The sequence below is a fragment of the Nicotiana tabacum genome, chromosome 20 (genome assembly GCF_000715075.1).
Source record: "Nicotiana tabacum cultivar K326 chromosome 20, ASM71507v2, whole genome shotgun sequence".
Taxonomy (NCBI): domain Eukaryota; kingdom Viridiplantae; phylum Streptophyta; class Magnoliopsida; order Solanales; family Solanaceae; genus Nicotiana; species Nicotiana tabacum.
In genome coordinates this window covers 77,437,174-77,509,262 of record NC_134099.1, presented here as the reverse complement: position 1 = coordinate 77,509,262, position 72,089 = coordinate 77,437,174, and the positions used below count along the sequence as shown (strand labels likewise).

The following is a 72,089-nucleotide window of genomic DNA, read 5'->3' as shown; positions in this document are numbered from 1 at the left end:
TAGATGGAAACAACATTTTTTTTCTTTTTTTAATTATCTAATACCAAACCCGACCTAAATCTACTGACCCGATCCGACCCACCCCTAATTCTAAAAGACCCAAACTTAATCCCCTAAAACAGACGCTCCCCAGCCCTAAAACGGATTCTCCTCTTCCTTCTGTCATCTTCTTCCTAAATCCCAACTAGGGTTCTTCTTCTTTTTCCTCTTTTTTTCTTTTATGCTTTAATTTTTCAATCCAACAGTTATCCACCCCTCTTGTCTTAATCTAGATGAACTGTCAAACTTACTTTCACTCAAGAATTTTGGCACGGAAGTTGTCCACACTTTGTAAAGCAACTTTGGTAGAACAATTGGGGGGGGGGGGGGGATACAGTAAAAAGAAGGATATAATCTGGGTTCAATAGAAACAATTCTTGTTTTGTGCATTACAAAAATTATTTTTAAGCCATTCATCCCATGGCACTGTATGTATAGAAACACAGTGAAATTGAAGACAGTTCATATAGATTAAGACAAGAGGGTGGATACTAGATGTGGATTTAAATGTGAGGCGTTCAATATTTATATTTTTATCACTAAATTCTTGCATTTTTTGGTTCTGCACTGGATACTTGGCAGGTGTGATCATAAATTTTTTAAAAGATAGTGATTTTATTATGCTATAACATTTATGCAGTTATAAATAAAATAAGAAATTCAAAGTTAAATTGTTTCCAAATTTAAGAAATGTGTCCGTTTTTCTTAAAGTATATTTTAATTTCCTAAGAAATATAAATGTTCATTGCAAGTAACTATACATTAATTATATATCTGTTCCTGCAGGCAATGTGGAGAGAATTGAGACAGTGAAGGAGCAGCAAGAGGACACATCAGTGCCAGTTACTAGAATTGTTGAGTTGTTTGAGTCTTTAAAGGAGCATCCCCATGACTCTACTACTGCTGTGGAGGAGCATCACCACGATCAAGAAAAAGGCGCTTTTTTATTTTATGTATACTTATCATTAACTACTCAATGCCCAAATTATTTGTCAATACTTTTTGAAATACTATCATTATTATGGGTAAAATTGTAAAATACATTCTTCATTTTTTTTTAAAGAGAGTACAATGTCAAAAATGAACAACTAAAAATGAATGGAGGGAGTATAACTATCTTGAAAACTGAAAAGGCACTTCCAACCGTCACTTTTAATTTAAACTTACGTTCTCCGTTATTTATAAACACTAACTACACCAAAAAAGCATGCATAAAACATGCTAATTTCCATAAAACCATGTTTTAAAGATCAAACGCCCTTAATATGCTAGTCGGACATCTCATGTCATAAAAGATAACAAGCGCATCTGGATATATACATGGATTTCCTAAGATTTGGCAACAATAACGAAAGGGCACACTCTTCTATAATATGTTAATATTAATAGGTTATGTCCACCAAGGCTCGGACAAATGGGAAGAAATTACCAAGTATTTTTGCCTCCGCTCAGATTTGAACCTAAGCTCATCGTTTTCCACCCACTTGATTGACCACTAGGCCACACCTTTGAGTACTTTAGATTTTAACTTTTTTTTCAGTGCGTAAGATGTCAAAAATTATCTGCTCATGCACCAATTCTAAAGTCTAAAGGAGTAATAAAACTCAAACCAAAGTTTTATGGATATGGTGCTCCTAAGGAATAGAGAACTGATTTGTTACTGCACAGAGAAAGTAATCGAATTGACAGCGAAGGAAAAGAGAGAGAACAACATTGAACAGGCTGTTATAGATGCTCCGACATTTCAAAGCAAATGAAAGAAGTAAGAGACGAAAGTGAGTGGATCAAACAAGAAGGAAACGGCCCGTTGGATTCAAAAATTAAAGCATAAAAGAAAGAAAGAGGAGAAAGAAGAAGAACCCTAGTTGGGATTTAGGAAGAAGATGACAAAAGGAAGAGGAGCGTCCGTTTTAGGGGTGGGAAGCGTTTGTTTTAGGACTGGAGAACGTCTGTTTTAGGGGATTAAGTTTGGGTCTTTTAGAATTAGGGGGGGGGGGGGGGTCGGGTCGTGTAGGGTTTGGTATTAGATAATTAAAAAAGAAAAAAAAATGCTGGTTCCGTCTAATAAGGGCATAATGCACAACTATTGGATGGTTTGGACATATTTGGGCCGGACTAATAACGACGAGCATATTTATCCTATTTCGCATAGTTTATGGGCATATTTGGACTTTTTCCCTTTTTTAATTTCTCTTATTACATATAGAACTCTAATCCAAAATTGTCAAGTCTTCCCGTTGGCCGTTTGTATTCAATGCCAAAGTAAATATGGTAGGCTTGCTTCTATTCTTTTCAAGGTTCCTGTCTTTGGCTGCTCCTTTATTTCCTAACTCCTCCAACAAAGCTAGATCGCATCACCTCCCTCTGCCCGTTGATCATATCTACCTCAGCTATTGCTTCCCCACCTTATAGCTCGAAATCAATTACTGATCATTTTAGGTGAAATAATAGTTTTGGACACGTGTTTTTGGGCAAAGAAGAAGTGCGAGATAGAGAGAGGAGGCTGGTCTTTGAAAAGAGAAGAAGAGGGAGATTTATGAATTCCTTGAGTGGGTCTGTGGTGACACTCGTGGATAACATTGATCCTTGAAATTGTCGAGAAAGTACACAATTGTAGGTTTTCTGGTGAAATTGGGAAAAGAGTCAAAGACCCAGTTCAGCTGTTAGCGTACAGATTGTTTTAGTTGCAATGAGTTCAGGAAATGTGGGGCGGCTGCCATTAATGAATGTTGTTAAATTTAAAGGAGTGCCAATTCTGCGACAATTGCATTTGTAGGAATGGTTGCTCAGGACTTCACCTCAAAACTGGTGCATTGTAAATGATGGAACCAATGAACCCACAATTGTCATGGGTATTTCAGGGCGAGCCATCAATTTTCACCCTTTATTTATGGTATGACTCTTTTTTTCCATAGTAGTACTTTTGCTAGAATTGTTTCTTAATTGTTTTTATTGGCAGGTTCATTATACAACTTGTTTTGATGATTGGATTTGCACTTTTCTTCTGCTTCACTAATTAATCCTTCACCATCTTTAAACTATATAGTGCTTGTGGGAAATGATGGAGCCAGGAAGGGGATTCGAAAAATACGAACCTAAAGCAATTTAACATATGTGTGTCATAAAGACACTGATAACGAGGCCAGTTTTTCCGCTTTCTAATATTATTTAGGTTGTATATTCTTTGGAGCTAAGCTATCAGTATTAATTGCACTGTTGTTGTGCAAGTTCTGATCTATCAACTTACAATTGATGTAAGAAGTTACGAGTACTTGATGTATGCCATAGCCGTAATGATAGGACATTTTTGTTGTATGTCTCTAATTGAGTTAATTGTATAAGAACATTAACCATTATCACAGAAAACCAACTGAACTTCTTGAAATCGGTTCTGTTTTGCAAGACAAGATTCCAGTAGTAAAGAGGTTTACTGGAGGAGGCACTGTAATAGTCGATCACAGGATAATTTTCATCTCCTTCATATGCAATAAGGATGTTGTCCCTACTGTACAACCATATCCTAGGCCATCATGTCATGGAGCAGCCAACTCTATAGCAAGGTGTTTCAAGGAGTTGGGGAAACAAACAATATTTGAATTTGCTCGTTTTCTCTTCTTCTCCGATATTTTCTTATGTTCAAAGCTAACCCAAGAAAAACCATTTATAGGGGATGTAATAATGAAGAAAATTTCAAAGGAAAATGACCCATGTAATACTTTTGAAGTTTTTTGTTTGATGCTTGAGAATTGCATCCGCTGTAGATGAGTATTCGTCATTTATAGTTTTGAAAGCATATTCAAGAGTTGGTCTTGTTAAGCTAGGAATTCAGGTTCATGGACTATTGAGGAAATTGTGCACTGCTGGTGATTTTCTTTCTCTGTTAATTGAGTTTCACGAAGGTAACATGGCTGTCAATGGTGAATACTTACCCATTTTCGTGACTTTCAAGTATTGTTTGTTTTCCTATTTTCTTCTTCATCCCAAACTTGCACCCAATTACTGTTCGTCAAAAAATTACCAGTCGCCAATTTCCAGTAAGGAGGAAGGGGTTCGAATTTTGGATTTACTTCATATGGGTCGGGTTAATTATGGATGGGTCTAATATCCACGTGGACCAACAAATCAATGCCACCTATTTAATTAAAAGCCCCACATATGTCATCTCATACTTCCATTAAAATGAGGGGCATTTTTAATCCGAAAATAAACGTTGGGGGTATTTTTAGACCAATAGGTGGAAGGAGGGAAAATTTAAACCATTTCTAATACGTTAAGGGCATTTTTGACCCTTTTCGAAGGGCATATATGCACAACTATTAGACGGTTTGGACATATATGGGCCGAACTAATAACGACGAACATATTTATCCTATTTCGCATAGTTCACGGGCATATTTGGACCTTTTCCGATTAAAAAATAGCCAAATTTATAAGCGGTCATTCAAAAATAGCTACAGTTTCAAAAGTAATTGAAATTTAACCATTTTTCATGTAAAGATAAATCTAAATGAAAACACTGTTTAAAATCCGAAAAAATACTCCAGCATAATATACTGGAGTTCTATTATAAGTATACTGGAACTCCAGCATATTATAATGGAGTTCCATCATAAGTATATTGGAACTCCAGCATAATACACTGGAGTTCCAGTATGATTTATCGGTTCAGTATAATATGCTGGAAGTTCATACACAGGTGCTTCAATCTCAAGTATTTTATGCTGGAACTTTCCGCGTGTTGGAGTTCCAGCATAATATGCTGGAAGTTTTACACATGTGTACCGATCTTCAGTATATTATGCTGGACGGGTTCCTGTTGCAGCAAAATAGTGGCTAATTTTTAATGACTTTGCAAACGCTGGCTATTTTTGAATGACCAGTTCGAAAACTAACTAGACCGTGTTATTTTTACAAGAAATTGAGCAAACTTCATTTATAGCAATCCGAAAAAACTAATGACAATAGGTAGCTATAAAATAAACCATATAATTAATAGCCCAAATCAATTACAAGGGCTAGCCCAAAAATACTGTCACTTTCCCTCCCCCTCCCCCTTCAAATTTCAAACTTTTCAACTCCGTAACCTGCTTTAATCAGTGACGAAGCTAGAAAATTTTTCAAGGGTGTTCAAACTTGAACAAGAAAAGAAAATTCTCAACAAGTAGGTGCACCGAAAAATTTAAATCAAACAACGTGATATCGAGCTAAATTATAAAAATGCAGGTAATAATACAAACAATTGGATAAATGCAAACTAATATAAAAGAAGCGTCGAAAAGCGATTCTACTTATTTTGGTAGATTGATTTTGAGAAACCGAAGTTATTTTTGGTACTTTGTTGTAAAATTTCCACAAGTTCATTGCAACTTCAATTTCCTGAATGTATAAAGTACCAATCAAGTACACCTCAATTCCATTCTAGCAGTGCATCTATATGAATATTTTGTAGCCATTAAACTCTATTTAAAATTAGGCTCATCTCATTCCAATACTAAATTTTTTGCTTTTTATGGCAAATTAGAATTCTCTGAAGTCTCACACTTATATCTATATGAACACACAAGCCTTTTCTCAATGAACCAGTTCATGCACTTATACTAAATGGAAGCTTCTTAAAACAACTTCGAACCCGTGTTAAACTTGGATTCAACAAATTTACTAATTTATTTTTCCAGATGATAGGATTAGCATAGTATTCTAAAACTGTTGCACAACAATCCGGTGGACAGAAAGTGCCCCCACCCCTATACCAAACAAAATAGAGATTTCAATCTATGTATCAATCAAGTACACCTAAACTAGCCGGGCGCTACATGAATATTCTATATCCATTAGTTTCTATTTAGGCTCAAATCTCTTGAGTAAACCCTTTTTAACCACAGTACTAAACCAAAAATCAGAAAGAGAAAAACTAAAACTGTTGTGAATACTGAAAACTAAAACTTTGAAGCAAAACTAAAACTTTGAAACAAAAACAGAAAAGAAAAGACAATTAGACAAGAGTTTCTAAGTTCTAACCACAAAAATGGAGCAATGGAGCTGTTGTGAATACAGAATAGCGCCGAGAGAGAGATAGAGCAACCAGAACTTCCCCAAAATTTCTAGGTTTTTTCTTTGTCTGCGTGAGGAATGAGCAATTGAGAGCAGAGGGATCAATTTTGACCATTTAGTGATTTAGGGATTTTGATTTGTTTAATCTAACGACGTCGTTTAGTCTTTAAAAAAAAATAAAACGCAACACAAATTGTGTGATTTGCCACTGGGCTACCCCTCTTCTTTGTTGCAAGGGTGTTCAATATGTATTACATATATGTAAATTCAAAATTTTTACCGGTATATACAGTGTAATTTTTCGACGAAGGGTGGTCAACTACACTGTAGCTTCGCCCTTGGCTTTAATCCTTACCTTCCCCTTACTCTGCCACCTACTTAGAGAAATTCGAAGTAAGTTATTTGGGCATTTTAAGACGGGGCACATAATTAGTTTGTGAAACGGTCCAATTTTCTTCTCGCTAATAGTTTAGGTCAGATTACTTTTGTTGTTACTTGAATTGGCCAAACTTACCCTATCGACTACCTGCAAAAGCTTTTCAACATGGATTTTTTTACAATAAAATGGTCAAATTTATCCTAGAACTATGCAAAGTGATTTCATATTTTGCTCTGAAAATTGAATAACAAAAACAGTAACGCACTTAAATTAAGTTTGGAATAATAAGTCTATTGTATATAAATTATATAGTGACAGTCTATTTTGTATAATTTTTGTATAGTGACAGTTTATGTTGTATATATTGTCACTATACAAAATATATACTAAATAGACTGTCACTATACAAAATATATATAAAATAGACTGTCACTATACAAAAATATAAAATAGACTGCCACCATACAATTTATATATAATAGACTGTCAGTATACAAATATATATGAAATAGACTGTCACTATATAAAATACAATCAGACCTCTCTATAACTGCATCTCTATATAACAACCTTTCACTATAAAAGCCAATTTTTTTTGAACGGATTTTATATTATGTTATAATATATGTCCTTTATAACAGCACCTCTTGGTATCCTCAATATGCGTGCTAGGGATCTCTTGGTATCCCGCACCTCAACTCAAATCATAAATACGTACATGGGATCTCCCGGGATGCCGTCCCGTAGTGCCAAAGTAAAAACACACAGCAACAACACAAGGAATACTCAATTAAGCCAAATTTCGTACCAACTAAAACAAGTAATTCTAACATAACATGCTTCACATAATACAATTACGACAGTTTAAGCAATAAAGCAATTAAGTAAATTAAACATGTTTTTCTAACCTAACAACAGATTTAAATTTCAAGTAGAGTAAGCAGGAAAGGAAAACACAATTAAAGCTACTTAAGCGAAAACAAAATTTTCAATAATTAGCACAAGTACGCACTCATCACCTCACGTACAAGGCATTTCAATTACCACAATACCAAATCCTAAGGGGAATATCACCCACACAAGGTTAGACAAGCCACTTACCTCGAACCAGCTCAAAAGTCAACCCGAAATCGCGTTCTTGCCACGAGTACTCGACTCCAAATGGCCCAAATCTATTCAAGTCAATTGCATAATGTAAATAACACTTCAAGTAACTGATTCTACAAATAAATTCTAAGCTAATACGCGAAATTAGGTAAAATAACCAAAACGCCCCTCGAGCCCACGTCTTGGAATTGGGTGAAATTTACATTTTCAGAATTCTCATACTCTCACACGTCTATACATAACAAGAACACTGAAATCGGAGTTCAATTGTCCCCTCAAATACCCATGTTAAGGTCTCTTAGTCTCAAGCCCTAATTACCCATTTTTCCCAATTTTTTTCACTACTAATTAGGCCTTTAATCACATATAAACGAGTTATGAAGTTAAAAATATTACCTCCAAGTGATTCCCCTTTGATTTCCTCAAAAATCACCCTCAAAAGCTTCAATCCCGTTCAAAAATGGTGGAAAAATGAAGAAGGGTCGCGGATGGGCTATTTAAATACTATCCAGATATTCCTTCTTCGTGAACGCGGAAGGCCCCTTGCGTTCGCAAAGCACAATTTGCTTGGGTCCAGATTCCTTCATCGTGAACGCGATACCCATGACGCGAACGCGATGCAAAGCCTCCTCCTCCTATGCGAACGCACGAACTCCATCGCGAACGCGTAGGTATAAAACATCCCAGCTTTGCGAATGCAGGAGACTCGCGAACGCGAAGCACAAAAACTCCCCCAGCCCCAGCTCCTCTTCACGAATGTGAGACCCTATTCGCGAACGTGAAGAAGGAAACCAGAACTGGGCTGCTGCAGTTTTTCTACAATTCCAACAAGTTCAAAAATGCCCCGTTGAGCATCCGAAATACACCCGAGGCCCCCAGGACCCCAACCAAACACACCAACCAATCCTAAAATATCATTCAAACTTGTTCCAATCTTCGGAACGCTCAAAACAACATCAAAACACCAATTTAGCTTCGGATTCAAGACTAAGAACTTCAAAACTCTCAAAATACACTTTCGATCAAAAGTCTATCAAACCTCGTTCGAATGACCTGAAATTTTGCACACTTCACATTCAACACTACGGAGCTACTCCAACTTCCGAATTCCATTCCGACCCTCGGATCAAAATCTCACTATCGAACTGGAAACTTAAAAAATTTAACTTTCTTCATTTCAAGCCTAATTTAGCTACAGACCTCCAAAACCCATCATCCGAACACGCTCCTAAACCCGAAATCACCCAACGGAGCTAACATAACTATCAGCATTCCTTTCCGAGGTCGTCTTTACACTGTTCCGACTACGGTCAAATTTCCAAAACTTAAGCTCTCATTTAGGGATTAAGTGTCCCAAAACTCTCAGAAATTCCCAATAAATCCCCCCGACAACTCACAACAGCAGATACAAACACGGGGAAAGCAGTTAATAGGGGATCAGGGCATAAATTCATAAAACGACAGACCGGGTCGTTACAGGAAGGGGGCTGGACCAGTTCAAAAGGGGTTGGGCTTGGGTATTTTTAGGTTATGTTTTGTGATTGGACTTGGTTTAAACATTGGCCCAGCCCGATTTTGAAGAAACAAAGACCCTTTTTTCTTTAATTAATTTTAAAACCTAACTGATTTTAATAAAATCCTAGATTAACACTAAATTGTCTCACATTATAAAATTACACTAACTATTTATTTGTATTATTTACATAATTAGTCAATCTTAAGTTTTTAAAAAAGAAAAATTACTAGTTTTTAACATTGAAACTAAAAATGTCAAAAATAAATAATTTTTGTGATTTTCTTTTAATAAAGTAATTAAATTATGTAATTAGGCATTAAATTAAATTAAAAACCTAATAATGCAAAATGATGAAGGTTTAAATATTTTTTGTTAGTTTTCATAACTTTAAAAATGAAAATGCAACTAAAAATGCAAATAATTTCAAATAAATACCAAAAATCCTAAAAAAATCTAAAAATAAATAGGGCTAATTTATTTATTAATTTTGTAGGAATATTTTAATGGGGTAAAAATTACATGCTCACAACTAGAAGAAGACAATACTCAATTGAATATAAGGTCCTGATAAGGGAGAATACTGTAACTTATGAGACTAGGATAATGTATATAAATTCGGGAGTATGAACTTCTCTTTATGACGTGTTATCAAATACATGTAGTTACGAGATCATGCCAAAATGAAGGAAGGGGCTTAGCCTTAACATACCTGAACCTATTCTCTTGAAAATTCTTCTAACACACGTCAATCGCGACGAAACACGTAATGGCCAGATCGAAATAGGGAACAATCCGTATGATATTCTTGAGAAAGATAGCATCGTACTCCCTTATAATTGCAAATTCTCATGTTGTTTAAGATGCTATAAAATCAAGTGCTCTATCAGGTGTTATTTTGGGATTGTAGTAGGAAAATGTTATGTATTCTTTTAATACATTCTAACGTGTCTTTGTAATAGAAAGAACATTATAATTGAATCGCTTGAACATCTAAAAAGTCAAATGAAGCAAAATGGTCACAAATCTTCTAAGTATGTGTTTGAATGGGTGTGGGTTCACTTTTGGTGGTGGCTTAGTCACATAACTTTAGTTTGCCACCTTTCAATTTGATTTATGAATCACTTAGTTTGAAGGGTGGGCTGCCACGTTGAGAAATTTAATCTTTATCCAATAATTCCCCAATTAATTAGGTAATATCCTATTAACCAATTACCCATATAATTATGAATTATCTCAACTTACTTAAAACACTACTCACTTTTAACACACTTTGTACACCTTACTATTATGGTCATGTAGTACCTTGTATGACACTAGTCCATAAATACCGGGTATTATGGCTCGTACCGTATTTTATCCCAAATCAACAACCTTCAACGAAACTCATTTTCTTTGATTCGTTTACCCTTTAACCTTAATGGCACTCTACTTATCACCTATTATAAATTGCATAAATGCGCATAACCTCAAAAATAATCTCATCCCCGAACTTACGTCGATTAGCTTAAAACGAAACTTTAACGTACAAAAATGTGAAATGTAACATCTCATTTTTGAGCTTATATATATTTACTTATGGCGTACTTACCCATACGAAACATGGGGTGTAATATCTCCCAAAACTTGGAACACGGTAAGTCACAAGCTTCTAAAATCTTTGTCAACTGTTCTCTACAATTGTGCTAGTATCAATAAAAGGGAACCAACATCAGATAGGATTGGAGGGGACTCCGAGGTCTACGGATGCGACAGATGTACCTTTTAGTCTCCGGAATGGGAGAAACTGTGCAACTAGAAACAAGGCTGATAGGAGGTACCTGGATCTACACACGAAAAAATATGTGCAGGAAAAGACATGAGTACACCACAACGGTACCCAGTAAGTGCCAAGCCTAACCTCGGTCGAGTAGTAATGAGGTTAGGTTAGGGCCCTACTGGTGTGTGTGTGTGTGTGTGTGTGTGTGTGTGTATAATAAAACAAAACAGAATGAAATATTGCAGTAAAATAAAGACCGAAATTTAACAAGATTGAAATCATAGAAAGGTAACAACTCAGTACACAAAGATAACAACAAGGGATCTCCCGAGATACTATCTCGTAGTCCCAAACGTAAATGTATAAAGGGATCTCCCGGAATATCGTTCTGTAGTCCCAAAGTAAATATGCAAGATAGGGGGATCTCCCAGAATACCGTTCCGTAGTCCCAAAGTAAATATGCAGGGGGATCTCTCGGAACACCATTCCGTAGTCCCAAAAGTAAATACACAGCTCAAACAATAGAAATAACAGCTACAACACGATATCCTACAATTTAAACTAAGTACAAGTCGAGGACAAAGCAGGGAATTCACTAAGCCTACTGCACAGAGTTCAGATAGGCAATTAAGACAAGTAGACATGCTATTCTAGATGAAACATGATAATTACATATGCTAGTGTAGCTCAAATAAAGTGAAAGAGGTTATTACTTAGTGAAAAACGGAGTTTTACAACAAATATCCCATGTACGCACTTGTCACTTCACGTGCACGACGCTCACATATCAAAAAAGTACCAAATCCTAAGGGGAGTTCCCCCCCTTCCTGCCCCCTCCTCCCACAAGGTTAGGCAAGCCACTTACCTCGAACCAAGCTCAAATCAATCTGTAACAACGCCTTTCCCACAAATATCCAACTCTGAATGGCCAAAATCTTGCCAAAATCAGTTACATAACATAAATATAACTACAAGCACCTAATCTAGCTAATGAAATCAAAGTTAAAGCAAGAAATTGGAAAAATCGCCCAAAAAGTCTCCCCGGGCCCACGTCTTGGAATCGGGTAAAAGTCATAAAATATGAACACCCATTCGCTCACGAGTTCACTCGTATCAAAATTACTCAAATCTGATATCAAAATCTCGATCAAAACCCCAAAATTCGACCTAAGAATTTTCTCAAATTTTTCCAATTTTTCACCCCAAATACGAAATTAAATGATAAAATTAATGATAGATTAGTGAGATACAATAGAAAATCAAGTTAAGAATCATTACCCAATTGATATCTCTGAAAATCCCTCAAAATCTCATCCAAATCCGAGATCCGAAACTCAAGTTTTGATAAAAATGGCCAAACACCTCGTTTTTAAACTTTATATCTGCCTAGTTAATTCCTTCTTCCCGAACGCGGTCAAATCCTCGCGTTCGCGTTGAAAAAAATGACCAGAAATTCCTCTTTCGCGAACATGAGTGACCTCTTACGAACGCGTGCCTTTCACTGGCTGACCCTACGTGAACGCGGAACCCTATTCTCGAACGCGTAGGCATAATGCCTGAAGCTCATTCCGTCCGTTCCTTTACGCGAATGCGAGGTCCCTATCGCAAACACGTAGCCTCAAAGTTCCACATTTTTGCGAATGTGGGAACCATATCGCAAATGTGAAAAGCAACTCAGCTGCCTCCCCAGATGCCTTTTGCAAACGCGAGACCTCTCTCGCAAACGCGATAAAGAAATGTCTACAACAAACACCATAAATATCTACTCTCTTTTCTGAAGTCCAAAAGGTCTGTTAACCATCCTAAATCAACCTGAGGCCCCTGGAACCTCAACCAAATATACCAACAAGTCCTCAAACATCATACGAACTTAGTCGATCCCTCAAACCACATCAAACAACATTAAAATCACAAATCATCCTCCAATTTATACTTAAAGAACTTGAAACTTCAAATTTTCACAACTGATACCGAAACCTATCAAACCACATCCGATTGATCCCAAATTTTGCACACAAGTCATATTCAACATTACTGACCTACTTCAATTTTCGGAATCAAAATCCGACCCCAACATCAAAAAGTCCTCTACTGGTCAAAGTTTCTAAAAATTTAATTTTCGTCATTTCAAGCCTAAATCAACTACAGAACTCCAAAAAACAATCTGGACATGCCCCTAAGCCCAAAATCACCCAACAGAGCTAACGGAATTGATGAAATTCTATTTTGAAGTCGCCTTCACATAGATCCGACTACGATCCAGATCCTAAGACTTAAGCCTCCGTTTAGGGACTAAGTCGCAAAATACTCCAAAAACCAAAACGAAACCTTCCGGCAAGTCACAATACCATAAATAGATACGGGGGAAGTAGAAAATAGGGGATTAACAACCGGTCAGGTCGTTACATTAATGCGTTTTAGCATTGGTCCCTAGGGGACATCGACTCCTCCAATGATCATGTTGATAACGTGCTGAGGTTCTTCTTGTTATGTCTATTTGTTAGAGTCCCTATTCTTAAAGTGACTTTTGGCTCGATCACTTAGAAATTCACGAAAATTCCAGTGTCACGCCCCAAACCTAAAAAGGCATCACTATGGGCACCCGGTACCTTACTCAACTGAGTACCAATGTAACATATCTTTTTTATCGTACTATCATTGGTAATTGGGCCAACATGGCCACAACTCGTAATGTATAACTATATGTGGAAAGCACTGTATAAATGAGCCATATTTCTTAAAACATGAATACATATGGGCCGTCAAGACCTCTGATATACTGTACAAAATAAACCTCTATCTACAAAGCCTCGAAGAGTATTTGACATGAAACAGGACAGGGTACCGGCCTACCCATAAGTCTGTAGCAAAATTTTGACACGATGACTCATAGACTCGGCTGCACTCCGAATGAGGATAAGTCTTACCGATCCTTCGCTGAATGCTAACATCATCTACTATGAGGGCCCGTCAAACTGATTGTCTATACCTGTAGGCATGAATGCAGCGTGCCCAACAAAAGGACATCAGTACAAATAATGTACTGAGTATGTAAGGCACATTAATAAGTATATAAAAGACATGGAAGAAACATGGAGTAAATGACTCAACCTACAAGTATGGATAACTCTGTAAATTATGAAATACTTATAGTGTCATGCATATGCGTATGTATGTCATGTCGTGCATAGGTACATGTGTTCATAACATCATCAAGCCTCTGAGGGCATCCCATTATATCATCTCAGCCATTGTGGGCAAAATCATCAACGTATACCAGCTGATCAGGTGGTGGCGTGTATATAATGCCATAACCTTTTCCCATCTCTCATGTACATATATATGCGTATATAACGTCATCTGGTCATGGGTCAATGTACATGTATAAATGAATGTAATGCATGAGAAGTACGTCAATAAAATCTCTCGGAGTGTTATAAGACAATTATGCCTTTGATTAATATCATGAAGTAAACTTTATCAACATACATATTTTCTGAGACCTATGAACATATGATAGAATAATAGGACATGTGGGGAATCAAGAACATAAGCATCTCTAGCATTTCTATGAATAGAGTCATTTATGGAAGTTGTGCATTTTCTCGTTTCGTTTGTATCGTATGGATCATGCCAAAAAGAAAGCCGGGGTAGCCTTAACTTACATGAATCGATGCTCTTGATAATCCTTCTAACATATGCCAATCGTGACGAAACACGTAATGACGGATCAAAGTAGGAAAAAATGATATTCTTGAGAAAGATTGTACCATGCTTTCTTAGAATTGCATCTCCCGCATAATAGGATCTTGTATGAATTTTATTGAAGAAATTTATGTGCAATAGTAGATCCGTATGAGGTCTTTCCCAAACTGAATGAATGTATTCGAAAGATGCCTTATTATAGTAGTGTGGGCCCTACTTGATCATGCTTATATTAGCCACCCAAAAATCCCTTAAAATGCTACCTATCTTCCAAAACCAAGAGTCATTACTTGGATTTTGATTCAACCTTATGGGCTGCCACATGGGTTCATCAAATCTTATTCAATTATTTGAATTAATTATCCACTAATCATTTAATTAATTTTTAATCTCCCATTAATCAATAATTAATCAATTAACCACATAATTAAGAATTATCTCAAATTACTTAAAATACTAAACTCACTTTTAACATACCTTATACACCTTACTATCATGGTCATGTGGTACCTTGTATGACACTAGTCCATAAATATGGGGTATTATAGCTTGGATTGTATTTTATCCTGAAATATCAAACTTTGACGAAACTCAATGTTTTCGATTCGCTTACCCTATTACCTTCACGAATTTACTTATCACTTGTTTAAAATACTATAATACTTATAATTTCAAGATAATCTCATCCCCGAGCTTAGGTCTATTAACTTACGATGAAACTTTAACGTATGAAAATGCGGGATGTAACATATCATTTCCGAGCTTATATCAATTGACTTATGGCATACTTCCACATATGAAAACATGGGGTGTAACAGCCCGTTATTCAATAACCGAACCACTTTTTCTCTTAATTATCGGTAGTCCTCGATTATATGTCCATGAGTGCCATGATACTTACATATCAAGTTAGGGTCTCTCTGGGTAGGGTCGAACTACAATGGTCGAGGCCACTTGGTATTCTTTATGCGCTCGATGGAAGATACGATGCTAGCAACATCGACATTGAAGTTACATTCCGATAATCTTGATGCTTCTATGGCCCTGAGAGGCCTGTCGAAACCGTTTTTGCTCATGAGGCCCCAACTATTATGGCCTTGATCATTCGTCTTTTCATTTCTTGCAGGGCTATGCCCAGATCTGTTACCTCTTCGATATCCACTATACAGTTGATACCGATCTCTGTTCAATCTTAGTTCATGATCAACGACTCTCTTAGGCCTGTCATTAGTTCTGATGGGATAAACGGACCTAGAAGGGGCCCCAAGCTGATCGTCCTCGACTCTGATTTTTGACGGGTACCTATTATTAACATTGGCCCAAGTTACCGTCGAGTACTCTATCAAATTCTTTTTCAACTTCTGTGAACACAAGGAGTTTCTGGAGTTGAGCCCTTGTGTGAACGCCTGAACGGCCCAATCATTTGCTTTCGGAGGCAGGTCCATCCGTTCCATTTGAAACCTTAATACGAATTTCCTGAGCATTTTGTTGTCTCTTTGTTTTACCTTAAAATGGTCCGATTTTCTGGTCTCGACCTTGATGGACCGCCCCGGCATATGCTTTCACAAAGGCATCTGCAAGATACAAATAAATCAATAGAATTTGGGGGTAAGTTGTGATACCATATCATTGATTCCTTTGATAGGTTTTCTCTGAACTTTTTAACAAACCAACTCGATTTAATCATCTTCTAAGTCATTTTCCTTGATGACACACGTGTACGAGGTCACATTCTCATTTGGATCCGTGGTTCCGTTATACTTCAAAATATCGGGCATACAGAACTTCTTCGGGATTGGCTTCAGTGTCGCGCTCGGAGGAAAAGGCTTTTGGAAAAACTTCTTGGAGTCCAGGCCTTTCAATATCGGGGGCGCTCCTGGGATTTGATCAACTCTGGAGTTATAGGTATCCACTTTTTTATCGTTGGCCTCAATTTTCTTCTTCCTCGATTCAACCCACTTTGTTAGTTCCTCAAGCATTTTTATTATTTCGGGGTTGGTCCCGGGCTCATCTTCACCCGGCTTTTTTGTGACTTGCTCATTTCTTCGGGTGTTTTTCCGGAATGGTTCGGGTCAACCTTGTTGGAGGTGCGGCTTTGATTCTGTAGTTGTGTTATCACTGCCTGTTGGGCCTGTAACATTTCGAAGATCATCCGCAGATTGATCCCATCGCCTTCGCCTTCGGGCGTACCTCGAGTCATTGGTCGGTCTCCTCCGTAGAACGCTGTTCTCAAGGTCAATCGGCAGGTTTGCAACGATGGCCACATGTGAGTTTCCATCGATTGGGTCTATAATTGGGTCTCTGTTGGGATTAGCAAGGGCACCTCGTTGCTAGGTACTATATTGTTATTTTTGCCATGATGGCCAGACTCAGCATCAACGTTCAAGTGAGCATAGTGAGAGTTTGACATTCTTAGGTAGATCTGAAATTAAAATCTCAAAGAACATGCATAAAATAGAGTGTGTTATGAAAATTTGTATCAAACTACCACTATTATCCTTAGCTCCACGGTGGGCGCCAAACCATTTAACCTTAAAAATGGATAACAATTGAATTTATACATGATTTTAAGGATATGTGGACTAATTACAAGTGACTAATACCATTAGATGAGCAGCTTAAAGATAGAATAAATAGCCAAACTAGTAGTAATATTGAGTTCGGTCTCGGTTATGAGATTAACAATTAGCTTGCCTTCAATTCGGAGCCAAATATTTATGAAGAACTATGATAAAAAATAAGAACTTTGAATAACTTTTGGAAGTAGAGAAAACAAATGTATATTTTCTTGGTATGCGTGTTATAATATGTCCCTTGAATAAAAAATATCTCCTTTATGTAGTAGGAGAGTTTCACCCCTGGTACAAATCTAAGAAAGGTAAAAATCATCTTTTCGTAAATCACTGATCTGTTGTCGATACGGGCCGAGATCCAAACTGTGATATCCGGTTAGACACGGATATCACAGCATTTTGTTAATCGTGTACGGACGTTTGGTAATGCTTTCCGAGGTCTTGGAGCTCGAATCAGATCCGGGGGCATGGTCTCAATGGCTCCGAGGGCAGATGTTTTGTTTGGGTCTTGATACGAGAGGCTCCCAGCTTCGATTTTGATTCCTTGTAGTTACGTCCTTGCTTCGTTTGACCCACTGGGAACTCGGGGTTCTTATTAGCCCCAATTTTACCCGTATACAAATGTGTAGCAATTTCAAATCCGAATAAAGGCCGAGGGTTAGTGTCACGACCCGGATTTTCCACCCTCGCGAGTCGTGATGGCACCTACTAGTGAAAGCTAGGCAAGTCAACCAACTGAACTATTTACCTTTTTCCAGCTTTAATCCGATAACAGTTAAGAGCCAACGATTAGATAACAACAGAATTGAATAAGTGGAAGACTGCATTGTAAAGATTTAATAATACTGCTAATACCAATCCATAACAAATCTACCCAAGACTGGTGCCACAACTTCACAAACTGTCTAGGAGTACTACAAGCAAAGGTCTGAAAAAAATAAATACAACATTGTCTATGGAAATACATGAAAGAAACAGGAATAGTAGATAGAAGGAGACGCCAAGGCCCGCGGACGCCTGTAGGACTACTTCGGGTCGCCTGATGAACAAGAAACAGCAATCTCATTGCAATTCGAAATCTATAGCACTGGGATCTGCACAAAAGAGTGCAGAGTGTAGTATCAGCACAATCGACCCCATGTGTTGGTAAGTGCTTAGCCTAACTTCGGCGAAGTAGTAACGAGGCTAGCACCAGACTAACAATTAAACTTGTACAGTTAAATCATATACAGCGGAAAAGAAGAACAATAATGTACAGTTAAGTATGAGAGGGGTAACATGCTGCGGGGACATCGAATAATAACAGAATAACAACAAATAAATATGAGGATCGCCACAGTTCAATTAAAAATAGGAAGGGGAGATCATGTTGCGGGGTACAACAAGTATCAACAGGAAACCAGCTATTAAATATAGAGAAATCGTAACTCAGTTATCAATAAAAATCAGGAAAACAAAGACAAGTGCACGGCATCACCCTTCGTGCTTTAACACTCTCTCACCAAAATAATACACGGCATCACCCTTCGTGCTTTAATACTCTCTCACCAAAATAATACACGGCATCACCCTTTGTGCTTTACACTCTTCCTTACCCAAGCAACAATCACAAGGCAAATAGGGTAAGAGAATCTATAACATCGAAATAAAATCAAGTAACAACAGAAAATCAGTAAATAAACATAAAGGACAACATAACTCAATTATCAGCAAGAATCAGGAAAATCAAGGACAAGTGCACAGCATCACCCTTCGTGCTTTTACTCTCGTACTCACCATAAGAATCAATATAAACTGCACGGCATCACCCTTCGTGCTTTTACTCTCATCCTCACCATAAAATCAATATAATCGATACGGAATTGTACATCGTGCGACATGGCATCAACCTTCGTGCTTTACACTCTTCCTCACAAAATCATACACGACATCACCCTTCGTGCTTTAACACTCTTCCTCACCCAAACAACAATCACAAGAAATAAGGAAAAGGAAATAAATGGAACCACAATAAAATTCCGGCAAGGGAACAATAGTACAACAATCAAATCTCGGCAAGGGAAACAATATCAAAACAATAACATCCCGGCAAGGGAGACAATATCATGATTCTCTCTCTCCTTTCTTCTTTCACATTTACTTCACAACTCAATTCACAACTTGAGCCAATGCTCTATAATGTTCAACAATTCTATTCTTAACTTGAGCCAATGCTCTACAATGTTCAACAATTCAATGCTCAACTTGAGCCAATGCTCTACCATGTTCAATTAACAATAATACTTCCAAAAGTCATATTCCTCAATAGAAATTATCATATAGAGCATGAACAATACAAAATTGAGTCACATTAATCATAATATAAGACTCACATGCATGCTAGATACCAACGTATAGATACTCGTCACCGTGCCTATACGTCGTACTCGACAAATAACACATAACAAATAGGACACAACTCCTAATCCCTCAAGCTAAGGTTAGACCAAACACTTACCTCGATGCCACGAACATAATTCAAGTCTCAATTATCACTTTACCTCTTGATTCCACCACCAATTCACTCGTATCTAGCCACAAGTTACTTAATTACGTCAATAAATGCTAAATGAATCGATTCTAATGCATGAAAATAAGTTTTCCAAAGTTTTACCCAAAAAGTCAAAAATCGCCCCCGGGCCCACAGGGTCAAAATCCGAGGTTCGAACCAAAACCCGATTATCATTCCCCCACGAACTCAAATATGTAATTTGTTTTGAAATTGGACCTCAAATCGAGATCCAAATCCCCAATTTTTGAAAAACCTAGGTTTTACCCAAAACACCCAATTTCCCCCACGAAAATCATTGATTTTGAGTTGAAATCATGTGAAAATATGTTAAAGATTGAAGAAAACTAGTTAGAAATCACTTACAATTGATCAGGAAGAGAAGTTGCCTTTGAAAAATCACCCTAGAGAGTTTATGGTTTGAGAAGATGTGAAAAATGGTTGAAAATGCGTCTAAGTGTGAATTTACAGGTCTCTGATATCGCAATTGCGACCTTCAGAAAATTGGGACTTTCGCAATTGCGACCCACTCAGCTTTCCGATCATCATCGCATTTGCGAGAGACCATTCGCAAATGCAAAATCACATTTGCAAGAAAACAGTCGCATTTGCGACTCAGGCTGCCATGTCCATTATTCGCATTTGCGAAGGTTTGTCGCATTTACGAGCTCGCATTTGCGAGTCAGACTTCGCATTTGTGAAGCCTGCAGACCTGATCATACCAGCTAAAAACCTGCAATTTTCCCAAGTCCAATTTTACTCCGTGGCCTATTCAAAACTCACCCGAGCCCTCAAGGCTCCAAATCAAACATGCACACCAACCTGAAAACATCATACGGACTCGGTCGTGCATTCAAACCACCAAAATAACATCAACAACTATGAATTTAGCATCAAAATAATGAAATTTCTTAAGAACTTCAAATTTTTAAATTTTCTCAAATATGATCCGATTCACGTCATCTCAAGTCCGTTTATTACCAATTTTCACAGACTTATCTTAAATCACATATCATGGTTTCAGAAATTTGAAATACAATAACATATCACAAATGATCTCAAGCGTGGTCATAGACCTTATTACAAGCAGAATCCACTTGACTGACACTGTGGTTGGGAATTAATTGAACTATGGTTACCACTAACACTTAGGGGTCGTTTGGTAGGGTGCATAAGAATAATGCTGAATTGGGTGTATTAGTAATGCTAGTATTAGTTATACTTGCATTAGTTATGCTGGTATTAGCTATGCTGGCATATTTCTTATCCATTGTTTGGTATGATGTATTAAAGCATTGCACATTTTCTAAAAGAATTGTTTGTTTACAAAAATGCCCTCAAAACTAGCCCACACTCTAACTTTTTAAAAGAAACATATGTTGAGAAATGTTTTTATATGAAAAAGTTTTAAAAAAATTATTTTATTTGTCTACCTATATTGTAAAATAAAATTAAATATTTATTTATAAAAAAGAAAATATGCTAAATATTTATTTATTTACTAGGGATATAATATTATTTCTCACTATTTTGATTATTTTGAACTTGCATTAATATATTAACTAGCATATTTTAATCAAGCATAAATTTTGAAGGACAATTTTGTCTTTAATTAAGCTAATGCATGCATTAAAATCCATTGCATTGCTAATACCATTATTTTCTATGCATTAATTATGCATAAGATAATACCAAATAGGATGTATAACTAATGCTTGCATAAATAATGCATAGGTTCTAAATGTCTACCAAATAATGTATTATTAATACACAAAGTTAATGCATGCATTAACTTATTTAATGCATCCTATCAAACGTCCCCTTATAGTCTAGTGGTACTGACAAAGAGTTGTGGGTTCAATTCTCAATATTTCCTTCCCCTATGTAACAATAATGTTTTTTTTTCTTTTTTTCTTTTTTCTTTTTGAAAAACAAGTATTACTTTCAGAAAATCAGGCGCTCAGTCGGTGGTGGATTCTAAGGCAATTTGCCAATAGATTTTGAGTAAAGACACCAGCTTATCATGAGGGGGACAAATTTCTTTCACCGCTGGCAAATCATTTAAACTTGTCACACATAAATAAAGCAGTGGGGTGTTTTCCCGAACCAAAATCTTCACACCAAGGACGTCTTCATATGCTTTATGAGATCCAAATGTTGTGACCAGCAAGATTTGTAAGAGCCCCAATTCATTTCCTTGGATTTCAGGAATTCCCTCTTCCACAAATCTTATTTTCTCTAACACTTCCTCTTGAGCCTTCTCTTGTTCTTCTCCAGTTGACTTCCACAACTTAGCCGTGCTGGGTAAAAGATGCTGTATATATTAGAGCAAAGTAATGTTAAAACATCTTTAAAACAGGCTGATTTGACCATATTGAGATGTCCTAATATTGCACACCCAGACATAAATAAATAAATAAAAGTGTTCAGTGGTCACACAGTTCAACATGACTAACCTGATCAATGTAATTAGCCCAAAAATGAATTATGGCTCTTTCATAGGGTTCTTGTGGCAAGATTCTAGGTCCGGTCTTCCAGGTTTCATCGATGTATTCAAGAATGAGGAGCGACTCTAAAAGAGTCCGGAACCAATTATGGTTCTTTTGGACTCAAAATATATAAATAGGTGATAAGAAAAAAGGTAACAATTTTATATATAGTGCCACAATACTTGACGCTATACATTAACGTTAACTGTGCCGTTAACGTATAGCGCCAAATATTGTGGCACTATATTGAAAAAGCTGACACGCCCAGATATAGCGCCAAAATAGCTGGCGCTATACTGAAAAACCTGATACGCCTAGGTATAGCGCCAAAATACCTGGCGCTATACATAAATTTTTAACAACAGAACCTTCTTCATCGTCGTTCTGGTCTCTTCCTCAATATTTTACTCCTCTTTCTTCTTGGTCCCCCATACCCGCTGCCCACGAGTTAAAAAAAAAATTTGGGCCCCCCCGTCACATAAAAGTTGTAGAACGTAGGTCCCACATTTGAATAGAGCTTTGTATTATTGTTGATTCACACTTCCGAAGTCAAAATTTCAATCTATTTGCTTTCCGAAAATTCTAAATCGAGGTATTTCAGTTTATTTTAAGTTGAAACTTTTATAATAATGCATATTATTTGATTTGTATGTGTTGTATTTCGGTTTATGTTTTTTTTCCGAAACTAGCATGTTAGATTTATCCGGATTTCATATTAGTGTTTTATTAAAAAAATATCCTGATTTATATATATGTGTTTTTTTTTTGTGTTTTATTTGCAATTAAATTTATTTGTTGTTTATGTTTAGTTTAGATTATTTTTTAGCGTAGTAAAACTAGACCTTTTTAGCGTAGCAAAACGTAGACCCTTTTAGCGTAGTAAAATTTAGAGCCTTGTAGCACAGTAATGTGTAGTATTTTAGCTTAGAATCCTTTTGTTTAAGTATCTTATATTGGTAGTTGAAAATGCAAACTTTGTACAATTAAGTTAATAATTGTATCAACACACATAATTAGTAATTTGTACAATTAAGTTATTAGAAAATATGAATTTAAATTATAATAAAAAACACATAATTATTAATGATAGTTTGGTGCCACTGGGCCTCAAAGTGTGTGTGTGTGTGTGTGTGTATATATATATATATATATATATATATATATATATATATATATATATATATATATATATATATATATATATATATATATATATATTTGTACAATTAAGTTATTAAAAATATGAATTTACAGTTGACGACATGAACGCGACTATACATCCCGGCCCTCAGACTTTGAATCTATTATCCCTGCAGCCCCAGCATAGATCCGAGTATATATGGGACGGACAATTGCTTACGCAGACTTTCCGGGCCAGGAGAGTGGATCTATTGTGGGAGTTTTTGAGTCCTCCCCACGTTCTACATTCTCGCGTGGTCCATTACCTGGAGGAGATGGGATTATATAGGATTATTAGGATTGGCCGGATACAGCTCGAATATGCTTTGATCACGACCTTGATTGAGCGGTGGCGACCGGAGACGCATACTTTTCATTTGCCCATCGGCGAGGTCACCATCACACTCCAGGACGCTGAGATTTTATATGGCCTATCCATTGATGGCTTGTCAGTTTTACTGCCTGCGACCATAAGATATTATTCGCGGCACGCATATTGGGATATGCTGCACATGCTCACGGGTTTCATGCCGGAGGACGAGGAGGTAGCGTCTGGGTCCAGTCGTATACAGTTGGTCCCCATTAAAGACCACCTGGTGCAGATCCACCATACTATCACCGACGAGTCAGCGGAGGTGGATGTACAGCGATATACGAGGTTGCTGTTGCTCCTTCTATTTGGGGGGGTCTTGTTCCCGAACACTTCGGGGAACCTAGTGAGCCTCCGTTTTCTGCATCATATTGCCCGGTTCGAGGATACAGCCATCTACAGCTGGGGTGGTGCTGTCATCTCATATCTGTACAGGCAGATGTGCCAGGCTTGCATCGGCACATAGAGAGACGTTGGTGGCTTTCTGCCGCTTCTACTGGTGATAACATATTCAAATAATATGTTCATTAGTTACAATTCTACCTAGTTATAGTTAATCTTATACTTTACGTCAACTTTGTATGTTAGGTTTGGGTCTGGGAGCGATTTCTGCAGTTTCGGCCACCTCTACCACAACTACCGGCTAATGTAGAAATTCCGCAACTCCCTCTAGCCTGTAGGTGGGTTATGCGTCGTACTCTTGAACGAGAGTATGATACCTATCATAATCTCCCCCTCTACAGGGATGTGTTGGATCTGCTGGAGGATGCACAGGTGAATATCTAACTAAACTTAACTGTTATAGATTAACTCAGTGTTGCGCATACTAACGGTTTGTGTTCTTATTTGATAGCTCATCTGGACGTCGTACAACATTGAGGTGATAGGTACCCTTCCAGCGTATTGCACGTTCGGCCGACATATTTGAAGGGCTTCTGTCCCACTCATATACCTCGATATTGTCGAGCATCATGCATCCGAGCGGGTATTTCGTTAGTTTGGCCTACCGCAACCTATACCGACTCTGCCTGCATGGCATGCTTTACATTATGAGAGGAATGATCGGTCCAGGGCGGACGACACATTTATGGCATGGCTTAACGAGCAGTTGGGTACTTGGGACAGGTGAGGGGACTTGACCCCACCTACGCAACACTTTCCTATTCAACGTTATATGGCATGGTACCAGACTGTTTTCCGAATTTTTATCGGGAACCCAGTTCATCAGGCACATGGTCGGTACGTCCCATACGCCGGGAGACACGAGGCCCTGGTATATTTTCTGTTATTATTAATTATATACCTGTAATTTAGTGCCAAATATATAGTTTATATTTTTTACTTTGTGCAGGCGATTGGATTGCATACCGTCTATCATATGTGGCAGCAGATGTAGAGTCATGTCCACGATCCTGTGGCCATGTAGGAGTATAGTCATCGATTCATGGATGTGGCTGGCCAGACACTGCGGCGAGCCCGATTGGATCAGCGTTTGGCACACGAGGCTGATTATATGGACCCAACGCAGTACCATCAATTCATGGACGTGGTCGTGGGCGGAGAGGAGGTGGTCCCCAGCAAGGGGGCGTTGAGGCTCCTGCTGATGATGTTGCTGCTGATATGGCAGGTGACATGCATGAGACGGGCATGCCGTCTTACAGCCTTGGAATTTATCGCACTCCAGTGTCATCGCAGGTGACCCCATCGGGTCAATTATTGATCACGGGCTCGAATATTCAAGGAGTGGATTGGGGTAGATACTTCCCAGGACCGTCTACCACTGTTAAGGATGGACCGACCCGTGATTTTTATAGTGGGCGCCGACTGAGTTATGGCTCCACATCACATGCGCAGGTATGAGTTTATTAGTATTGAATTTGAATTTGTTTTAACTGTAACTTATTTATTTTCTTTAACTTTATTAATTTCCTTTTTAAGGCTTCATGCGATGCAGCGACAGATGACTACATTCAGGATCTAGACACGATGATGGTAAGACAATATAAATTGTTGTGAATTGTTATGTAGTTTTCTATACTAAGTTTCATATTATTATGTAGCCTTCTACTGGAGCTGACAGCACCACCGATACATGTCATCCTACGCCGCATCCGGCTATAAGGAGACAATTTGATGATGATGATCCTGATAGCGTACCCGGACTAGAGGGGATGCGCCTCAGGCCAGCGGCTTCATTGAGACACACCGGATGCGGGACACATTGACATGGTGTAAACAATATTTAATCGAATATGCCCATTACTTTTTTTAGTTCTCCATTCGTTTGATAGTTTCATAAAATAAAATTTAGAACAACACAAACACTTAAACTTAACTTCCACTTCAATTAAAATAAAATTTAGTACAACACAAGCACTTAAACTTAACTTCCACTTTAGTTAAAATAAAATTTAGTACAACAAACATGGAAAACATTACTACAGCAAAAACACAAACATAGTAGGCCAACATAATAAAAATACATGAAATATGAAAAATACACTAAACACATACATTCCAATGTTTAGCCCCAGTTGGCATTTATTCTCCGCTCCAACCACTTATATCGTTCTTCCCGTTGTTCTTTTTCTTCTTCTACCTCTTTCAGTTAGCCTTCACCTCCGCAAGTTCCTGTTTATATATTTTCTTACGTTCCTTTTGTGCTTCACAATTCCATTGTGTTTTCTATTTTTCTTCTCCCACCTCCTTCAGTTTCGCCCTCAAGTCTGCAATAATTCTATTGCTTTCTTTTTCATGTTCCCGTTGTCTTAAACACATATTATGAAGAAACTGCAGTTGTTCTCTGTAACATTCTTGATAACATGGTTCATCAACCCATTCCTCAAAATCACAAATAGGTTCGCTGGGAACCTTGTAAAACTGGTTCATACAGTGCCAGTAGCGGCGTCCAACTTCACCACCGTCCCAACGATTTTGCATCAAGCATGCTTTTCCACAGTTGCACTTTAGTGGACGAAGAGGTTGAGCCATTTGTGAAATATTTGCTTTTAGTAAAAAAAACCTTACTTTTAAAAAAATATTTGCTTTTAGTAAATTTTGAGCACACAAAATAACTACAATGAGCCCGTTATTTATAGGCGAGACAACACACACATAATGTACTATCTAATGACGCTATATTTTGCGTGTTAAATATCATGATGTTGACAAGACAACTTTATGTCAGCTGGTTAGCTTTTTCAGTTCGACAAGACAACACACACATAATGTACTATCTAATGGCGCTATATTTTGCGTGTTAAATATCATGATGTTAACAAGATAACTTTATGTCAGCTGGTCAGCTTTTTCAGTTCGACAAGACAACACACACATAATAAATATACAAATAATTTTATTAAATTATTATTTAAATAGGTAAAATGGGAAAGTACAAATCATAATTAACAAGCATAATTTTATTTCATAAATCTTGCAACATAGACATAACAACTAATTATTACAACATCAACTCATGGGTAGTTAGGTACACTAGAAGAACACCCACCCCGAGCTTGATTACTGCTGCCACCCAAAGGAGATTTTCTACGGTCATGTCCTGTTTGCGAGCATATACCACATTTGCGCGCATAAACGGTGTCACTAACATCCATTTGGTTCCGTATACACGTTCTCTTCTGCACCTGTCTTTTACGCAAATAGGACTTGTTACACACCATTTTAAATGATTCCAGAGGCCAATAATACTCAGCACCCACTAGCTGCGACTGACCACTATATGTGTTTAGGTACTTGGAAACGCTATATTGTTGATCAACATAGTTGGTCTCCGCATAACCAACACGTTGAAAATACTTGATGGCATGTGAGCAAGGCATGTGGTAGATGGACCATTTCCCACAGGAGCATAACCTTGCATATTTATTTACAGTATGTACATTATTACCCCGATTGTTATGGATAGCGGTGTAAACTTCAAAAACACCTCTTTCGTTATCATACTGCAAAAATGAATGCCAATGTGCTCGCCGTCTGTATTTGTCAAATCTCTTCATATGCACTGACATAAATTCAACACCCCTCTCCATCAATTCCGTTGCAGCTACAAATCGTTCAACAAACCTCTCCGCCATCTACTTGAACGACATCCGCACCATGGCTGTGATGGGCAATCCTTTTGCCGACTTCAATAACCTGTTGAAGGACTCTGACACGTTTGTAGTAAGAATTTCCCATCGTCTGCCACCATCCGCATGCAACGTCCACTTTTCAGGGTCATGTCGCATTAACCAACGATAGGCTGCCTCGTCTTCTTGCCTGATAGAATCCATATGCCTCTGGAATTTATGATGTTGGTGGTCTGTTGCTGCCATCCACATCAAATCATGTAGATCCTTGTTGGGATGTGCCTTCTGGAAATTGGCCTTCAAGTGCCTCACACAGTAACGGTGGTATGCATAAGGTTCTTGCCATGCAGGCAAGTTCTCCACAGAACTTAATATACCACCGTGCCAATCAGATATTAGACAAATACCTGAACGCTGTTTGACAATGTGCTCTTTCAGGTGGTTCAAAAATAGCGTCCACGTCTATGTTCTTTCATTGGCACAAATGGCAAAATCTAGAGGAAATATTTGTCCATTAGTGTAAGCACGTGATTTTTGCTTCACGGGCAATCGCTCCAAAAGAAAACAAAAATAGTAACAAATGATTCCGCTGTACAATTTTTCGATTTTTCGTGGCATGTGCTGTTAGTCATTTGTGGTTCGGTCCATGTTGCCTTTGATCTTATCAATCAAAATACAAAGTATGTCTGTCATGGTAATCAAACCGTAATTCGGTCGTTGAAAGAAAATTCAAAATATATATGCATCGTTCGTTCTAGGTTGTGATTTAACTTGCTTAAATATTCTTGTGATAATTGTGTTAAAATGTTACATTGTTGTTTGTGTTAATTTCATTGTTTTTTATTATTATTTCATTTTGGTTTTAAAATTAGAAAAAAAAAAAAGAAAGAGTGAATGAAAATCAGTTTGGGCCCAAGAAATGTAACAAAAAAGGCCCAAAACCGGCACACCAGTCCAGTCCAAGTCCGGCCTGCCCAAGTACGGACCCAAACGACGTCGTTTTAGGGACGGTTAATCTGAGCCATTCATCTCCATTGATCCGATGGCCCTTATTGGCCCTCATGACCCGACCCATTCCCATTTTAACCGACCCCCTACTTAACCAAACGACACCGTATTGTTAAGCTTCCCTAATCCTGATCATCAATTGTAATCAATCCAACGGCCAGGATTGAATCACCCTCCCCATATATAAACCTAACCTAACACCCCACGCCCCCTATCCGAACCCCCCTCCACTCATCTTCCTCACCAAGCCCTGAAACCCCCCGAAACCCTAGCAGCCGCCCTAGTTTCCCCTTCACCAGAACCCGGCGGCATGAACGCCGGTGACCACCTCCTGAACACCCTAAGACCCCCTCACTCTCCTGAACATGGATCTGTTACTCCCTAGCCTCAAATCACCTCCCATCGTCTCGAATCTGGATTTGAAGATTCGAGACAAAACTCGATCTATGCCAAACCTCACCATCTTCATACCAGACACTCCCCTGACCTCCCTCGTGACCAAACCAGGCCTGGTTTGGTCCGAATCTACCCACAACTTCTAAAAAACCAGATCTGAAAATCCAGACCTTAGAACACATGAACCTGGGGAATCCGGCTAGCCTTAACGGGGGTTTGAGGTCTAATAGACCTTAATCAAGGTGTTCTCATGTGAGAACACCCTGATTAAAGTTTGTTCGGCCTCAAATGGTCAAAGTTGAGTCAAATTTGGGTCAGTTTGGTTTAAACATTTTTCGGTAAGTTTTTCTTTTCCTTTTTGTTTTATTCAACTGCTAATTGAGTTGTTAGCATGCTTTGTTGTGACTGTGTGTTATTGTCTGATAATTTTCTTAATTTCTTCCATCTCTATCAAAGACCTTTTTATTTGGTCGATTGTTTTCTGTGTATGTTCTGAATATATTCTGTGATATACATGTTCGATTAGGATAGTCGTTGCATAAATAATTCATATAGGTTTCCAGTGATTGAACAAAGTTGTCTGAAGTCATTCGGGACTCTGTACGTGTTGTTTATATGAACGATTGATTGTTATGTGTTACGATTAATATAGTCGAGTCGATGTATGTCGTCAATTAGTTTCAGTCATTAATGGTAACAACTTGATCCGTGTTGTTTATTTCTACTGTGATCGTATTTGAATCCCATTAGGAACTGAATTGTATTGCCTATTGGTTTTGTTCAAATTTGAATTAAAAGAACATCTAGGGGGTAGGTTATAATGGCAGTTCAGACTTAGAGCTTAAATGGATGCCATGTTCACTTAGTTCAGATGGTGGGTAGCATAGGTATGGTCAGTTGTTTTGGATTAAAATAGTCTGATAGCACATGCTGTCAGATTATATTCCTGCTGCCCATACTTTGGTTAAATAAATAAGGGATTAGGACACTTTAACAACAAAAAAGAGAGAGGGGCTATCAGGGATTTCATGGGAGTCTTGTTATTTAAAATAAGTAAGTGGAAAAACAACAGGGAGGGGGGAATTCTGAGTTGTTCAGCAGGCTGTAAAGTGCTGGGATTAGGCTATAAGAAGGGGGACCTTCCGTGAGAGGAGGGGGAATTCTTTTTTTTGGAGCCTAAAAAGAGGAGGTTCTTCTGAAAAAAAACTTAGTCTTGAGAGAGGTCTTGTAAGTTAAAGGAAACTGAAAAAATATAAGGAAATTTCCAGAAACACTGTAACCAAACACTGTCTGAAAACTGCAGAAGAATTCATATTGGTCAAGCTGTCTTGGCCAAGTTCTGTTGTTTGCCCTGATTGAGCTGCTTGTGATTGTTGAACTGCTGGTGTTGCTGCATCGAATACTCTGTTATTTCTGTTGTTTCACTACTCTTTTCTGGGATTACTTGTTTGGTGCTCGACCATCTGTTGGTTTTTCTTTGTTCTGGAAACTGTTGCTGGTTGTCTGTGGACTGTGGAAAACACTTGTGGTTGTTGGTTTGTTGCTGTGTTGTTGCTGTGTATCTGATGTTGTTGTGTTTGTTGCATACTGCCCAGCTGATCATTCCTTTCTTCTTTTGTTCTCTATACCAGGTACACAACCAATACACTGTCAAATGTAATTGGAAAATTGAGCATGAATACAAAAAGAAAAGACCTGAAGTTGACTTTCATACATAGATTGTTACATTAGATATCATGTACTGTATAATAACTTTCATTCCTGTGTTGACAATAGAAGTAGCCTGTATGCCCAGTGTATATCAATATAGATTAGCTGAATGATAGTTTATATATGTATGCTGATAGGTGAAAATATTCCCAACGAAATAGGTTGTATCTTAGAATTAGTTTAACTTTGTAATATGTCCTTTAATGTAGGCCAAGCCTGAAAATCATACTCTACTAGTTAAGTTCTTCCCTTTCTGATAAACTGCTTCATATAACTGGTAAACCATGTTTTAAGACAAAGAACACGGAGACTGCAATCTCAACCTCACAAAGGTCGAGCCCAGGTCGAAACAGACCAAGCAGGCCTGCATCGAACAAACAATGGCCCAGGTCTGGTCCATCACGCATGGGCTGGATTTGGGCCCTTGACTTTTGCTCGGCCGACTGTGTACGTGGCCGTGCTTCTGATTTTGTGCAAGCATTCGGAATTCTGTATAGATAACTTGCAAGCATGTAATTAACTAGGGCTATCTACTGTTTTCAATTAGTAGAGACAAACGCAACAAGAAACGTAGTTGCTATAGGATATCCTTTTAAAATAAGGACGAGATGAGCCTCGACAAAAATAAAGAAAAACGCACAAATTGCGGGGCCCTTGTTAAATATATATGTTGAAGCATTCAGTCCCTAAGGTGGGTCGTTTTGCAAATCTCACGACCTTCCCGGAATAATAACGCGATAGCCTCTTTAAGCGCGTATTTAATAATTTTACCTTCCTTAATTCGGGTGCACATTTATGTGACCCAAATCCAAATCTCAACCGAGTCGAGATATATCGATAACCATGGGTACATTGATGTAACGTGGTTCGAGATATGTTTTCACGACGTTGCAATTCTCATAAAAATAATAATAATGACAAAAGCGGTTAAAAGATAAAATTTGCACATGGTTCATAATTGTATTTAAAATCAGATAGTCAAGCCAAAATATAACAGTTGAGAGACCGTGCTAGAACCACGGAACTCGGGAATGCCTAACACCTTCTCCCGGGTTAACAAAATTCCTTATCCAGATTTCTGGTACGCAGACTGTAACATGGAGTCATTCTTTTCCTCGATTCGGGATTAAAATTGGTGACTTGGGACACCCTAAATCTCCCAAGTGGCGACTCTGAAATAAATAAACAAATCCCGTTTCGATTGTCCTTTAATTGGAAAAACTCCCTTGCGCCCTCGCGGGCGTGGAAATGGGAGGTGTGACAGCTCTGGCGACTCCGCTGGGGAGTGATTTTACCCAGAACCACTGGTTCAGGGTTCAAGAATTCGAGCTTAAAATAACTGTTATAGTTGGCTTTATTTTTATCTGATTTTTACATGCTTAGTGTGCTAAATGATGCTTTTACCGCTTTAATATTATCTGAATTGTGTATATAAAACTGTTGCAAAACCCTTCTTCTTTCTGAGTCTTCTAAATTTATGGTGTACACGTGCGCGTGACCCACCTTTCTGTTAGAAGGCATACCAAATAAGACGAAGTTGGGACAAGTAACTAGGCCGGGTAGACTTTCGTGCTCCCGGTACGTTACCCCCACTTCGGCTCAAACTGTCCGCTTGAGTAAGCCAGGTTTAGAACAATACGCCTCAGGTTTTTACCTAGAATAACTCAGCCATATACCGGATCCCTAGTAGGAACGTCTATTTGCATCATGTACATCCGACCTTGGAGACTCAACACAGGGGTTGGGTCTGTCTAGAACAGGTGAACCCGAAATAAAAAGACCATCCTGATGCATCCTACTTGCTACCTGTGCATTCATTTGCCTCGAACATGCTTGTTGACTGGCTTAAATGAAATCATGGTGAGAACTGAGGAATAAAATGGGTTGTATTTTTTTTTTAAAAAATAAAAAATAATAAAAATAAAATATAATTTCAAATCTTGAAATAAAGGTATTTAATCTTGAAAGGTATTTAATCTTGAAAATAGTTTTAACTGAAAATGATTAGAGTATATTTTCAAAATGAGTCTTGACTTTATTAAATTAAATTTCAGATACAAAATGAGCACCACACAAAACCCCTCATCCACAAATACAGAAGAGTTTCTATTCCAGCTTCAAATGTGGTGGTGTGAATTAGGCGAAGATGGTCAAAAGTGGGTCATCAAGCATTTGGGAAATCTCCCAGATATTATGAAAGTTAAACCCCGTGATGATCTGATTGCGGCATTAGTAACTTTTTGGGACCCTGTTCACAAAGTCTTTCGTTTCTCTGACTTCGAGCTCACTCCTACATTAGAGGAGATAGTTGGATATGTTGGTTTTGACGGAAGTTTAAGGAATCAAAGCTTGATATTCACAAAGGCTCCCTCGGTACATCGATTCTTCGGTCTTCTGAACATCAGCAGTCAAATCAGGAAAAGCAATGTCATCAATGGATGTTGTTCTTTCAACTTTTTATATTCAAGGTTCGGAAAGTCAGATGGGTTCGAAATTCATGAGAAAGGCCTTACTAACAAGCAAGACAAAGACGCATGGCAGGTTCACCGTCGCTTCGCCTTCATGGTGGCTTTTCTAGGAATCATGGTCTTCCCAAACAAAGAGCGAACAATCGATATTCGCACCGCAAAGGTTGTGCAAATCCTCACCACCAAAGAAAACCACACCCTTGTCCCCATCATTCTCTCAGATATTTATCGGGCTTTAACTTTATGTAAAGCAGGAGCGAAAGTCTTCGAAGGATGCAAAATTCTGTTGCAAATATGGGTGATGGAACATCTCCAACAACAGCCCAAGATCATACAGTATGGGCCAAGCAACGATAATTGCATCGAGGGTTATGAGGAAAGAGTAAAAAATTATCAGGTTCCAGAAGGGACAGAAGCATGGGTATCTAATCTAAGGACTTTAACGGCAAATCAAATTGAATGGACTTTGGGATGGCTCCCGATGAGGGAAGTGATACACATGTCAACCTCAAATAGTTATCTGCTACTATTGGGATTGAGAAGCATCCAGCCATATGCGCCATTGAGAGTCCTAAGACAACTAGGGAGATATCAAGTAGTTCCTGATGATGAAGATTTGAGTACGCAAGAAATCGAATTGCACCCAGAAGCCACTATTCCTGAGGCTCTGCTCCAGCAGATGTGGAATGGATGTCGATACTTGAAAAGTGATACTCAAGTCCCAGACACATCAAAGGGTGAGATAAATCCTGGATATGCAAGGTGGTTCGAGAAACGATCTCGCGTGGATGATGTACCAGAACCTGAGCTAAGAAGGCCAACCAAAAGACCCCATATTCAAAGCTTTAATGATAAAATCCAAGGGCGGTTGATCCGGGGAGAAAAAGAAAAGGGGTACAAAGCAACTATCCATGCCCTAAAGGAAAATCTAAGGAACCTCAGTCTGGAGAAAGATTTGCAAGCACAAGAAGCTGAAGGCGAGAAGAAAAGTCCAGCCTGTGAGAATGAAAGTCTTCATGCTCGATTTCTGAGAATGAAAAAGGCTTCTGAAACGCCAATGAGGAATTGGAAGGATCAAAAAACCATCACCAATCTTTTTGAAAGAATGCAAGATTATGATTCCGTTCTTGCTGCAAATGAAAGGGCGTTGAGCAAAGCAAAAGAAAGGATCCAACAATTAAACGAAGAAGCCAGATCTGATAAGGAACGCCAAAATAGGCAATCCGAGAAAGACAGGGCACAATTCAAGAAGGAAAAAGACCATTGGATACGATCAGAAGACCAACTTCGTGCACAGCTAGAAGAGGCAAGAAGGTACAGAGAGCATCAACAAGCAGACATTGACAAAGAAAGAGCGCAGGCGAGACTAGAGCAGGCCAGACTCCGAGCTCTACTAGAGTCAGCCCTAGATCGTGAAGACCGTATTAGAGATATAGCCACCACTCGCCAGCAGCAATTGCAGAATCAAGGCCAACATCTCCAAGATTTCAGAGCACAGATCCACGACCTGGCGGTCTACACCTCTCAAAGTTATGTAAACTGCCAAGGAATGGATTATGAAAGGTTTACAGAGCATGCACCCACTTTTGCCCGTCATCTAGCAGTGGAGTTGGAAAGGATGTATCGTACGTTGGGAGGTCATCCAGGTCAAGCCCCGCCTTGAGCAAAAGATCTAATAATTTACAACACAAGTGGAAAGTGGGGCACGTTGTGAGATGTTAAGAATTGTATCTTTTTATTTCGATTTAAATGTGTGTATTTCAAGACATTTTCTTACAAAGTTTTCAAATGTAATGTTTGTTCATCTTTTTATAAATGAAAATGTTAGCCTCATGGCAGAACTACGCCTGGTCTAATTCGCGCGGGGACGTGATACGTAGGCAATCCCCAGAAGATTCGACCGCTTTAATAAATAAAGAAAAGAAAAAACAAAAATAACAATAAAAGGACAAATGAGCAAGCCGGGATGACCAATGTTGTTCGAACCAAAGCATGTAGAAACGGTTAACTGCCTAGGAGCATGGCATCCTTTATGTGTTATGATCAAATCTGTTAAACTCTAACGCTAACAAAGTTTGTTGTTGTCTGATCCAGACAAGTTAGTGGTTAAAGAACTCTGGCAACACACTCCTATCAAACCAGACCCAAAGGACCGATAGCAACAAGCATGACTACTTCAGAGAATAGTAATGAGGAAGAGAGGCCGATGAGCCAGTTGCTAAAAGAAGCGATGGAAAAGATTGAAAGGATGGGACTAGAGATGAATGCAATGCAGCTAGCCATAGCCAAAACACAAAAGAGCCCTGAAACATTGGGACACATGCCAGAATACCCTCACTCCGGCCCTTCCACAAGCCGCCCAAATCCCCTTTATCATCAAGAAAGAAGCCCTCATGATTCCCAAGCTCCACCACCCCATCAACCTCTCCCAACACCCAATATTCCCATTTTTGTGGGACCAACATTAGACCCTTTGCAAAGAACGACCAGTGAGCCATTGTTTCAGGCTCACGATACACAATACTATCCCCCCGAGCCTACGTTTCATGCCCCCGAACCACAGGCTTACAATCCACATTTGGAAGTGCCGGCATAGATTGAGAAGCCGGCTAAGGCCCCTGAACAGGATGAAGTATTGAGAAAGTTCAAAAGCCTGGAGCAGTCCTTCAGGAACTTGCACGGGCTGGGCAACCAAGTCAGCGTAGCATACAAAGATCTATGCCCTTTCCCAGACGTCCAACTCCCGGCTGGGTTCAAGATGCCTAAATTTGATCTATATGAAGGGCACGGTGATCCCATGGCACATTTGCGGGGATTCTGTAGCAAAATGAGAGGGGCAGGCGGCAAGGATGAGCTGCTGATAGCTTATTTCGGCCAAAGTCTGAGCGGATCTGCACTAGAATGGTATACCAGGCAGGATTCCAGTAGGTGGTATACTTGGGACGATCTGGCACAAGCTTTCGCAGGTCATTTCCAGTACAATCTCGAGATAGTCCCTGACCGTCTCACATTATTAAGAATTGGGAAAAAACCCGGGGAAAGTTTTCACGAGTTCGGGTTCCGCTGGAGAGAGCAAGTGGCCAGAGTCGATCCTCCCATGAGAGAGGGAGAGATGGTGGACTATTTCTTGCAAACATTGGATCCAACCTACTTTGGTCACTTGGTGACGACAGTCGGAAAATCCTTCAACGAGGTGGTCAAGATAGGGGTCATGATAGAAGAGGGTCTGAGGTCTGACAAAATCTTGAATTACTCGGCCCTCAAGGCCACAACCCAGGCTATTCAGAGCGGCACGGGAGGTGCGCTGAGAAGAAAGAAAGAAGAGGTTGCCACGATCGAGGCAGGCAGTTGGTCCAGGGCTGGCAGGCCACACTACAACCAACCCAGACCTCACAGGTCAAACTACCCATATAGCCCCCCACAAAATTTCTATCCACCCCGAGAACCACATTGTTCCGTACACCAGGCTCAAGCATACACTCAGCCTCTGGTTCGCCCGCAATGGCGCGCGCCGGCTCCCCAGAACATATATGCACCCCCACAAAACACCTATCCTCCACCGAGAGCATATAGAAACCCTTCAAGGGCAGGCTTTCGGGAAAATCCAGATGCTAGGAATGACAGGTTGCGGAAACAAAGAACTTTCACGGAGTTGGGAGAAACCTACACCGCTTTGTTCAACAAACTGAGGCAATTGGGTTTGGTTAGTCCTGTCCAGACTCGAGAACCAAATCCCCCACCTAAGAATTTGGATCGATCAATCAGTTGTGAATACTGCTCAGGGATGCTCGGACATGATACCGAGAAGTGCTGGAAATTGAGGCATGCCATACAGGATCTTATTGACACCAATAAGATCGAGGTCCAGACACCGGAGGCTCCTAACATCAACCAGAACCCACTACCAGCGCACCACGAGACTCATATGATTGAGTTGGTATACGAGGGAGGAGAGTTGAGAAAACCATCACAAACAGTGATGATGATCCAGGCCACCCCGAAAGAAGTCTCAACCAGCGGGGGAACAAGGGTACAGTCACAGGGAGAGAGCGTCAAGCCAGTAGTGATATTGGGAAAGAGCCCGTCCGCCATAACAAGCAAACCCAAGCCAAACAAGTTGGTAATATCAGGGATTCCGCCCACACCTGCAGTTGTGTTGAAAGGGGTATGTAGAGAACCGGTCACCATAAAGCCTGTAGTCCAGCTGCCGATGATTGATAGCAAGGTTGTGCCTTGGAAATATGAAAAGGCGGTGGTGATGTATAAAGGAAAATAGGTGGAAGAAGTTAGTTGTGAAGCGCAAGGGCTGACTCGATCGAGTCGATGTTTTGCTCCGGTGGAGCTAAGAAGAACCAACCCAGTTGCAACCAAGAAACCTGTGTCCGAAGAAGAAGCTGAGGAGTTCCTGAGGAAGTTGAAAGTGCAGGACTACTCCGTGGTCGAACAGCTGAGAAAAACACCGGCCCAGATCTCGTTGCTGTCATTACTGATCCATTCTGAGGAGCATCGACGGGCTTTGATGAAGATATTGAACGAAGCTCATGTACCCAATGAGATTTCTGTAAACCACCTGGAAACCATTGCCAACAAGATTTTCGAGGTAAACAGGGTAACGTTCTCAGATGATGATCTGCCGGTGGAAGGTACGGAGCATAATAAAGCTCTATACCTAGCTGTCAAATGTGAAGACTCGGTGGTAACTCGAGTATTGGTGGATAACGGCTCAAGCACCAATATTTGTCCACTATCCACCCTGAACCAGTTAAAAATCGACCACGGAAGGATCCACAAGAACAATATCTATGTCCGAGGTTTTGACGGAAACGGAACAGCCACTGTAGGGGATGTTGTACTTGAACTGACCATTAGTCCGGTCCTGTTTACCATGGAATTCCAGGTGCTGGATGCCACAGTATCTTATAACCTGCTGTTGGGACGACCATGGATTCATGCAGCCAAAGCGGTGCCCTCCACCCTACATCAGATGGTGAAGTTCGAGTAGGAAAGACAAGAGGTCGTATTACACGGCGAGGATACAACGTACACCACGGGCGGAGCCATTGTACCTTTCATAGAGACCGCTGATGACAAAGGTCCTTGGGTCTACCAGATTTTCGATACAGGTTCGGCCAACAAAATTTATGAAGGAGAAATCGTCCCGCACCCTAGGGTAGCTGCCGCAACAATCATGATGGTCTCAGAAATGCTAGGTAATGGATTCGTGCCGGGAAAGGGCCTAGGAGTCAAGCTTCAGGGGATTGTCCAACCTATCACCTTGCCTAAAAATCTGGAAACTTTCGGATTGGGGTTCAAACCAACCGTAGCAGATAGGAAGCAAGCGCGAAAAATGAAGAAGAGGGTTTGGTTTCTGCCTAAGCCGGTGCCACGTCTCTCAAGGTCTTTTGTCAAAGCAAATGCCAAGAGGTTGCCAGTCCCGAAGATCCTAGGACCGTTGATTGGTATGGATGGGGACCTGAATCAGAGTTTTGAGAGGCTATTCGCTGATGTCAGTATGGTAGAAGCTGGAGAAGGTTCCAGCAGAACAGAGATACAGTTTGTGGGGCCTGAGGCCAAGACCAACAATTGGACAGTTACTCCTCTTCCTGTCCGAGGGGAGTCTTGGTAGTAGGCTTTGATTTATGTTTTGTGTGTTTTGTTTTGTCCGGATTATTTCAGGGTGTAATCCAAATTTTACTTTTGTTTTGTAAAAGTGTGAACCCTTTTATCCCGCAAATTTAATAAAGTTCTCTCCTTTTCATTAAAAAAAATCTTTAAAGGAAAATGAAAAGAAGGATAAAGAAAAGAAAAAAAAAACAACAAAGAAAAAAGAAGATAAAATCATAAGAAATACAAAACCGTGGGAACTACGTTTGACCTGATTCCTCAAAGAGGATACGTAGGCGCCTCACGGCTCGGTCATGGTGTGCATCATAGTGAATATAGGATGCATAATGTACATAGTGTGCATAATAGGCACAATGTGCGTAACGCACATAGCTCAACATAAGTGTAAAAAATAAAATTCCCCAAGCAAGAAAACTGGGGCAGAGGTTATGTTTTAAGTTCCAACAAAGGTTTGATTCCAAAAGTTGTAGCAGATCACCCATCAAATTATTTCATTTTTTGAATAGCCTTTCTTTAACCCCACACCAAAACCAACATCGACGTCCAAAAGACCTCCCGATCAATATCCAAGAGATGCCAAGTAAGGCAAATAAGGCCGAGAATAATGCACCGATCCCCAGCAAAGAAGAGGATCGTAAGACTGGGAAGGAATTGATGGTCAAAGGAATCTCCAGAAGAGAGGGTCGTATCGACAACACCCCGATTCCTCGATAAAAAATAAAATGAGAGAGTCTTATCGGTGAAAACCCTCACAGGCACCGAAAGGCGACGTAAGATGAAGAATAAAATGAGAGAGTCTTATCGTTGAAAACCTTCACAGGCACCGAAAGGCGACGTAAGATGAGAGATATGAAATGAGAGAGTCTTATTGGTAAAAACCTTCACAGGCACCATAAGGCGCCGGGAGATGAGAGAAAAGAGAGAGTCTCATTGGTGAAAACCCCTCGAAGGGCACTATGAGGCGACAAGACAGATCAACAAAAAGCGACCACATTCGCAACGAAATGGACACTCATTTATCATCCCCAGCAAGTCAGACCATCAGGCAAATCGATTGATATGAATAGACTGGGTCGGGAATCTATGGTGCATGTCATGATCACGGGGACCAGTCATGTCCTCCAGATAAGTTCTTCTGAATTTCTTCTCCCACCAAATATTGGTTCAGAAAGATTTTCCCCTTTTTTCTATCTTTTATTTCTCTTCCTAAAAATTTGTCTTGAAAAGAATTTTTTCAAAGCTTACTACCAGAGACCGAAGGGGAATTCAGTCAATGCAGGATAACACAAGCAGACTTAAAGGCCGGCCCCAGGCAATGCAATGATCGCGCCTGGCAGTTTTGGAGAAAGTAAGCTCCTAAAGGGAGTGGTTTCGGGAGTAAAAACAGACTCCCACAGCATGTGCTTAAAGAGAAAGCAGGAAAGGGGATAAATTGAAAACCATCCCCAGCAGGCTAGAAACCCCCAGCGAGCAATTTTGTCCACCAACCAATTATGGGGACATAGAGCAAGAAAAGGGGAAGAGAGGAAAAATCATCCGCCGGAAAGGCACCTCCTACCACCACGATTAAAACTAACTAAATCCTTTTGTCTGCTGCAGGAAAACAAAGGATTGATGATGGCGGCAAGACGCAACGCCAGGGAAACCACCAAAAACCGGGGCAGAAAATTTTCTGCCGATTGTCGAAAATTTTCTCAGAAGAATGGGGAAACAATTTCAAATATTTTTAAGTTCTAGGTCGCCCACCAGTATAATGTGGGAATACATTTAAGTTCTAGGTTGCCCACCAGTATAATGCGGGAATACATTTAAGTTCTAGGTCGACCACCAGTATAATGCGGGAATACATTTAAGTTCTAGGTCGCCCACCAGTATAATGCGGGAATACATTTAAGTTCTAGGTCGCCCACCAGTATAATGCGGGAATACATTTAAGTTCTAGGTCGCCCACCAGTATAATGCGGGAATACATTTAAGTTCTAGGTCGCCCACCAGTATAATGCGGGAATACATTTAAGTTCTAGGTCGCCCACCAGTATAATGCGGGATTACATATAAGTTCTAGGTCGCCCACCAGTATAATGCGGGAATACATTTAAGTTCTAGGTCGCCCACCAGTATAATACGGGAATACATTTAAGTTCTAGGTCGCCCACCAGTATAATGCGGGAATACATTTAAGTTCTAGGTCGCCCACCAGTATAATGCGGGAATACATTTAAGTTCTAGGTCGCCCACCAGTATAATGCGGGAATACATTTAAGTTCTAGGTCGCCCACCAGTATAATGCGGGAATACATTTAAGTTCTAGGCCGCCCACCAGTATAATGCGGGAATACATTTAAGTTCTAGGTCGCCCACCAGTATAATGCGGGAATACATTTAAGTTCTAGGTCGCCCACCAGTATAATGCGGGAATACATTTAAGTTCTAGGTCGCCCACCAGTATAATGCGGGAATACATTTAAGTTCTAGGTCGCCCACCAGTATAATGCGGGAATACATTTAAGTTCTAGGTCGCCCACCAGTATAATGCGGGAATACATTTAAGTTCTAGGTCGCCCACCAGTATAATGCGGGAATACATTTAAGTTCTAGGTCGCCCACCAGTATAATGCGGGAATACATATAAGTTCTAGGTCGCCCACCAGTATAATGCGGGAATACATTTAAGTTCTAGGTCGCCCACCAGTATAATGCGGGAATACATTTAAGTTCTAGGTCGCCCACCAGTATAATGCGGGAATACATTTAAGTTCTAGGTCGCCCACCAGTATAATGCAGGAATACATTTAAGTTCTAGGTCGCCCACCAGTATAATGCGGGAATACATTTAAGTTCTAGGTCGCCCACCAGTATAATGCGGGAATACATTTAAGTTCTAGGTCGCCCACCAGTATAATGCGGGAATACATTTAAGTTCTAGGTCGCCCACCAGTATAATGCGGGAATACATTTAAGTTCTAGGTCGCCCACCAGTATAATGCGGGAATACATTTAAGTTCTAGGTCGCCCACCATTATAATGCGGGAATACATTTAAGTTCTAGGTCGCCCACCAGTATAATGCGGGAATACATTTAAGTTCTAGGTCGCCCACCATTATAATGCGGGAATACATTTAAGTTCTAGGTCGCCCACCAGTATAATGCGGGAATACATTTAAGTTCTAGGTCGCCCACCAGTATAATGCGGGAATACATTTAAGTTCTAGGTCGCCCACCAGTATAATGCGGGAATACATTTAAGTTCTAGGTCGCCCACCAGTATAATGCGGGAATACATTTAAGTTCTAGGTCGCCCACCAGTATAATGCGGGAATACATTTAAGTTCTAGGTCGCCCACCAGTATAATGCGGGAATACATTTAAGTTCTAGGTCGCCCACCAGTAAAATGCGGGAATACTTTTCAGCTCTAGATTCTGGAATCAGTAACCCCACCTGAAGGCGGAAGGTTACAACAGAGATCCCCAAGCAGGAAACAATAAAAACCCCAGCATCAAGAAGCAGAAGGCTGCAAAGGCAAACGCGCGATTCAAAAGGAAGAAGGAACGCGTCTCAAAAGAAGCAGTTTGGGGAACGTTATAGCATGCTCAACATAACAATTTTGGTGAAGAAAGCCATACCACTGAAGAAACCATTGAAAGGCTTAAAGAAGAGGGCCATGTTCCCAGCGGATCAAGCGAAGTGATGAAAACTGACATTCAGAAAAGGCGAAGGACCAGTATCATCCCCCAAGTTCACAAAATAAAGGAATCGGAGGAAAGCGCTAGCAGACAAGAAAGCAAGGCAACAAGAACAAGTCGAGGATAGATGAGATCTCATGATCCATAGTCTAGCTTAGCTTCTTGTTTTTCATTTCAGAACAATGTAACAAGGAGATCGGCGAGCGGTAGAATCCTGCAGCAGCATGCAACAGCGCACAACAACAGCGAGCACTACAGTCACACGGTAGTCCCAGCTACCAAAATTTCCCGAACTACATGGACCTGATTCCTGTTTAGCCCAGGATATGTAGGAAACCTCTGAAGCAAAGGTTCGGTCAAATTTTTTTTCAAAAAATGCTTCACACGGAGTACTCGGACGAGCAAAAATCGCCCGCTTTATCTTTGCGCGAAAACCCTTCGTGTCTTCGGGCAAAGAGGGGCAGCTGTAAGCACGTGATTTTTGCTTCACGGGCAATCGCTCCAAAAGAAAACAAAAATAGTGACAAATGATTCCGCTGTACAATTTTTCGATTTTTCGTGGCATGTGCTGTTAGTCATTTGTGGTTCGGTCCATGTTGCATTTGATCTTATCAATCAAAATACAAAGTATGTCTGTCATGGTAATCAAACCGTAATTCGGTCGTTGAAAGAAAATTCAAAATATATATGCATCGTTCGTTCTAGGTTGTGATTTAACTTGCTTAAATATTCTTGTGATAATTGTGTTAAAATGTTACATTGTTGTTTGTGTTAATTTCATTATTTTTTATTATTATTTCATTTTGGTTTTAAAATTAGAAAAAAAAAGAGTGAATGAAAATATCAGTTTGGGCCCAAGAAATGTAACAAAAAAAGCCCAAAACCGACACACCAGTCCAGTCCAAGTCCGGCCTGCCCAAGTACGGACCCAAACGACATCGTTTTAGGGACGGTTAATCTGAGCCATTCATCTCCATCAATCCGATGGCCCTTATTGGCCCTCATGACCCGACCCATTCCCATTTTAACCGACCCCCTACTTAACCAAACGGCACCGTATTGTTAAGCTTCCCCAATCCTGACCATCAATTGTAATCAATCCAACGGCCAGGATTGAATCACCCTCCCCATATATAAACCTAACCTAACACCCCACGCCCCCTATCCGAACCCCCCTCCACTCATCTTCCTCACCAAGCCCTGAAACCCCCCGAAACCCTAGCAGCCGCCCTAGTTTCCCCTTCACCAGAACCCGACGGCATGAATGTCGGTGACAACCTCCTGAACACCCTAAGACCCCCTCACTCTCCTGAACATGGATCTGTTACTCCCTAGCCTCAAATCACCTCCCATCGTCTCGAATCTGGATTTGAAGATTTGAGACAAAACTCGATCTATGCCAAACCTCACCATCTTCGTACCAGACAATCCCCTGACCTCCCTTGTGACCAAACCAAGCTTGGTTTGGTCCGAATCTACCCACAATTCCTAAAAAACCAGATCTAAAAATCCAAAACATAGAACACGAGTAGCCTTGGAATCCGGCCGGTCTTGACCGGGGTTTGAGGTCTAATAGACCTTAACCAAGGTGTTCTCATGTGAGAACACCCTGGTTAAAATTTGTTCGGCCTCAAATGGTCAAAGTTGAGTCAGATTTGGGTCAGTTTGGTTTAAACATTTTTCGGTAAGTTTTTCTTTTCCTTTTTGTTTTATTCAACTGCTAATTGAGTTGTTAGCATGCTTTGTTGTGACTGTGTGTTATTGTCTGATAATTTTCTTAATTTCTTCCATCTCTGTCAAAGACCTTTTTATTTGGTCGATTGTTTTCTGTGTATGTTCTGAATATATTCTGTGATATACATGTTCGATTAGGATAGTCGTCGCATAAATAATTCATATAGGTTTCCAGTGATTGAACAAAGTTGTCTGAAGTCATTCGGGACTCTGTACGTGTTGTTTATATGAACGATTGATTGTTATGTGTTACGATTAATATAGTCGAGTCGATGTATGTCGTCAATTAGTTTCAGTCATTAATGGTAACAACTTGATCCGTGTTGTTTATTTCTACTGTGATCGTATTTGAATCCCATTAGGAACTGAATTGTATTGCCTATTGGTTTTGTTCAAATTTGAATTAAAAGAACATCTAGGGGGTAGGTTATAATGGCAGTTCAGACTTTGAGCTTAAATGGATGCCATGTTCACTTAGTTCAGATGGTGGGCAGCATACGTATGGTCAGTTGTTTTGGATTAAAATAGTCTGACAGCACATGCTGTCAGATTATATTCCTGCTGCCCATACTTTGGTTAAATAAATAAGGGATTAGGACACTTTAACAACAAAAAAGAGAGAGGGGCTATCAGGGATTTCATGGGAGTCTTGTTATTTAAAATAAGTAAGTGGAAAAACAACAGGGAGGGGGGAATTCTGAGTTGTTCAGCAGGCTGTAAAGTGCTGGGATTAGGCTATAAGAAGGGGGACCTTCCGTGAGAGGAGGGGGAATTCTTTTTTTTGGAGCCTAAAAAGAGGAGGTTCTTCTGGAAAAAAACTTAGTCTTGAGAGAGGTCTTGTGAGTTAAAGGAAACTGAAAAAATATAAGCAAATTTACAGAAACACTGTAACCAAACACTGTCTGAAAACTGCAGAAGAATTCATATTGGTCAAGCTGTCTTGGCCAAGTTCTGTTGTTTGCCCTGATTGAGCTGCTTGTGATTGTTGAACTGCTGGTGTTGCTGCATTGAATACTCTGTTATTTCTGTTGTTTCACTACTCTTTTCTGGGATTACTTGTTTGGTGCTCGACCATCTGTTGGTTTTTCTTTGTTCTGGAAACTGTTGCTGGTTGTCTGTGGACTGTGGAAAACACTTGTGGTTGTTGGTTTGTTGCTGTGTATCTGATGTTGTTGTGTTTGTTGCATACTGCCCAGCTGATCATTCCTTTCTTCTTTTGTTCTCTATACCAGGTACACAACCAATACACTGTCAAATGTAATTGGAAAATTGAGCATGAATACAAAAAGAAAAGACCTGAAGTTGACTTTCATACATAGATTGTTACATTAGATATCATGTACTGTATAATAACTTTCATTCCTGTGTTGACAATAGAAGTAGCCTGTATGCCCAGTGTATATCAATATAGATTAGCTGAATGATAGTTTATATATGTATGCTGATAGGTGAAAATATTCCAAATGAAATAGGTTGTATCTTAGACTTAGTTTAACTTTGTAATATGTCCTTTAATGTAGGCCAAGCCTGAAAATCATACTCTACTAGTTAAGTTCTTCCCTTTCTGATAAACTGCTTCATATAACTGGTAAACCATGTTTTAAGACAAAGAACACGGAGACTGCAATCTCAACCTCACGAAGGTCGAGCCCAGGTCGAAACAGACCAAGCAGGCCTACATCGAACAAACAATGGCCCAGGTCTGGTCCATCACGCATGGGCTGGATTTGGGCCCTTGACTTTTGCTCGGCCGACTGTGTACGTGGCCGTGCTTCTAATTTTGTGCAAGCATTCGGAATTCTGTATAGATAACTTGCAAGCATGTAATTAACTAGGGCTATCTACTGTTTTCAATTAGTAGAGACAAACGCAACAAGAAACGTAGTTGCTATAGGATATCCTTTTAAAATAAGGACGAGATGAGCCTCGACAAAAATAAAGAAAAACGCACAAATTGCGGGGCCCTTGTTAAATATATATGTTGAAGCATTCAGTCCCTAAGGTGGGTCGTTTAGCAAATCTCACGACCTTCCCGGAATAATAACGCGATAGCCTCTTTAAGCGCGTATTTAATAATTTTACCTTCCTTAATTCGGGTGCACATTTATGTGACCCAAATCCAAATCTCAACCGAGTCGATATATATCGATAACCACGGGTACATTGATGTAACGTGGTTCGAGATATGTTTTCACGACGTTGCAATTCTCGTAAAAATAATAATAATGACAAAAGCGGTTAAAAGATAAAATTTGCACATGGTTCATAATTGTATTTAAAATCAGATAGTCAAGCCAAATATAACAGTTGAGCGACCGTGCTAGAACCACGGAACTCGGGAATGCCTAACACCTTCTCCCGGGTTAATAGAATTCCTTATCCAGATTTCTGGTACGCAGACTGTAACATGGAGTCATTCTTTTCCTCGATTCGGGATTAAAATTGGTGACTTAGGATACCCTAAATCTCCCAAGTGGCGACTCTGAAATAAATAAACAAATCTCGTTTCGATTGTCCTTTAATTGGAAAAACTCCCTTGCGCCCTCGCGGGCGCGGAAAAGGAAGGTGTGACAATTAGCATCCACAACCACGACTATCAATAACTTGATATCGTACTTTCCATAGACATGAGTTCCGTCTATGGATATTATGGGCCGGCAATGCGAAAAACTATCAATTGCTGGCTTAAACGCTTAGAACACGTAATTGAATATGTATTCTGGTGTTCCTGGACTATGTTCAAGCTTCCATTCAACAACTGTCCCGGGGTTAAAGTGCTGCAGTGCGGCCATGTACTTTGGCAGAGATGTAAATGACTTATCCCAATTACCGTAGACAATTTCAAACGCTCGTTTGCGCCCGAGAAATGCCTTTCTTTTCGTAATGGTATGGCCATATTCATGGTGGACTGATGTAATGCACTCTTTGATTGTATACCTTATGGACGCTTCGAGATGCGGAATAAGTACAAGAGAAATCAAGTCAATATCCAAGTTGAAGTGATTCCCGTTGAATGTGTCCATTTCGCATGTGTGGGTGGGAATGTATTTACCCACTTTTCACATACCTGTCTTCTTCTTGGTCGCACGCACCATCCAATTACATGGCCAAAACCACCTATGGCAAACAGCCCTGTATACCATCGAACTTGACTCCCGTACCTGCATCTCACGACACTCTTTTACGTTGTGCATTTTACAAGCCCTGCTTAAGCGCGCTTTATCAGGAAAAAGCATCCCCTTTGCAAGCACCGTTGGTCTAGAATCATCCCATATTGCTGTCCGGATTTCATCAAAATCCCTTGTGAGAGCTTCCACATCCGGCACGGTTGGCAAGTTATCGATGTAAGGAATCTCCCTTGAATGAAACGGTACTTCGGACTCGTACACTCTTCGCCTAAGGGGTCTCTCTTCAAATCAGGTCCTTTCTCCTCATCTTGCTCATCACCATCCTCACGAGGAAAGGGTGTCTCGTCTTCTAATTCATCGGCATTGTTATCGTAATCACTGTTCTATTCCTCACTCTGTGTATCTGCCAGATCCCGATGTAATACGTCGTTTTCGCTCAATTGAGTGAGTACGGGTGGTTCAACTTGCTCTATTTCAGACAACCAGTTCGGGTTCATGCCGGGGCGATCTACCACAGAAGCTATCCACCTTATTAGGAGGACGGTGGAACAATACAGGGATAAGAAGAAGGATCTCCACATGGTGTTTATCGATCTAGAGAAAGCGTACGACAGGGTTCCTAGGGAGGTCTTATGGAGATGCTTAGAGGCTAAAGGGGTCCTGGTTGCCTACATTAGGGCGATTAAGGACATGTATGATGGAGCTAAGACTCGGGTTAGTGCAGCAGGAGGCGATTCCGATTATTTTTCGGTTATTACGGGGTTGCACCAAGGGTCTGTGTTCAGCCCTTTCCTATTTGCCCTGGTGATGGATGCTATAACATATCATATTCAAGGGGAGGTGCCATGGTGCATGCTATTTGCTTATGACATAGTCCTAATCGACGAGACACGATGCGGCGTCCGCGAGAGGTTAGAGGTTTGGAGACATGCCCTTGAGTCCAAAGGTTTCAGGTTGAGCAGGACGAAGACGGAATACCTTGAGTGCAAATTTGAGGCAGAGCCGACGGAAGCGGGAGTGGAAGTGAGGCTTGATTCGCAAGTCATCCCTAAGAGGGGTAGTTTCAAGTACCTGGGTCGTTTATTCAGGGGACCAGGGAGATCGACGAGGATGTCACACACCGTATAGGGGTGGGGTAGATGAAATGGAGGTTAGCGACGGGAGTCCTGTGTGACAAGAAAGTGCCACCGTTACTGAAAGATAAATTTTATAGGGCAGTGGTTAGGCCTGCTATGTTGTATGGGACCGAGTGTTGGCCGGTGAAGATCTCACACATCCAGAGGATGAAAGTTGCAGAGATGAGGATGTTGAGGTGGATGTGCGGGCATACAAGGAAGGATAAGATTAGAAATGAAGATATTCGAGAGAAGGTGGGTGTGACCCCCATGGAGGACAAGATGCGGGAAGCAAGACTCAGATGGTTCGGGCACATTCAGAGGAGGAACACTGATGCACCGGTGAGAAGGTGTGAGCGACTGGCTGTGGTGGGTACGAGGAGAGGTAGAGGGAGACCTAAGAAGTATTGGGGAGAGGTGATCAGGCAGGATATGGCGCGACTTAGGGTTACTGAGGACATGGCCCTAAACAGGGAATTATGGAGATCGAGCATTAAGGTTGTAGGTTAGGGGAAATTGTGATTTTTTTTTACAACGCACTAGAGTGAGACTAGCCAGTTAGGAATTAGTCTTAGGATGCTATTGATCAGCTACTGATGATGGGCTTTATCTGCTGTTTATTAGTATACCTTACATCTTTCTCGTATTTCCTATATCTCTTATATTGCTGTTACTTTGTTATTTTATGGTATTTATGTTATGTTATGGATTTTATGGTATTTTATGTTATTTTATTATGAGTCTATTGATAGTACTAATATAGTGTCTCTTGTTGCCTTCTTGAGCCGAGGGTCTCCTGGAAACAGCCTCTCTGCCCCTCGGGGCAGAGGTAAGGTCTACGTACATATTACCCTCCCCAGACCCCACTTGTGGGATTACACTGGGTTGTTGTTGTTGTTGTTGTTGACGTTTTCAATTAGGTGATGACTACCGGATGGTCCACTTGTAAAATTCATATCCGGCCGGTACCCCCTATTAAATATATGAGCGTTAATACAAATTCAATACGCCCAAAATATACATAATTAACACAAATTAAATTTGAAGTTTACCACTCGTCTTGTGAATTATGGAAAGTAGGGTATAAATTATTTTCTCGCTGCTCATTCGCCGGCGGTGATAAGTTTAAATCAAGGAAAACTCTTTCATCCGGAACCTGTCCGGCAAAAACTGCTCCAAAATAACCACCCAATGACTTGGGGTTATCTTTACTACGCACAACCTCGTTTTTTGGAACGTCTTCGACCTTTACGTACATCTCCAACATTGTGATTACAAGAAATTCCCGGCATTCGTCCGGAGTCCTCAGAAAATCACTCAAAGTTTCATCATCGTCGATGTTAAACTCCGAGTAAAAAGCAACCCCCGCGGAGTGATGTAATACAGATATCTTCCGGTTACTTTAAGTATCACTGAACGTTTCCTCACACTAATTTTTTTGCATAACAACGATATCAATTTATCGTACTCCATTGTAAGTGGCAATTTAACATGATACTGAGCAGGTAAACTGTAGCCCACGAAGTTATTCTCCATCACAACCTCACCCCCAATAAAATGAAACTCTTATTCTACGCTCTTCAGACATAATAAAAAAATGTTGGAGAATTTAACAACAATAAACGTTTCAACAAGAATTTAAATTTTTTTTGAATGAATTTCTATACAATCCTAACCTCTTAATATAGGGAATGGCTAGCTAGAATTTTTTATATATATATATATATATATATAGCGCCCAAAAAGTTGGCACTATACGCTTTTGAATCATGGAAGCCAGGAATTATTGGTGGGGCCAGGAAAAAGGAGTATAACGCCAAAATACCAGGCACTATATATAAAAATTTATGTATAGCGCCAGGTATTTTGGCGCTATACCTGGGCGTGTCAGCTTTTTCAGTATAGTGCCACAATACTTGGCGCTATACATTAACGAACAGCTAACGTTAATGTATAGCGCCAAGTATTGTGGCACTATATATAAAATTATCACTTTTTTATCACCTATTTATGTATTTTAAGTCCAAAAGAACCACAATTGGGTTCTGGACCCCTCTAAAATAGGTTTATCATTGTGGACAAGCACAAGGACCTTCTTGAGAACAGGATTGTACTTGAGGAGGTGGGGACTCTTGTTGCTCAAATCTTCTTCAACATACTCATAAGCTATGCCTTTGATTTTGAGAGCCAGTTCTACTCTCTTAACAAAAAGGCTAGCCCATGTTCCATGTAGAATTACGTTGTTTTCCTCAGCCATTTTTCTTAATATTGTTATTGATTCAGCTGTTAATATTTTGCTTGTTAGTTGCTCCTTTAAGTAGAGTCCCAACTCCCAAGTAAACCTTATGTTAAGACTTTTCTTGCATTAGCAGATATTGAACGTTGGGGTTTTCACACTCTCCACCCCAATTTATGTCGAAGAATTTTTTTATCGTAATTTTATTATGTGCCTTTTAAATATTTTAAATTGTTAAATAATAGTACTATAATTTATAGTACTTGTTATATAGAAATTTTTTTTAAAAAACAAATAATAATAAAAATTTTATATCCGTATTTATAATATAAATTAAGAAGTTTGATTCCCAAAATTCGAATAACATCACGTAAATTTGGACACGGAATATTACAAAAGTAAAGTTTAGTAATCTTTAGGATTCAAAGTCAAAAATTACTAGTAGGTGGCACATTGTGTACGCCATTTCTTGGGGCTCAAGAGTCAAGATCCCTTTACTTTTGCGCTCACCAAAGCCATTACAGTCAAGAAAGTTACAATAATAATTTAAAATGGAGTAGGGTCGGAATCAACATCAACGGAATAATAAATTACTCCTACTCACTACTTATTTAGGCGTCGCTTTCTTGGAGATTAAATTAGGATTTAGGGTGTGTTTGGTATAACGGTGTTTATCTTGAAAATGATAATTACAATTAGATTTAATTTTGTGGTTCTAAAAATACATGATCTATTTTTATGCGAGTTGTTAGGCAATAAATGCTAAGTGTGAGACTAGAAATAAGATAAGAACTTGAAAATAATATGTTTAAGCAAACCGAGCAGCTGAGAATCGGAGCCTCGAGCCTGACTATAGGGGGCCTCGAGGTCGAGCTCGATGTTGTGTTATGGATGGACGATGAAGGACTAACAGTATTGAGAGCTCTGATGAAGGGTCTTTATGGTCAATAATGAGCAATGAATGAAGAACAATAAATAGAACACAATGAATATAAACAAATAAATTAAGTAATTAAACCAAGAGAATATGTTTTAGTTAGAGAGTAGAGAATGTTCTTGTATTGAATGTTATGAGTAGTATATCCCCCTACAAACTGATAAGGGTCCCCCTTATATACCAGGAGGAATCCCAACATAGTACAAGTGCATTTATTATAAAGATATATGACTGATACAACCATTTAATGCCACGGTACGGGCTTCAACTAGCCTAATAGACTTGATCAGCTTTAATCATGTGCCTTGGGAATCTCTCACTCGTTCATCATAGCCATCGATTTACTTTGCCCCGAGGTCAAGCATATAGGACCCTCGAGTTCGAACCTCGAACTAGACTCGAGCCTTTCAAAAATGGGCTGCGGGATATCATAATAATCATAAAATCGGGCTCTCTGATTTTAGCCGTATACAGATAGTCCCGCATTTCTTAGAATGAAAATGACAAGAAACGGTTTTGACACCGACCCTCTCGAGCTTCTTGTGATGACATCATGCTTATGATGTAAGCCTTTGTGATAACCGAGAAGTCCCATCGGTGCATCTTTCCAGAAGCATTCAATGTAGCGTTGGCTTATTTTCTCAAAGCGATAATATCGCCGCCGATCCGTCTCCCAAAAAAGCATTGATTGTGCATGTCGATACGTTTCCCAAAGGCGTTGATTACACTATCGGTTACGCGGCCATCTTCCTATAAATTGAAGCTTTCTTGAATCAAACTTCATTCCGCCATTCTTCGACAACCTTCAATTCCTTTCTTTTCTTCATCCTTATCCGACTCTATTTCCCATGTTTAAAGCCAGTGGCCGAAAGGTCACATGACAGTACCTTCGCCAGTTATTTTATAGCCCTTTATCAAAGCTTTCCCCTAGTGAGTGGGATCACACTGGTTTGTTGTTGTTGTTGGCCCGAAATAATGAGAGAGTAATCTCAAATTATCTTCGTATCAGAGGATATGTGGACCGTAAACTGCTGCTCATCTCTCTTAACTTCCACCTGGTGTGGCGCTTCACTCCCTTTGCTTTCCATAGAGTGGGGTAGTGTCATCTACTAACTCTTGCATCCCACATCAGTGCAATGTCTCAAGAACTAGCTCCCCAATAGTAGTGCAAGCGAGACCCATACTCGCCAAATTTTTCACCCAGCCACTTCTTCATCTTTTTCTGTTTCTTCATCTTTTTCTGTTTCTTCTTCATCTTTTCCTGCTTCTTCTTCATCCTTGAAGACACCGTTGGGAAGACTGAGATGAGACCCCCCGAGGAGATGGTTCTCGAAAACATTGCCCCCGAGGGTATACCTCCGATAATAGATTAGACTTTTAGCTGCCATTATATTTTTTTTTGCTTCTTTGTTTCTGTGTAAGGACCCTCCGTGGGCTTTTGTAATCATGTTTATTAATACAAAATGCTTCTTCAATTTGTCTCTGATTTGTGCTGAATTTCCCTTTATTTACGTTTGCGAAAGAATCTGAGCACATAGCTCTACCGATTGGCCCGAATACAGGGTCCAAGCGTAGGTATTCCCTCGGTTCCTGATTGATTAGTATGATATTCCCTGGAACCCTTTACCGTTCCTCGGATTGAGCCCAAATTAAATTGATGCAAACTTAGGCCGTCGGAAACCCTAAATTCGGATTGAGTGAGAATAGGGCTTCAAATTTTAGAACGAAACTTAGCCTTTTAGGCCCTATTGATAGTCCTCGAGGGGGAAATTGCTCAAACGCCTGAGAATATAGATAGCCCTAAGACTTTCACAGACATTTCCCGAGTGAGAGTTAGCTTGAGCTCAGGCGGCCTAAAAAACATAATTTAAACTTAGAGTGAAGATAGCCCTAAGGCGTTATTGACAGACCCTAGATGAGGATATGCCCGGACTCGGGTGGCCCCTGGACTAAAGTAATCGAGAGGGCATTTGACTTGATCTACAGGCGAAAACATTTCTAAGGCTTTACTAGTAATTCTCGAGTGAGAACTGGCTCGGGCTCAGGTAGCTCGAGGGCCAAAGAATCAGATGAATGATCCGTGTTTGTAATAGTAGAAACCCTCGAGATAGGGTACCACCTCGGGGTTAAGCTTATATAGATAGCTCCTTAGAGCTTATATTTCATTTTGACAGAGATCCTCGAGATCGGGCACCATCTTGAGGCTTAGAATGATTTTGATATCTCCCTAGAGCCTACTTTTATTTTGACAGAGATCCTCGAGATTGGGCACCATCTCAAGGCTTAGAATGATTTTGATGGCTCCTTAGAGCCTACTTTTATTTTGATAGAGATCCTCGAGATCGGGCACCATCTCGAGGTTTATAATGACATTGATGGCTTCTTAGAGCCTATTTTTATTTTGACAAAAATCCTCGAGATCGGGTACCATCTCAAGGTTTAGAATGATATTGATGGCTCCTTTGAGCCTATTTTCATTTTGACTGAAATCCTCGAGATCGGGTACCCTCTCGAGGCTTGGTTGATATGGGGTTTTTTGATCCCTCGCACGCTGTACGTAAGTGTTTATCGTGTGAAATGATCGAGGTGACCCTACTGGTACATCTCTCGAAAGTGATAATGGCCTAGTTGGAATTAATTGGCCTTGCAGGGTAGGCGGACAGTCGTCGCTTGCCCTATATATGAGTTTATTTCCTTCTTTTCTGAGGATTTCGCTATTTTGATCTGCTATCCCTTTTCATAGAGTTCTTCTTCCTCGCGTCAGCTTTTCCATCATTTAATTCAAAGTTTTTGCCTGAGTTTTCATTTTCCTTCCTTTGTTTTATTATAGCCATGACTGCCACGCCTAAATTCGTACACCAAGAAGAGAAGGGGTCTGCTTCTTCTTCCCATTCAATCGGCGGTACACTGCCGGCATCTGGTGAGCCAATCTCAAGACGCTTTGTCCCGAGGAGGGACCTTTCGCTAGAGAGGCCTCCTAATATTGAGGGCCATTGGGACCATGCACCAAGGTTTACTTCATCAATAGGAGAGGAACACCTTGAGGCAGTGAGGAGAGACTGCAGATGGGGAGAAAAGGTGGTACTGCAGGTACCCTCCCTAGAAGAGAACATTACGGCTTACACAGAGGGGTTTTTACACATATACACGCACCCCTTCACGTTGGGTCCTATCGACAGAGTCGTGCTTGACTTCTATCAAAGATATCGGGCTACCCTGGAACAGGTTCACCCGTCGTTCTGGAGGACAGTGCTAATGATGAGGTTCTTTGGAGAAGAAACCAGGCTCGAATTCACCCTCAGCCATCTCATCAGATTGTACCGACCCTTTCATTGTCGGGGCCTAATAGCTTTGCAATGCCGATCTACTAGACCCTTAATTGTTGATGATGACGAAAATGGGGGCAGAGGATGGATGAATTGATTCATCTGAGTAAGGATTGTCGATGTTATCCCCGCGGAGTTCCTGCCATTTCCTAAGGAATGGAATGTCACACGTAAGTGGTACACTTGTGTTTATGTCACTTTTTACTTATGATGAAGACAGATTCTGTAAAGACGCTTTCTTTTTTCCCTTTTGCAGCAGCCCTGTGGATGCCATACGAGGTTAGCAACTTAGCAGAATAGGCTTGGAATCTGGAAGCCCATTTGACCGATGACGAGCGTAAATGGCGAGACCTATCCTAGGGTAGATGGGAGGCAAAATATCACGGTACGTGCTGTGTGATTGGCTTTCTTTGGAGGGCATTCTGTATGTACTAACCCCGTCACCGCAGGTATTGGAGAATTTCCTGAGGTGAGATCACTCTCCCTCGGTGAGGAGGAGGGGTCACTGGCTTCAGGACTGAGAAATAATAATAAATTGAAGGAACCGTTGCAGGGCGAAGGTCCTCATAGCGAGACAGGTCCTGCCCGGAGGCCTAGAGAAGATGTCTCGACCGAGCTTACAAAACCCGAGGCATCTGGCCTTGGAAAAAAGGTCCATTCTTTACCATCGTCTTCTTTTCCAGTCGAAGGTACTTTGAGGGAGAAAGATTCTCTGATGTCGTCTTCTCTTCCCACCGAAGGTACTTCGAGAGGTGTTCGAGGCCAGGGGCCTCCTGGCTCGAGCGACGTCTCAAATGATCACATTCCTATTCGGAGCAGTTCTACTGGGGCCGACTTAACCAGGTAGGTAGATGTGCGTTCGACCTTTGAGAAGGCTCAACGGCTCTATTCTGTGGTGAGGTTTGGCCGATTATATTAGTTTTTCAATTTTGCACTCCCACTCCCTTATTGAGCTCCTTTTTTTGTAAGCCTTTGACAAACTCAAGTTTGAGCTGCTCCGTCGTGAAGCCAGGTTGAGGAAAGCCTTAGATGGGGAGAAATCCCTCAAGCTTCTTTGTGACAAGAGGGGAGATGAGTTGGTTACATGCGGTATGAAGTGAACCAGAGCCTGAACTACAAAAGCCATCTTGAGAAGCAGGTAACCTTTGTTCTGAGGGCATGCATGCCTTTTCTTCTAACCTCAGGGATTAATGTATTGATCCCTCAGTTGCAGAGCAAGACAGAGGATTTAGAACGTCTTTGGGGCGAGGCCAGCCAGGCCAAGCACAAGTGTAGCAAGCTAAGAGCTCAGATAGATACCCATGATACGGCCAAGCAGAATGCTCTGTCCAAGGTTTCTGCACTCGAGGTGCAGCTTCGGAATGCCCGTGAGAACATATCAGTTCAGACGAGTAAGATTGCAAGGCTCGAGTCCAACCTTTTGGATAGGAAGGCCGAGGTCGTGGACACACGGGCTGAAGCTGAAGGGATTCGGGCTAAGGCCGACAAGAAAGTGGTTGTTTTCTTAAAAGACATTTCTCATGTTCGAGCAAAGTTGAGAGATGCTTCCGATCAAGAGAGAAAAAGTAATGAGTATGCCCGGTGCAAATCTCGGAGGGACTCCCTTGAAGAGATTCACGCCAGGGGGTTCGATCTCTCGGAAGAAATAGCACAGGCCAAGACGAATGAATATGACGCCAAATTCCTCTTGTCTGATGCCGAAGATAGTGGAGAAGGGGCTGATGGGGCCGTAGTCCCCGAGGGGAACATAAACTAGCTTTTTTCTATTTGATTTTTTGTACAGTGTTCTTAGAGAACTTTGTAAAAGTAGCCTTACATTGTTTTATACGTGCATATATGTAACGAAATCTTTCATTTTCTCCTTTCATGGATCTCTATTTGCTCGTGTATGTCTTTCTTTGTCTCGAGTTTTGACATTTTTTGTCAATGATTAGCCAGATGAATTGGCCTTTGCAAAAAAACTCTTAGGTTTGTAGCCCGGCCCTGAGGCTTGTCGGGATGGTTTGTAGGCTTTCATGTGTTGGGTTGGTACGACCTCTTAATATAGGCTGGCGATAGTGGCTCTTACTCATCGGGTCGGTACGACCTCTTAGTGTGGGTTGGCGGCAGTGGCTCTTATGTATTTTCCCTTAGGCATTTTTATTTTAACTGTTTCGGGCTCAGTCTTCGAGTCGGATTTCGACTCAAGCTCATTGACCCTTAAGTTTTTAAGCTGGCCTTTAGGCTCTTACGCGTTGGGTCGGTACAACCTCTTAGTATAGGTTGGCGACAATGGGTCTTACACATTAGGTCTGTATGACCTTTAATCTTAAGTTGGCGACAATGGCTCTTACGCATTGGGTCAGTATGACCTTTAATCTTAAGTTGGCGATAGTGGCTCTTATGCATTGAGTCAGTATAACCTCTTATGTAGGCTTTATTTTCCTCGCTAAAGACTTTTTGAAGTATGTGTGTTCGCCCGACTCTTTGACGGTTTGATAAGAACCTCGATTGTGAGCCGTTAGGTAGCAGTAATTGAGCACCTCGGGAGGTTTTGCTCAACGAACGAATCGTTTTGAAGCCTGTTATTTGGAGCTGATATGATCGAAGCTCTTTTTCTTATGCTGAGGGTAGCCTGATTAACTTGTTCTTTTCGAAGTTTTTTCGAAGTAATTAAAGGCCTGTGATTTTATAGTGACGGTCGGGCATCCCTGAGTTGCATTAGTTTGGCTGGTACAGCCTTGTGACCGTAGTCATTATGTTTGGCCGGAGCCTTTCAATCCCTGAGTGAAGTAGTTTCGGTATCTATATCGAGGGTATGCCTTTTTAGGGGTTTTATAAGTTCGGATATATAGCCTTAACTTTAAGATCAGGATTTATGCCTTTTGTAAGGTCTTATAAATTTTAACATGACTTGCTTGAGGTCTTACAGATTTGGTTACTTGGTACAAGTATGATTCATGCCTTTCTTGAGGTCTTACAGATTTGGTTACTTGGTACAAGTATGATTCATGCCTTGCTTGAGGACCCCATAGATTTGGCATTGCCTTATGAAGGCCTTATGAGCTCGGGGCTGCCCGCATGGGGTCTCGTAGCCTCAACTTTACAAATCGATGGCGTGACAATCGGCGACAGTCCCCGAGACATCGAGCATTTTTTGGCTTTGGAGCTATTTTTAATAAACTTGGTGTTGCCTTATTAAGGGCTTATGAGTTTGAAGTTTTCTGACCCGGAGGTCGAGTTCTTGATGCTAGTCCCAGAGTGTTTGGGAAATTTTTGGCTTTGGAGCCATTTCTTGCAAAAGCATCAGACTCTTTGAAGCGTAAAGCATTTTTATGGAGGAGGAAATATTCTTTAATTACTTGGCACAAGTATACACGTTTTTGTCGTCAACGGCTCAATCATTCTATGTAGACACGGTTCATTCGACAGTATGGCCCGGTACATCGTTTTCCTATCGAGACCCTTTTTTTCTTATCTTGACTTCTCCGAGAAGGCGATCTTTCAAGGGAATGCCCCCAGTGTTCGAGGTTTATTGAAGAGAAGCCTTGAATACTTGTTAGTTCTCCTTAGGTAACATACATATGTTGCCTCGTTAAAAACCTTGTCAGTAAAACCCTTTTTGGGATAAAACCCGATCGAAGGCAAATAGTGCAATGTATGCTTTGAAACCTTAAGGTCTTCGAGCTGGGCAACGCTTCGACCACGACTATCTGTACAAAGGTTAATGTAAACAAAAAGGGAGATGGTCATACCTTAGCGGTGATGGCGCTTCGAGCCTCGATATGCCTTCAATGTTTGCTCCGGGGACATGGCACAGTCCCTTGCTTGTTTTATTTGGGTATAGCTAAGAATGTGTCCCATTAACACTATTTCACTATTTGCTTATCCTGCGGTTCCTTTAAAGTCGAAAGCGTCGATGCCGGCGCTATGTCGTGTACTGCGAACATCTCTCTTGTTGTGTGTTGTTCTTCGTACACAGTTTTTACTCCTTCCCTTATCGGAAACATAATGATTTGATGAAGGGTTGATGGTACTGGTCTCATGCAGTGTATCCATGGCATTCCAAACAAGGCATTGTACCTCATGTCTCCTTCGATAACATGGAATTTGACATTTTGGGTCATGCCGTCCACGTTGACCGGCAGGGTTATTTCCCCTTTCGTTGTTTCACTCACCATGTTGAATCTGTTGAGGAATCGAGAGGCGGGCTCGATCTGGTCGAGCAGTCCGAGCTGCTTCACGACCCTTGACCTGATAATTTGGCCGAGCTACTTGGATCCACAAGTACACGTTTAATTTGAAATATATTTACAAGAAAAGAAATTACCAATGCGTCGTTATGAGTCTAAGATAAGCTTTCGATGTCCTCGCTGCTGAATGTGAGAGCGTCCATGGATATGTAACAGCCATTTAATTCCACGGTACATGTTTGAACTAGCCTAATAGACTTGGTCAGCGTTAATCATGCACATTGCGAATCTCTCACTCGTTCATCATGACTGTCGATTTACTCTGCCCCGAGGACGATCATATAGGAACCTCGAGTTCGAACCTCGATATGGACTCGAGCCTTTCGAAAATGGGCTGCGGGATATCATAATGATCATAAAATCGGGCTATCCGATTTTAGCCATATACAAACGGAAAATGTTTTCCGTGAAAAATATTTTTCAAGAAAATATTTAGTAATCTTATTCATTTTCCGGTGTTTGGTATGCAAATTAAAGAAAATGACTTCTCAAGAGTATTCATAAATAATTTAGATATAATAAACATGAAGCCATAAACTTTCAAACCAACAACCATCTGAACCCACAAATTTTATAAATTTTTGAACTGCTAAACTTTCGAAACCGCGGAATTTCGAACCCTTAAACTTTATAATTTCTAACCCGTAAACTTTCAAACACATAAACCTCCGCACTCATAACTTTAGAACTTGTAAAATTTTGAACCATTAAACCGATAAATAAAAAAAATAAAATTGAAAAATATATTTAAAAAATATTTTTTCCGGGGAGGGGGCAGGGGGTGTGGGGGGCGAACCTGGGGGGAGGGGGGGGACAGTAAAACAAAAAAAATGCAAAAAAAATATAGGTAATTTGTTTTTGCGGGGGAGGGGGTAGGTGTGGGATGGAGGGGTAGTAGGATGGGTGGTAACGGAAAAAGTGAAATTTGAAAAAAAATCCGTTTCTGGTGAGAGAGGGTGGGGGTGGTGTGGGTTGGTGAGGGTAGGTAAGGTTGAGAAGGAGTTTTGGAAAATGTTTTCCTTTCTCTTGATAAGGAAAATATTTTTCTCCATTTGGAGGAAAATGAGTTCATAAGGAAAATATTTTCCAAAACATTTAAGCCAACCAAACATGGTAAAATTAGAAAATACTTTTCGGAAAATATTTTCCTTCATACCAAACACACCCTTAGTTGGTCTACAGCAGGAGAGAGAGAGAGAGAGAGAGAGAGAGAGAGAGAGAGAGAGGCACGTTAAAATTGTAGAACGAAGTACGTGAAGTTACTTGTGGTATTTTAAATGGTTTCAACGTCAAAGAGGTAGCCTAGCTATCAAATAGCTAAAATGACAATGTTGTGAACTGAAGGAATATGCAATAATCTAAACACATTAGATTGCCCGTAAATCGTAAAACGAGAACTTACTTGTTCTTCGTGAAGTGAAAGCGAAAACGGATGAACCATGGCTGAAATTATTGGTCGGCGGTGGTTGTCACGGTGTGTTGGAGCAACCCCCAATTCCACAGTCTAAACCCTAGTTTTATTGTGGGAGGAACTAGCGTGGGAAAAATATTGCTCTTCTGTATTTTTTAATGTACACACTAAGTGTACTTATATAGGGAATATTAGGGTTAACTAATAACCTTATTGGGCCTTAGAGCATCCCTTATGGGTGGACCCAATATTTCCTACATCTCCCACTCACACATAATGGGAGTGCTCATCTAGCCTGAGAAACATTTTCTCAACTCATCTCCTCAATCATTCATACAAGGAAGTAGATCGTGCAACCAACATACTGTGAGAGCTAAGTGCTATACATCTATTAGGAGTATATAGCCTCTCGTCGAGCACAAACCTGCAAGTAGATCATAAAGTATGCAGTACCCTAGATCATATAAATCACATTTGATATAGTCTCAAAATCTCATATATCATTATTTCTTGTATTCACAATCATAACTCATAAGTTATAATTGGTGCACCAGTGAATACAAATAAATGAGATTCCATCAATGATCTTCCTCTTCTCACGATTCCCTTAGCATTAGTATGACTGCTTTTCTAGATATGCTCCGCTAGACCGAATCTGTGTACATGGTCTTTTGGAAATACACTAAGATAGCTAACATCACACTAAGTCTCAAGTATCTGATCGGAGTCTCTAAGGGTACAAAATTTGAGCTATCATAAAAGCTCTGAGTCTCACACAACAATAAGTTGAGAATGGACTTATGTTAACCCAATTGGTCGCCATTAGCACACATAGTATAAAACATGTGCTACAGCATTTTCTCCCTTTTCCCAAGGAGCGTATGTCTTTATCTCATAAAGAATGTTGTACAAATGATATTTAGACACCATAAGTATCTAAATTTGAGTTCTTTGATCTACAATATCATTTTTAACTCGCATCTGGCTCACAAAGTAGACTAGGTGAATTTCTTTCACCCTAATGACCTTATGTCATTGTTTAAGCGACATTCTGATTTTAAGCGAATAGCTCTCAAATGATCCTTTTGATAATTTTGTTTAAAATCATGTCTCATCTCCTCACATCACTAAGATAACGAGGTGGTTTCCTGTGTGAGAAGGCCAACCTCATGTCTACTCGGCATACTTATAAAATATGAATAAATAATGTACATAGCATTCAACAATAAAACTGTGTATGCATGTAAATCAACTTTATTGATAATCAAAGAACATCAGTTTGAGAACACGGGAAAATAAATAACAAAATAAAGTATCTTAAAGTCTACGCAAGCCTTGAGGCCTAGTGTGTCTCACAAATGCATCTCTAGACAAAGGCTTTGTCAATGGATCTGCTAACATATCTTTTGTAGACACATACTTCACATTCACTACCTTGCGTCTAACCATGTCTCTCGCATAGTTATACTTGACATCTATATGTTTGGTTTTACAATGAATCTTTGGGTCCTTGGTGGAGGATATTGCAGCCTCATTGTCTCAGTAGACTAATACTGGTTCAGTATTTTTAGCAATATCCAACAAGTGCTCCAAGAATTTTTTCAACCAAACAGCTTCTTGTGCTGCTGATGCGAGAGCCACGTATTCGGCTTCCATCATAGATAGTGATACACATGATTGTTTCTTACTACTCCATGATATGGCCCTATCACTGAGTAAGAAAATATATCCTGAGGTAGACTTCCTCACGTCTAGATCTCCTCCATGGTCAGCATCACTGTATCTAACTAATCGCAGATCCTTGTCGCCTTGATAAAAAAAAGGGCATAATCAGCAATTCCCTTAAGATATCTCATGATACTGTTTACTGCTTTCCAATGTGCTAAACCTGGGTCGGTCTGATATCTCCTTACCAAGCCAACTGCTTGACAGATATCAGGTCTAATGCACACCATAGCATAGCATACATTACACTTCCAACTGTGCTCTTATAAGGAACTCTGCTCATTCTTTCTGTTTCTTCAGGAGTCTTAGGACATATCTGACTTCCCAATGTATGACCTTTACTGATAGGAGTTTCAACTGGGCTACTATTTTGCATATTAAATCGTTCAAGAACTTTTCTAATGCAGTTCTGTTGTGAGAGATACAATAATTTCTTTGGATGATCTCTTGAAATCTTAACTCCAAGAATATATGCAGCTCCACCCATATCTTTCATCTCAAATTAGGACGATAACCATGACTTTATCTCGGTTATAAACTCTTTATCATTTCCAGCTATAAGTATGTCATCTACATACAATGTTAAAATCACAAGCTTGTTTCTTGATATCTTGGTATAAATGCAATGGTCTTTATCCATCATGGTAAAACCATTCGATACAAGAATATTTTGAAAGCGTATATACCACTGCCTTGAAGATTGTTTGAGGCCATAAATAGACTTCAAAAGTATACAAACCTTTTGATCGTGGCCCTTTTCAATGAAACACTTAGGTTGTTCCATATAGATTTCTTCATCTAGTTCTCCATTGAGAAATGCAGTATTTACATCCATCTAATGTAATTCAAGATCCAGGCTTACAACAATAGCTAGAACCAGGCGAGCCGAGGTAAATCGTACAACAGGCGAGAAAGTCTCTTCGTAGTCTATTCCTTTCTGCTGTGTATACCCTTTTTGCCACTAGTCGAGCCTTATATCTCTCAACTGTTCCATCAGCCTTGAGCTTAATTTTGAGAATCCATTTGCTCCCAATTGCTTTGCGTCCTTCAGGGAGGTCAACTAGTTCCCAAACTTTGTTGACTCTCATAGACTCCAATTCATCTTCCATTGCTTTTGTCCATTTATCCTTAGAAAGGCATGAGAGAGCCTCTTTTACATTTTTAGGCTCATTTTCTTCTTGTAGGAGCATCATAAATAGTTTGCCAACTTCAAAATCAAATCGTCGACGGGGAATCTTTTTACGAGAACCATGTTTTATTTGTGATTCATCATTGTTCTTATTTGGATCAATGTTTCTCCCACTCGGATCAAGATCATTCATTCCGCTCCCACTTGGAACAAGATCCATTTGGTCACTTCCACTAAATGTAGAAGTATTACTTTCATTCGCATCTGATGATGAAGGAGGTCTTTGATGAGAAACTAATTCATCATTTGCTAAAATTCTCCCACTCTAATGAAGTGATCCTTGTACTTCTTGATCCATTATCTCAAATAAGGTTAGGTCTTGACCTACCTCTCCCTTCTTAGGGAACTCATCCTCTAAGAATGTGACATCCCGTGATTCAAACTCAATTACACTCCCTTTGTCTTGCTGACCTATAAACACATAACCCTTTGAGGTTTCAGAGTATCTTATAAGGATACTTTTCTTTCCTTTTAGGCCCAGTTTGCCATATTTGTGAGAGGAATCAGGTGTATAGGCAGCACAACCCTAAGGTCTTAATACACTTAGGTCAGGTTGTCTTCCAGTCCATAACTCATATGGAATAGTAGTAACTGATTTTGTAGGCACTCGATTAAGAACAAAGGTTGGTAAGCAACGCATCACCCCAGTAACTAATTGGGAGGTTAGCTTATGCCATCATTGACCTAATCATTTCTAGGAGCGTTCTATTTCTTCTCTCTGCAACACCATTTTGTTGTGGAGTATTTGGGATAGTCAACTGATGAATTATTCCTTTTTCATCACATAAATTATTAAATTGAGTTGATAAATATTCACGACCACGATCAGTTCGAAGAGCTTTATCTTCTTGTCTAATTGATTTTCCACTAAGCTCATATGGCTTTTGAAGCAACGTATTGCTTCTGAGTTGTGAGAAATCAAATAAACATAACTGAAATGGGTAAAGTCATCAACAAATGTGATGAAATAACTTGCTCCATTCCTATCCCTAACATTCATAGGCTCACAAATGTCGATTGCAAAGGATATTCAGCTCTAGTCGCCTGACCAAAAGGATTTCTTGCAGATTTTCCAGCTAGTCAATTTTCACAAGTGGATAATTTCACATGTTCAATGCTGGAAAGCAAACCTTGTTTTGCTAACCTTTGCATTCTTTGTTGGCCAATATGTCCAAGTCTAGCATGCCATATGTTTACATCACTATCATATTTATGTGAATAAACAAGCATAAAAAAACTAACATTATTATTAAATGAATCATAATCCAAATCCATAATAATTAAACCTCCGATCACATGACCAAAACCAAATAAAGTTGAACCAAAAGTCAACTTGGCATAATTGTCATGACAAAACAAGTCAAATCCTAACTTAAGCAACAAAAAAAGAAGTGATATTTCTCTTCTTTTTTTAATAATTAGTTTCAGTTATATAAAATTGATTAACACCAGATTTACCAAAAAAATTACAAATACTGATAATCTCGAAATCAGTATTGAAACCTTATCACACTAATTTAAAAACTATACTTAAAGTATCTAGCCTTCTCATTCAGACTTTATAATACAAACTCCATGTCTTTCAGTGTTTATCCAGTTTAGTAGCCATTCACTCTAGTACCTATCTAGTTCAGTATCTCATCAGTTTGGTAATCGTGTATTCATTCAGTTTAGTATGGAAGTTTTAATGAAAGTTCATGTTTCCATCAGACCAATTTAAGGTCCGGAGTTAGCCTAAGATACAACCAGAATAATCATTTGAGGACGAATGATCCCAAGGGGGAGATAATGTAACACCCCATAAAACCGGATTAGTTGTGGATGTGTTATATGAGTATTAATGTGATCTTTTAGACATGTGAAGCCCTATCAGGATGAGTATGGGTAATGTAATACTCCGTAAATATGAATCAGCTATGTGCGGACGAGGACTATTTATATGATGGTTATTAATTTTATATGATAATAAGTGTACGAGGTACATCATAAGTGATTTGGGGTCCAAGGAGAGACCTAAGTCTAAGCTAAGTTTGAAAACTACATGAAAGACTAAAATTCCAAATGGGTAAGCACAAGACCACACTTTGGACGAGTATATATACAGATATATAAGGCTTTAGGTGATGCAAAACCTATAAAATGAAAGGTTTTTGAGTCTAGTTTCTAACTCTTCAAACCGTTTGTCATTGGGACTTTCCTACAAGAAGTTATGACCAATTACCAAAGGCTGGCGGAGGACTGCGCCGATGAGAAACATACGAGGCTGCGTACGAAAGAGGGACTGCCAGTGAAGTGCTGCTATAGCATCCGGATCAGCATCCGAGCTCCTGAGAGGAGTGAAGTGGGGATGCGAAGCATCCAAGGCCACATCTGAAATCTGGGCTTATAAACACAATTTAGGGATTCATTTTCCCCATTCTATTTGGACGACCCTTGGGGTTCTTCTTCACTCACTCAAGACCACCAACTCCTAACATCTTTAAGGCAAGTAATCCCCATTATCTTGGTGTGAAATTCTATCATTTCTCCACTAGTATTGATTAAATCTACACATAAAATACTTAGATTTTCAAGAGATTTCTTCAAAAACTCAAAGGAGGGTTTTACAAGATTTCTTCCAAAAAGGTAATCCTACACCCTTAGACTTACATCTATGGATTTATTAGGGGAATATGAGTATGAATAAGTAATAGAACTCTTGTTATGGTGATTGAAATCCATAAGTTCCCAATTTAATTACGTAACTAATGTAGAGATTGAAAGATGAATATTTGTTGGAATTTTGTTGGTTGAGTGTGGATGGATGGCCATATATGTGATGTTGGAAGTTATAAATTGGTTAATCATGATGTTGGGATAAATTATTTATGAATGGTGGTAATTAGATGAACTAACTATATGGTGATGAGATGTAGAGATTTATGCCTACAAGGTGTTTGATAATATGCCTAAATGGCTTAAGTTATAGAATTTGTTACTAATATTGGTTCCATTGGATGTTGCTATTGTAGATTGAAGTTTATTATTATTGTAGATCATTGTATTATCACTAAGGGGCAAAATTCAGGTATGTTAGGCTAACTCTCTATGTTTGGGAATGTTAATGATTCTCCCTACACTATGTTTCTTTCACCACATTACTAATTGCCTCAGAAATATAGTTTAGCCTAGTTCCTTGAATAGTTGTAGAACTTCTATTCTTTAGCTTCACAACTCGTTCATGACTTTCATTCTGAAACGTTGTGAGCTCAGTGCGTATTCAATATAGACTTGGGTTTGATGCCCCGAGTCTTAGTATAGATTACTCAGTATGCCATAAACAGTTAAAGTTTCAGTGTTCATAATCAGTTCAAGAATACATGTCTCAGTCTAGTCCTATTCAGTATTCCAGTATTATGTAATTCAGTATGATCCAGTATTCCAGTATCATGTAACTCAGTGTAATTCAGTATTTCACTATCATGTATTGCAGTATGTTTCTCAGTTCCTGAATGTTGAACACCTGTATTTGGGCCTGAGGCCGCAGTTAATGCTTTATGCATCTTTGGGCCTGAGGCCGCAGTTTATGCTTTATGCATCTTTGGGCCTGAGGTTGCAGTTATGTATACGTATATTTGGGCCCTAGGCCGCAATTTGTGCACATATATATTGGGCCTGAGGCCGCAGTTTAATATTCAGATAAATAGGTTGTTCATCATTCAGAAGAGGGAGTTATCAGTCATCAGTTCAGTTATCAGTTATTAGTTATCAGTTATCATTTCAGTTTCAGTTTCAATAGTTATCATTTCAATTATCAATTATCAAATCTCAGTTATCAGCTTAGTTTCAGTTTTAGCATTTATAATTCTTTCTTTTAGTTGGTTTACATACCAGTGTAATTCAAATATACTGACATCCCTTTTACCTGGGGCCTGCATCTCACGATGCAGGTACTGATTTACAGGTTGACGATTCAGAGAGCTAGGATTCGCGTACTAGCTATTGGGTGATCCCCAATTTTTTCGGGGCATTATCACTACCTTACTGTCTTTCGGTATTTATAGATAGACAGTGTTTTCAGTACTTCAATAGAGGCTTCATAGACTAGAGTATCAATTAGACAGAGGCACAAGCTTTTGGTGTTAAACAATGTTGGCTACAGACATGTTTCAAACTTGTATTAATGTTTCCACACTTTGACTTTTATCATTCAAACATTTAGTATATCAGCATGTGTTAGTTTATTTTCCGCATTTAGTATGTTATGATATCACATGTTGATTCAGCCAGCCAGTTGGTTCGCTCAGTCACATGTAGTCAGGTACTGAGTGCCGTGTTACGTCCAAGCCCAGGTTCGGGGCGTGACAAAAAATTAGTGATCAAAGTATATGGTGACAACTTGTTTGCATCCACATATACCAACACATTTTACAAAATTAATTACTAGCTCGGTGGGTAATTTGAAGTCACTTTGTCAGAAGACGTTTGTTAAGAAACAACTCCATCATAAGGAGGAACTTCTTTCAACACAGGCAACTATGTTAAAAATAAAAATTGTCACCCGCAAATGAATACTTTCTCCGATCCATAATAAGTGACCAATTTACTTTTTTATTTTGGTCTAAAATAAGTGTCCATTTATATAATCAAGAAAAAATTCAATTTATTTTTACAAAATTACCATTATGTACATATCCCTAAAATGTTTTCTTACTCCTCACATTAAATATTTAATTAAGGGTAGTTTAGTCATACTAGATATTTTTGTAGAGAATTTAGTATTTTCTTCATGGGTGTGCCCAAAGCAAATTGATCACTTATTGTGGACCAGAGAGAGTAAAAGTTACTAACTTTTAGCCAATAAATGTTGCATACTTTTTATGGAGAAATTCAACTTGATAATTGAACTATAATGACAACCTAATCTAATAAGTAACACGGCCCCAGTTAAGTTCTAGCTCTTCAGATTCATTTCTCTCCGAAAAAAATATGAGAGATGATAAAAGGTAAAAAAAACAAAAAAGGATAGATTGAAAACCCAGAGTCCAAGATTGTCTCAATATTATTATTGTTTACCCTAAAATTGAATAACAATTAAATTTATATGCGGTTTTAAGGACACGTGATATAACTTAGTACAAATTAAGAAGAACAAATTAATATTGATATTGATGATGAAAGAAATAATGCAAACTACACGAATTGAAAAGCCTTGGCATTCGAGTCCAGTAACCCTTGAACCAAATATGTTTCAACTTGCTTATGAATAGAATAACAAGATAATGAAAGATAGAAAATGATAGTATAGTGCTTAATATGGTGTGAATATGATGTCCTTTACAAATGATCAGACTCCCCCCCCCCCTTATATAGTAGGGGAGTTATACTCTAGTTACAATTCTATATGAGGTAAGAAATCCCATGATTGACTAATTAATTGGCCTCTACTTGATACATTCTGGGATTCGCGCCGTGATCCTCACCCGATTGCGGATATTTTGATTTTTCATTATTTGGCTCGGTAAGCTTTCTTTGATCTCTATCTTGTTCGGTCTCAATCTTGATCAGTCTCAGGGCCACGAGCTTGGCAACCTAACTTTGCATCATGGTTCGATATAACTTGAAGCTGAACCTCGGCCCATCATGTTCCAGTCTTGATCAGTCATATAAAAAAGTGCAAGTCCGATTTTGATCGTATACAGATAGTCCCCTTGTTTCTCGGAGAGAAGATGACAAGAAATGATATGAATTTTTCCAACACCGTATTGATGTGCCATGACGTAAACGACGAGCCCGACTGTGACGTCAGCGACAAGTGTACGAGGTCCCTTGGTGGCATACGTGTACGAGGTCACTTGTTTATTTGGATCTGTGGTTCCGTTATACTTCGGATTATCAGGCATATAGAACTTCTTTTGGATTGGTTTCGGTGTCGCGCTCGAAGGAGAAGGCTTTTGGACAAATTTCTTTGATGTCAGGCCTTTCAATATCGGAGGCACTCCTGGGATTTGATCAACTCTGGAGTTATAGGTCTCCACATTTTTGTCGTTGGCCTCAATTTTCTTCGCCCCTGATTCTACCGGCTTTGTCAGTTCCTCAAGCATTTTCTTATTTTGGGGTTGGTCCGGGGCTCAGCTTCACCCGAACCTTTTGTGACTTGCTCATTTCTTTGGGTGTTTTTCTGGGATGGTTCGGGATCAACCCTGCTGGGGACGCAGCTTTGATTCTGCAGTTGTGTTATCACTGCCTATTTGGCCTGATCCCTTCGCCTTCGCCTTTGGGCGTACCTCGATTCATTGGTCAGGCTCCTCCGCGAACACTATTCTTAGGGCCGGTCAGCATATTGGCGTCAATGGCCACATGTGAGTTGGCATCGATTGGGTCTACAACTAGGACTCCATTTGAATCAACAGGGACACCTTGTTGCTTGATACTATATTGTTTTTTCCACCATGATGTCTAGATTCAGCATCAACGTTCAAGTGAGCAAACTGAGAGTTTGACATTCTTAGATAGATCTGAAATTAAAATCTCAAAAAACAAGCATAAAATAGAGTGTGTTATGAAAATTTGTATCAAACTACCACTATTACCCTTAGCTCCACAGTGGGTGCCAAGCTGTTTACCCTTAAAAATAGATAACAATTGAATTTATATGCAGTTTTAAGGATATGTGGACTAATTCAATACAAGTGATTAATACCGTTAGATGAGCAGATTAATGAAAGAATAAACCACCAAACCAGTAGTAGTATTGAGTTCGTGCTCAGTTATGAGCCTAACAATTAGCTTGCCTTCGATTCAGAGCCAAATATTTATGAAATACTATGAGCAAAAAAAAGAACTTTGAATAACTTTTGGAAGCAGAGAAAACAAATGTATATTGTATTGATATGCGTGTTATAATGTGTCCCTTGAATAAAAATTATCTCATTTATATAGAAGGAGAGTTCCATCCCTGGTACGATCTAAGAAAGGTAAAAATCTCCTTTTCGTTAACCACTGATTTGTTGCCGATACGGGCCGAGATCCACGCTGTGATATCCGGCCGGGCATGGATATCACGACTCTTTGTTAATCGTGTGCATACATTTGGTAATGCTTTCTGAAGTCTTGGATCTCGAACCAGTGTCACAACCCTAGTTCGCCCTCTAAGAACTATCGTGACGGCACCTAGTCTCTACGACTAGGTAAGCCTAACAATTACGAAAAAAGGGAAAAGAAACAGATAAAACAAATAAAAACTGCTGAAAAAAACATAATAAGGGATTAAAGATGTCGCTCGGCATATACAATATAACTCTCAAAACTTCTCAAAACTCAAGAAATCACAAGCTGTTGAATAACTACAAGTGTCTAACTCTAGAATGTCCAAATAACAGTAAATACAAAAGGGCTGATACTATAAGAGAGAATGGAAAGGGACTCATCGGTCTGCGAACGTGGCAAATATACCTCGAAGTCTCTGGAGAATCGCCTCGCCTCAAGGGTAGTAGGGCTGAGTCGAAGTACCTGGATCTGCACATGAAAAAACATGCGCAGAAAGGGCATGAGTACAGCACAGCGGTACTGAGTAAGTGGCAAGCCTAACCTCAGTCGAGTAGTGACAAGGAAGATCAAGCCCTACTAATTATAGCTGAAAAACGAGGTAAACTAGTATAGAATATGACAATATAATTAAATGCTAATAGTATTAAGTAACACAGGATAATAAGAATAACAACAACTATAACAGAGACAAAATAATCACAGAAGGAATACAGCTCAACACAGAGATAACAACCGGGGATCTCCCAGGATACCATCCTGTAGTCCCCAAATGTAAATATTCAGTGGATCTCCGGGGTTTCATCCCGTAGTCTAACTCATAGTGCGCGGGGATCTACCGAAATCCCGATCTGTAGTCCTAAATGTAAATAACCAGTACTGGGGGAATCTATCGGGTGCAGTCCCGTAGTTCTAATATAAATATGCAGGGAGATCTACCGGAATACAAATCCGTAGTCCCAAAGTAAACATGCAGGGCGATCTCCCCGGATACCGTCCCGTAGTCCCAAAGTAAACACACAGCATCAACATGAAGAATACTCAATTAAATTCAAATTTCATACAAAGGTAAAATAGGTAATTCTAACCTAGCATGCTGCATATAATCCAAATAAGGCAGTTTGAGCAAGTAAATCAATTAAGTCAATTAGACATGCTTCCCTAAGCTAACAGTAAGCTTAAATTACAAGTGGTATAAACAGGAAAGGAAATACAATTATTGTTACTTAATGAAAACAGAATTTTCAACAATTAGCACAAGTACGCACTCGTCACCTCACGTATAAGGCATCTCAACATCAACATTACCAAATCCTAAGGGAGTTCCCCCCCCCCCAC

General features: G+C 39.8%; 1 protein-coding gene and 1 long non-coding RNA gene across 2 annotated transcripts; one reads left to right on the top strand and one right to left on the bottom strand.

The window, feature by feature from the left end:
- Positions 1-2,292: 2,292 nt before the first annotated feature.
- On the top strand, positions 2,293-3,923 carry LOC107827089 (uncharacterized). The gene is made up of 2 exons (XR_001657422.2): positions 2,293-2,932; positions 3,443-3,923. It is a non-coding gene; the product is annotated as an uncharacterized LOC107827089 (long non-coding RNA).
- Positions 3,924-21,634: 17,711 nt separating this feature from the next.
- Positions 21,635-50,931, bottom strand: LOC107827070 (glutathione S-transferase U9-like). The gene is made up of 3 exons (XM_075240216.1): positions 50,719-50,931; positions 22,131-22,240; positions 21,635-21,988 (listed from the first exon to the last, which is right to left on the bottom strand). Exons 1-3 carry the CDS (start codon positions 50,924-50,926, stop codon positions 21,635-21,637), a joined length of 672 nt encoding a protein of 223 aa, XP_075096317.1. The 5' UTR covers positions 50,927-50,931.
- Positions 50,932-72,089: the final 21,158 nt, after the last annotated feature.

Coding starts and splice junctions, on each gene's coding strand:
- LOC107827070 (XM_075240216.1), bottom strand. CDS start 50,926: ATGGCTGAGGAAAACAACGTAATTCTACATGGAACATGGGCTAGCCTT. Junction 22,241..50,718: donor TAAACCTATTTTAGAGGGGT/CCAGAACCCAAT, acceptor TTTTAGAGTCGC/TCCTCATTCTTGAATACATC. Junction 21,989..22,130: donor GGGCTAATTACATTGATCAG/GTTAGTCATGTT, acceptor TAATATATACAG/CATCTTTTACCCAGCACGGC.